The sequence below is a fragment of the Miscanthus floridulus genome, chromosome 8, assembly GCF_019320115.1.
Source record: "Miscanthus floridulus cultivar M001 chromosome 8, ASM1932011v1, whole genome shotgun sequence".
Classification (NCBI taxonomy): Eukaryota; Viridiplantae; Streptophyta; class Magnoliopsida; order Poales; family Poaceae; genus Miscanthus; species Miscanthus floridulus.
In genome coordinates this window covers 28,611,869-28,681,682 of record NC_089587.1, presented here as the reverse complement: position 1 = coordinate 28,681,682, position 69,814 = coordinate 28,611,869, and the positions used below count along the sequence as shown (strand labels likewise).

Genomic DNA, 69,814 nt, shown 5'->3' with positions numbered 1-69,814 from the left:
ATATCAACCCAGCCGCTTTCTCACCCCGCACGTCGTCTCCCCGACTCGAATTGGGGATCTGACGCGCGAGCACAAAGCCGCGGCCCCAACCCGACCAAAACCTAGCCAGAGGCTTCCGCCGCCGCCGACCCAGCCGGCGTCTCCACGCCCGCCGGCCGCGATGTACAACGGCATCGGGCTGCAGACCGCGCGGGGGTCGGGCACCAACGGGTACGTGCAGACCAACAAGTTCTTCATCAAGCCCCGCTCCACCTCCGGCGGGGGGCCGCCGGGCGGGCCACACAGGCCGCCGCTCCCCGACGCCGCCGATGGCGGCGGCGGGCTCGGCGGGATGCGCAAGCCCAACAGGGAGATCCTCGAGCACGACCGCAAGCGCCAGGTCGAGCTCAAGCTGCTCGTGCTCAGGGACGCGCTCGAGGAGCAGGGCTACACCGACGGCGAGATCGAGGAGCGCGTCGATGAGGCGCGCAAGGCCGCGGAGGCAGAGGCCGCCGCGGCCGCGGCGGCGGAGGAGGCAGGGAGCGGGCCCGGCGCCGGGCGACCACCTTTACCCGGCGGCAGAGGGTATGGATTTGCTGGCGTCTTGTTGGTTTTGGTCAGTTGACAATTTTCGTGTTAGGTTTCGGTGTCTCGTCATAGGTTTTGGTCAGCTGTCTATTTTCGTGTTTTGGTTCAGAATTGCTGCAGATAAGGCCACGTGTCAATTATCTAGCAAGACCTACATATAGTGGCTTCAATATTAGTTTTGGGAGACTTCTTCATATTTGAAGTGTGAAAGATAGCACTTAAAGTGCGATCCCATATTCGAATTTCACGTTCTGTTTATATGTGCTTGCATTTGTCCATCGTTAGGACCGTATAATCATTAATCAGTCCCTAGCTTTGCACATATGGAAAGTCTGGCTTTCTAGACTTGTTTTACTTTCTGTCTATTATACGTTCACCACCATAGAATTGCATATTGATGGAGTGGATAGATGGTAAGATTCTTGCTGTTCTCCTTTAAAAAAAAGATTCTTGCTGTTCTTTCGTGTAGTTTGTTTTAGATAGATGGATGCCTACACTTGGTTTTTCATGAGTTTGTCCTCTTTCAGAAACAAAATTATTGCTTGCAGCTGGTTCTGTATGCGAATTGAATATTAATGGGTTTGTCCTGTGCATGGTGTGATACATCAGTTTCCAGCTTTGGATGTCGAGAGTTTGCTGCATGCCATGATTTCATCCATTCCTGTGCAGATGTGGGAAAGTTTGTCGTTTTATAACGGTTGATTTTCTGTCCATTAGACCTTTTTCTGTTGGATGGCATATTAATGCAGATGATAGACAATAGAAGCTGACCGCGTTACTTTCATGTAGCCTTTTCTTTTTAGTTGGATGCCTCCATTTAGTCTCTGAGATTGTATAGCCATTTGAAAATGAAATTATTGTTTTTGATTAACATTTAGTCTCTTGAGTGTTTTTTTTTGGTATCTAAATTCTGATCATAAGTTGCCATATTTTCTCAGGTTTACAGACACACAGAGCCACCATGTTGCGGCACGGAAGGAGAAACAACTTGAGACTCTAAGGGCTGCTTTAGGGCTGGATGTTGAGGATGCAAAGAAGAAGGGGGATGTAGAAAGCGATGTAGAATCTGGGGAGCTTGTTCCTGGCAAGTATTATGAGGAACTGGATACTGCTGGGCAAAAGGATAGCAAGGATTCAAAGGATGCTAAGAAGAGCAAGAAGAAAAAAGAGAATGACAAAAAGAGTCAACACAGAAGTTCAAGAAAGAGCAAGTACGACTCAGACTCGGATCACGATCATGACACTAAAACGAAGAAGAAGGGTTCTCGCCATGATTCAGAAGATGGTTCAGAGACTGATTATGATGAGAAGAAGGAAAAGAAATACAAGAAACCTCGTCTTGGTTCAGATGATGATTTTGAAAATGAAAACGATCGGAAGAAAGCCAAGCGTGGAAAGAATTCTCGTCATGATTTTGAGTCTGATACGGATAGTGGCTATGGCAAGAAGAAAACCAAACATGCAAAGAATGATCAAGGTGAAAGAAAGAAGATACCAGTGAAGAACTCTCGTCATGATTCCGAGTCTGATACAGATAGTGGCTATGGCAAGAAGAAAACAGAACATGCAAGGAATGATAGGGGTGAGAGAAAGAAGATACCAGTAAAGAATTCTCGTCATGATTCCGAATCTGATACAGATAGTGGATATGGCAAGAAGAATGCGGAGCATGCAAAGAGTGAACGCGATGAGAGAAAGAAGGTACCAGTGAAGAGCTCTCGTCATGATTCCGACTCTGATACAGATAGTGGCTATGGCAAGAAGAAAACAGAACATGCAAGGAATGATAGGGGTGAGAGAAAGAAGATACCAGTAAAGAATTCTCGTCATGATTCCGAGCGGATACAGATAGTGGGTATGGCAAGAAGAAAACGGAGCATGCAAAGAGTGAACGCGATGAGAGAAAGAAGGTACCAGTGAAGAGCTGTCGTCATGATTCCGACTCTGATACAGATAGTGGCTATGGCAAGAAGAAAATGGAACATGCAAAGAATGAACGTGATGAGAGAAAGAAGATACCGTTGAAGAGCTCTCATCATGATTCGGAGTCTGATACAGATAGTGGGTATGGCAAGAAGAAAACGGAGCATGCAAAGAGTGAACGCGATGAGAGAAAGAAGGTACCAGTGAAGAGCTCTCGTCATGATTCCGACTCTGATACCGATAGTGGCTATGGCAAGAAGAAAATGGAACATGCAAAGAATGAGCGTGATGAGAGAAAGAAAATACCGTTGAAGAGCTCTCGTCATGATTCGGAGTCTGATACAGATAGTGGCCATGGCAAGAACAAAATGGAACATGCAAAGAATGAACGTGATGAGAGAAAGAAGGTACCAGTGAAGAGCTCTCGTCATAATTCTGAGACTGATACAGATATTGACTATAGGAAGAAGAAAATAGAACATGCGAAGGGCATTCGCGACGAGAGAAAGAAGATGCCAGTGGGAAGCTCTCGTCACGATTCTGACTCTGATACAAGGAAGAAAGTAGTGGAATATGCAAACATTCATAATGGGAAAAACAAGATACCAGTGCAAAGCTCTCGTCAGGATGAGAAGCCTAGAAAATACAAGGAAAGTTTTCGCCATGACTCATATTCAGATGGTCTTTCCCGTGATAAGGAAAGACAACTGAATGCTGCAGTGTTAAAAAAGGACGTGCAAGAGAAAAGGAAACTAGCTAGCTCAAGTGAGAGTTCAGATTACAGCAGCAGCCTCAGCAGCAGTGATTCTGACATGAGTGCAGATAGCTATGAGGAACAAAAAAGGAGTCAAGCTGAAGGGAGAAGAAATGAGCTGACTACACAAAGGCAGAAAGAGGAGGAAAGAAAAGAGCTTGAGAAGCAACAGCAGAGCGAGGTAGAGAGGAAAGAGTTGGAGAAACAAAAGCAAAGGGAGGAAGAGCGGATAGAGATGGAGAAGAAAAGGCAGCGAGAGAGGGAGGAAGAGAGACAAAGGGAGAGAGAGCAATATGGAAGGAAATTCGGAAATGATGTGGAGAGAGACAACAAAAGGAAACTGATAGATGATCGGTATGATCCAAATTCAAGTAGAGTTAGAGAAGAGGGATACAAAGACCGTCAGAACAGAGATGACAATAGATGGCAGGAAGAGCATGGTCGACACAGTAGATATATGGATAGTCATGATTCCAAGAGGTCAAGGCGTGATGATGACTCGCATTACCATTCAAGGGGAGATTATGAACAGCGCTATTCTAGAGATGAACATAGAGACAGAAGGCGTCACTAAATGTAAGGTATATCAACCACCCCACTGTAACTCCCATTGACATACGTGGTGCCTGCATTGTTGTAGATAAGCTCATGTTTTTTGTTATATTATTTCCAAATCATACAACCAGTCTACATTGAGTTGTAGGCTGTAGGTTTTAGAAGCTGTGTGCATATCTGTGTATGTTATGAACTCCTAATATGTTTTGGATGCTACATGCCTACATTTTGGTACACCATCCTTTTGCTCGTATCAAATTGATTGCTTATTATGCAAATATATACATTTATCTCACCATACTCTATGCCTTATGTGCAGCCATATTGGTAATCCTTGTAAAGGAAGAGAGCAGCGCATCTTGAAGAATACCCATTCTAGGTGGACTTATTCTCAGTTCTCACCCATAAGTTTCAGTCCTAGATCTTTTCCGCGGCAGCAAGACCACCAATCAGTACCCCCGCCGCAGCATTAAGCTTTGTTTTTGTTTGTATCAATACTTTTGTTTTATTACGCAAAGAGTAAAGTCTCCAATATGTAATGTGTTGTGGCACGGACATGAATGGCAGAATTTTTTTTGTTGGAAATTGTGGTATGCCTGTTGCCGATCATCACTATGAAAAGTTGTCTTTAGCTTATATTTGATGAGCTCCAGGTTTTTCAAAATTTTGGTGCGCCTGTTGAGGGTTCATCTCATGTTTCATATATACTCCCTCTGGTTCTCTAAAACAAGTCGTTTTGGACATTGATACGGTCGACTTTGACTGTAACTTTTTGCTATAAAATATTTATAAAATATAGTCAATATATAATTTTATGAAACTACATTTCAAGATGAATTTACTTACATCACTTTTATATTTTTAAACTCAACCCAAAAAAAGTTATTTATAGTCAAAGTTTAAAATATTTAACTTAAGACAACCTCAAAATGACTTGTTTTAGAGAACCGGAGGGAGTACTGCTCAAGCCTTTTAAGGTTTAGATAAGCCTTGATGTTTGCAGGCTACTTTAGATTAGAAAAACAGCACCAAGTTTAATACTCCCTCCGTTTCCTTAATATAAGGCATATAGTTTTTAGCACTAATATTAACGTACGACTTAGAGAAGGACGTGAGACCGAGAAAAAAAGGAAAATCAGGCCATCTTCTCTTTCCCGATCAGATTGCTTCCTAAATCTAAAAAATTGGTTGAGGCATGTGCTATGTACGGTGGGAATGTTTTCAAACTAATCGGTGTGGGAGCTGATACATACCTATGTTTTGAAATTTTTTTAGAAATTTATATAGCTTATATTAAGGAACGGAGGGAGTACGTCCTACTAGATTGCAAGCGGGAACCAAGCATAAAAAAGCTGAAAGGAGAAATTATCAAAAAAAATTGCTGAAAGGAGAATGCCTACGTTCCTTTGTATAGTCTTGAACTCCTAAATAATAATAATAAAGTTATTTTTGTCTTTGTGCACTGCTTGTGCACGATCGATTTTCTCAATCCCGACTGCATGGTGCACGATGTTACGGCTGAACATGAATGAACAGTAAGGACGTGGTGGCCGTGAATGAACAGCATAGACGTGGTGTGCAAAAACACCAAGAGACGTTTCCGGTGATTTAGCAATATATACTCCCCCATTTCAAAATAAAAGACACTTTAGCTAGCTATGAATCTGCATTTCAAAATAACGACACTTCAGCTAGCTATGAATCTGCACGATCTAAATTCATATCGTCATCTATTTTAGGAAAGACAAGGGAGCACGGACGTCCGATCCCAGCAGCGCTTCCAGACGCAGCTCTCCATCTGTACGATACGATTCACAGGAGCTCGTTCAATGCGAGCGATTTGCCCCAGCCTTCCCACAACACGCGGCTCACCGTAGCACAGCACGTCCGTCCACAAGCGTGGCGCGTGCCAGCCCCCAACCCGCCCCGTCGGCAACCCCCGGCCCGCCGCATGCCTCGTCCGCAGCCCCCAGGGCGCCACGCGCCCCATCTCCCTGGCGCTCGGGCCGTGCCCCGTGTCTCTGAAATAGGAAACACTTGCGACATGAAAATACTTGAATGCAACATATTTTTGAAGAAGATAAAGATACACATGCAACATATGTGTGAAACATATACAACATTTAGATTAAACACTTGCAACATGAAAACTCTAACTGCAACATAAGACTGAAACAATTAAAACATTTGGAATATACTATTGCAGCATATGTGTGAAACATATGCAATATTCAGATCAGAACGTTTGCAACATACGTCTGGAACAGATAAAACATTTTGAACAAACACTTGCAACGTACCTCTGAAACACTTGCAACATGTGCAAACATCCCAATCTACTTTTGCAACATCCATATGAAACAATTGCAACATATCTCTAAAACGTTTGAAACACTTAAAACATGCATTTGGAACATAGGGGAGGAGAGGCCTAGGGTGGGAGTCGGCGGCAAGCGGCGGCACGCTACCACCACCAGCATCTAGCCGTGCTCGTGGGTGCCCTAGGCTCGGCCGGGGAGGGAAGAGGCCGGGGAGGCACTATGCTGTCAATGGACGCGAGATAGAGAGCGAGAGATGGGGAGAGCATAGGCAGCGCCCGGGATGGGGGCGCGGCGAGGGATGGGCGCGACAGGCAGGCCGCGCGATGCGAGGTCGAATCCTCGCAGACCGGGCGCGCGACGGGCAGGGCGAGCAACAAGAGGGAGCAACTGCGGGCAAGCCGCACGTCGTAGGAGGGAGCTAGCAACATGGGCAGAAGTGGCGAGCCGAAAGGTGGCGCGCAGCGTCTGTCCGGACGGATGCCCACATGGGAGCATTATCGCAAAATTAAATATGTTTGTATATCCATGACACAAATATGCCAACAACGTATTTTTGTTTTCACTTATCTCCATGCAAACGAGCAACAAAAAAATCACCAAAACGAGCACATGGTGTCAAGGCAAGAACCCAGGAACTTGATCGTACCTCTTCATTCATCTTAAGTAAAGTTAAGTCATAGAGAACGCATGGGGTGTACACCAGCAAGTCATGGCTCATGACAGTTTTACATTGTAACGGTGTGGTGTTCTCACGGCATTATTGCCTATATTATACTTTGACAGCAGAAGGCCTACAACTCCAACCAAAGCTAAGCATCTGTGGCCTTTTCAAGCAAAAAAGTGGTCGCTGTTTATTGAGTATGCCGGTGTGTTTATATGCAGCAGATATTCTACAGGGCAGAACCAGCACGGCGGCGCCTAGTTGCGTTTGAGGCGGCAATCTGGCCGAGTTCCTCACTCTGGCTTGGCAACACTCGTTCTCTGACTGGAGTATAATGCCTCAGCCAGACGCCGGTGTATACCTGGAGAAATAACAGAACATTGTCAGCCGAAGAAATGGTATGGTCGTATGGAAGTAGGCAAAAATCTGGTCTCAGGCCATTTGTACCACAAATTTTCTTACAACCAGCATGGCAGCATAGATGTTGAGCGGGAATATTCGCTCTAATAATTTTGAAATATATGACAAAAATAAAGTTAAATGGAGAGACAGTAACAGTACTAGATAATATGTTCCCTTTCTAGTTTCTACTGACCTGTTGGGGCCTCATAATCTTAGTGTCGGGATCATCGAGTGACTCTTTCCAATGCGCTAGCCAGCCAGCCATGCGAGGAATGGCAAACAGCACAGGGAAAAATTCTGTAGGGAATCCCATCGCCCTGGAAACCAATACAGTAACAATAAAACTACCATAATACCAAGGGGAGGAAAAGAAAGGAAATCAGGTGTCGCTCCCAACCAAAGTACCTATAAATTAGCCCAGAGTAGAAGTCCACATTTGGATATAGCTTCCTCTTGATAAAATATTCATCTGACAGTGCTGCCTTTTCTAGAGCAATGGCCACCTGACATGGCATAAGGAAAAATAACATGTAAGACGACCCAGTTAGTTTTGCCAAGGCACTCTTGTAGTTGCACAGCCAGATTGCCTATTATCCCCATTTAACTGCAGAATTCTTGGAAATATCTTTTCCTTGAGCAGAATTTTTCATTTATGAGATGGAAAATAATTAAGTAGCAAAATGGCCAATTGTAACCACTTAAGAGTATACCAGCATTGCTTGTGGCCGGTATACTGTTGTGAATGGTTCTATCATTTTGAAACCATGAACATACAGCCATCTATTAGACACTAGGGAAACTAGGGGACATAAAATGTTCAACAGTTTTCTATTTTAGAGCTTCAATGCAAAGTAATTTACAATATATCTTACTCATTCTATAAGTTCAATTTCCTATCTTAGAAAAAAGCTTTATATTGCATCGTCTGCAAGATTACAGACGACAAAGTAACTGTTTACCACCCTATGTACAGTCAGAAACTCTTAACTGGTTACTACACATTGCCAGAAATCTCAAACCACAATACAACTAACTCTAAAAAAAGGTTAAATCCAGAAAACATTTACTGTCTACGATCAAAGCACATGGGAAAGCTAACCTCAATAAGTGGATCCCGTCCAACAATTGAGAACACCTCCTCTGCCAATTTTCTGATGACTTTAGCGCGAGGGTCATAGTTCTTGTACACACGGTGCCCAAAACCTGACATCTTCCTCTTCCTAGAAAATGAACAGAATCCTGTAAGAACGCAAAAGCGTATAAAAGGGCAACAACAAACTTAGTATCTCCACCTGAATATAGATCAGGTGGAAGCTATATGTTACCTGTTCTTTACTCCTTCAATGAAATCTGGAATATTTTCCACACTTCCAATCTCATTTAACATTTTAAGTACTGCCTGGCCATACAGCATAACATTTTCTTAGTGAACAGCTTAAGCAAGAACTCCTTATAATCTCTAAAAGCAACAGCTAGTCAAATGTCACCCTATTGCTAGGATGTTGGGTCTTTTCATTTTGACAAAGGACGTAAGAAGATTACCATGCTTGATTATACAAAAGGGGGGAGAGGTATAAATTAGCTCAAAAAGAATAATCCCTCTGTTTCAAATTAGTTGTCATTTTAGATTGTCCTAAGTTCGTTTCTATCTCTGGCCATCAATTCCTATAAATTCGTATAGTCTAACAAACATGCAAATTATAAGTATTTCCCATGGTGAATCTAAAAACATAAATCTTATGATGTAAGCTATATGAATTTCTCGTTGATGGTCAAAGATAGAAAGGCTTGATTTTGGACAAAGCAAGAGTGACAACTAATATGAAACAGAGGGATATTCATCATCCGACTAAAGGTACTCCCTCTGTTTCATATTAGTTGTCACTCTCGTTTTGTCCAAAGTCAACCTAAACAGATGAAGTAAATTAAGTAATTTCTTAGCTTTTATGCTCACTATGACTTACCTCATTTGCACCACCATGCAGAGGACCATATAGAGCTCCAACACCACCAGAAAGGGCAGTGAAGACATCCACACCACTACAGACATAATATAGCTCATTAGGAAATTGTTCCTTACTATTTGGAGGTCAAGTTAGGAAATGATTTACCTTGAAGCAAGGTGCCTAACAGCAGCTGTAGAGCAGTTCATTTCATGTTCAGCATGCAGAATAAATAGGATATCTAGAGCTCGAGCAAGTCGAGGATTTGGTTTATATGATTTGTTACCCCTGCCAAATTGATTTTCTTTAGAAAACATAAATCAACGTACAGTCACAGAATTGAAGTGTTTGTTTAGTTGAATGGATGAAAATAATCATACTTGGCATAATCAAAACATAGAGTTCATAGTATTCAAGGTGAAACAACTTACAAAGAGTCCAGCATGTACAAGAAGTTCTCTGAATAAGATAGAGTATTTGAAGGAAGGATGGGAGGCCTTCCTGCTAATCTCAAGTAGGCAGCAGCTGCTATTGTTGGTGCCTGAACAAGCCAAGTGCATATAAAAATCAAGGTACCATCATTTTAAGTTTGCAAGTTCTCCAGTTGTTTGCTACAATGGAACATATATTACTCGATTGGATAAATATCCTAAGAATTATAGCATTAACTAAAGGAACTAGATAATAAGGCATACCTTCCCAAGTACTCGCACAATTTGTTTATCCCTCACCTGCTTTGACTTATAAAGATCTTGACCCTAAATGAGCAGAATATGTGTTCAAAACATTAAATTCAAATATAAAAATCTGGCTGAGTTCAAATTTCTGGTTAATTGTGTCACAGAAAGTTGATCTAGTTGAATAATCATCTCGCTCAATTGGTGCATTTAGGGGGTACTTACTCTAAGAGCAGGGTTTGCATCTGGATGGAAGACAGAAAGGGTGCTCATTGCACTGGCAAGGACACCCATGGGGTGAGCATCATGGGGCATTGATTGTATGATATCCTGAACACATTAAAAATAATACGAAAATTTACATTTCAATCCATGCCAAACTCAAAAAACTGTCTTGATAGGGAAAATTGGTAATAATTCATACCAGCAGTCCTTGAGGAACAGCAGAATGCTGAGAAATAGCGAATTCCCATTCTGCCAATTGGCTCTGAGTAGGCAGATTCCCATACACTGAATACAATATGTAAGTTAATAAACCAAACAATTTAAATCGGTTACGATGATAAATAACAGGACAGCAAAGTCATATCACTTACTTAAAAGGTACGCCACCTCAACAAACGAACTGCTTTCAGCCAACTCTTCGATTGGATATCCCCTGTAGCGAAGGATTCCCTCGTCCCCATCGATGTAGCAGATGGTCGAGCGAACAGGGGCAGTGTTAAGATAACCAGGATCATAAATCTTAAGACCCTTGTCATCCTTTCCAGTGGTAATCTGCAGCATATTTCAGAGAAGATAAACGTCTTAGTTTCTAGCCGGTCCTCTATCATCTCAAACGAAGCGTTGCGGAAAGTAAAGTGTTTTTCTTAGGTTTCTACATTACAGGCTAGTAGGCTACAGGGCAAATTCAGGCAGACCTAAAAATTCAGCACCTAATTCAACGAACTTGGGTCATCAATCATGATTCCTACAAATTGACAATTCGCACAGCCTGTTCCGGCAGCAACCGAGCCTACGACAACAGCAATCGCCTCCTAGAATAGAAGGCTAGAACGCCAAGACCCCCGTGGATCACGGCACGGCGCGACCGCCGGAACCGTCAATTCGCGCTCGCTGCTCAGTACCTTCTTGAAGTCGGTGGCGCGCACGGTGCCGTCCTCGGAGACCTTGACCTCGTGCCGCTTCCGGGTCCTCCCGTCCACCACGGCGAGCGCGCCGTCGCGGGGCCCTGGCGCCGGCGCGGACACCGGCGACCTCTCCAGCCCCGCCGCCTCCCCGGCCCCTGCGCCACCGGCGCGAAGGTGGGAGGAGAGCACGGCGAGGCGGCCCCGCGCGGGGTCGGCGCGATCCATGGCGCGGCGGCGCGGGATCGAGTTGGTCGGTGGGAGAAGGGAGCAGCAGACCGAGCAGAGGGCAGAGGCAGAGGGCAGGAAGAGCAGAAGTAGTGGTTGCTTGGACGCTTTGGCTTCGCGCAATTCGATGAGTTCGCTCGTTTATTGACATCATGATTTGCTGCTTGGAGTCGTGCGAAGGTGAGACTCGTGCGTGTGGGCTTATCCTGATCCAGCTCAACTTCCACGTCACGCGTGGGTCAGCTTCCAATTCGGAGTTTGGATTTCGAAGGGATGGCCTCAAATTGGAGTTTTAGTCACGTTTGGATTCATTAACTGCTAAAATAGTTCATCATATAAGGGTTTGAAATTGCTAACCACGCGAAGGTAGCTAATAGCTCATAGTTAAATATTAGTTGTTATTAGCTGATTTAGCAACTAGTGAGATAATTGTTAGTCTGACATTCAGCTAGTAATTAACAGCTAGATCCATTTGGATCCAAAGGAGCTAACTATTAGTTTTATGGATCCAAATATGGTCTTAGATTAATTGACTAGGCTTGGAATGCTATGCTTGATTTCAAAATTTGTGAACCGGACGCATCAAACGGGAAGATTACTGCATCTGGGATAATAACGAGCTATGGCTCTGGTACTCAAAGATGTAGATGCTTTTGCTTTTGGTTCATCATCGCTTTGGAGTACCGGTATTGTTCGATAAGGAGTCTATTTTACAATCATCTCTCTACCCGTTCTACTCACTTGATGGTACGCTTCTCAAGTAGGGAATTAGGTTTCGTGGTTACTTTGTTTAACAAAGGACAAGGTTGATTACAAGTTTACAACCCCGAGGTGAAGCATAGTGTGGGTTGTTTGGATAAGCCCAAGCCTGCTAAGTCAATATTTGGCCAATCCAACAAAAATTGGCTAGTACTTGTTTCAAGGCTAATAAATATGGTAGCGCTTCATCAATTTTGGCCATGTTTGCTAACCCGGCCATTCAATTTCCCTAATCACCCACCATAGTCGTTGAAAGCAAAAGCTTATCATATACCTTTGCCTTGCATTCTTTCAACTCCATCCATCATCTCCATCTTCAAATGTTGACCACTTGCACATCCATGATCTTTGCCATCACCACCCATCATTCTCATCGCTACAATATACTAAGCTATGATCGATGTATCTAGGTAGGAGAGTCGAGTGTAGCCGCACCGGTGAAGGAGCTCGTTGGGGGTCACCGGGCAGGGGTCGCCCATGGGAGAGGAAAGTAGTTGGGATCTTGTCAGGTGACGGGGTCGACGTTGGGAGCTGATCTCACTAGGGACGGGACCTCCCCAAGGGGACGGCGAGCCAACGGGCATCACCATGGAGCCATGTTGGGTAGAGGGGTCTCGTCGGTTGATGGGGCGGGCTAGGAACAAGGATCTCGCCGGGACATGACCTCCCTGAGAGATAGGACGATGGGCCAATGGGCCTCGCACGTGGAGCCATGCTAGGCAAAGGGGTTTCTTGTGGAGGGAGCCGCGTCGTGGGAAGGGGTGAGGAGCTATGTGGGTGGAAGGGCCTCACCGTTGATGGTGGAGTAGGAGGCGCGATATCCGAGCGGGTGCGATTCCACGAGCACGTGAGGGGAGGAACAATTGCAACTGTCGTGGGAGGGCATGAAGCAGGATCCCTAGGAATGGGAGCTGAGGAGCAGATTTGAGGGGCCTATCATTTTTAGGCTATAGTAAAGTTCCTACTAGAGCTTGGTTTTTTAGTTTGAGCCCTCAAATTTAATTTTGAGGGTTGAAGTAGCAGATCTACTTGAGTTACTCTGTCATGTTTATAATCCTAGCTTTAGCCGTGTCTTCATAGTCACGTAGATAAAAATGATATCTGAGTGTATGGCTGCAAATATTCATAGCCCCTGAAGGTGAGGGTTGCCTAAAAGTGAGCGATGACATTACGAGGTGGAAACATTATTATCCTATCATGATAGGAATGGAGGATATGATGGGCGGCACTCTCGAGGAGTTATTCTCGAGTAATTATTAGCAACCATGCAAGTTACACAGTTGGACCTTTTCTTAATCGACAAGGTTACACATGTACCACCCTTTGTCTCAAATTATAGATCGTTTTGACTTTTATAGGTACATAACTTTTGCTATGTACCTAGATATATGATATATCTAGATATATAATAAAAGTTGTGTATCTAGAAAAATCAAAATCAATATTATAGTTTTTTTTTACTATAGAGGCATCTGGGATGCCTCTATAAAGGTGGCTGTCCCAACCGTCTCTACTCTTTCGCCTCTACAAATCGACGATTTGTAGAGGTGGGTGCCTAACCGCCTCTAGTAATAGGATTTGTAGAGGCGGCTGGGAACACAACCGTCTCTATAAATCTATTTTCATAGGCGGCTGGACTCTAGAGCTGCTTCTATAAATGAGTTTTACAAAGGCGGCTAGTAAGTACAGCCGCCTCTATTGTTTAGTGTTGGCAGAGCCCTAACAGATAAATTCCAGACATCAGACACCATTATATAAACATACACCTTTCCAGACATACACACATAGATAAAAACATACACCATTCTATACACACACGCACGGTTAAACAGTTAATAGATGGCATGATAGCTGTCATCTACAACAAGTTCCAGATAAACAGTTAATACTAGATGGCATGATATAGCTGCCATCTACAAGTTCCAAGTTATTACTTCCAGCCATGCATCCTTCAAAACACTACCAAGTTTACACAACCCCTTTGAAAGTGCATCAAGCCTTTTAGTGGGTTTTGGATGATTGAATGACAACGTGATTAAAGGTCTAACCCAGTTGCTAAGTGTTGGACAGAAAATGGGTTATCTCACATGTATTTGATGAAAACCAAAATGATGTATTATTGTATAAACAATCTAGTTCAAGCATAAGACAACAATACAAATGTAACTCATGCAAGGCTTATTCATGGTGGGATTTCGATGACTTATATGAAAGCAAGCATGTTGAAAAATAATTAATGAGACATGAGGAATTGCATATGGAATGGTCTCACTTTTTAGAGCTTGCTATATTAAAAGACAATTATACAAATAATCTTAATGAATGATTCAACACCAAGTGTGACTTGATGGCTTGAGATGGTGAAGATAGCAAGGAAAGGCTTCGAGGTACTAAGCAAGGGTGAAGGGCAAGTGACGGCTTGGCGACCGAGGAACCTAGCTAGGGTGAAGAAAGAAGTACTTGTATTTACTTGAGGTACCAATCAAACCATGACGATCACATTTAAAGTGGAGAATCAAATCTTGGATGAATTGTTGAAAGTGACTTGATGCATTTGAAGTTAACTCACAATCATTGAATGGAATCAAGTCACATGCTCAAGATGGCTATGCTCAAGGAGAAAATCAAAATTGACATGTTGACACCCTCACTTGATGAAGATTGAGAACTACGACAATCGGCTCCAAGGATTTCAACTCAAACAACTCAACTCCGCTTTTCATTTGATCTTGAGTTAATAGGTATGACGTACTATTAAAATGGATGCATCATGTTGATAGATACTTATTCATAAGTGCTCAAGCCAACCTATGTGAAGTTTGAGTGTTTTGAGAGTCGAAAAAACTAACTTGTTTTTGCTGAGTCTGGCAATACCGGACGTGTTCGGTATTTGCCCAGCCACAACAATCTTCTTGGTGTTCTCGGTTTGGTTCATCGGGAGTTTCGGGAGTCGGAAGTTCCGACAATCGTCGGGAGTTCTAGCGCCTCACACGCGCCACTAACTTAGTGACCGTTGGCAATGTGTAGGCAATACCGGACATGATACTGGACGTGTCTGGTATTCCAACGGCTATAAAATGGCTAGTTTTTTAGTAGGGTCTATAAATACCCCCAAGCCTCTACCTTTGGAGGCTGCTGATTCTGCTGACTTCCATACACCTTTTTGAGCCTTGAGAACACTCTCCAACCCTCTCTTAGTGAGTGATTGATTTAAACTTGCAAAATCCATCTTGTGGGTTGAGTGAGATTCAAATTGAGAGCAAGCCACCCTTGAGCACCTATGCATATTTGTCGATCTTGTGATTTGCATTTGTTACTCTTGGACTCTTCGGTCCTAGATGGCTAGGTGTCGCTAGAGAGCACCCAAGAGATTATGGTGTGCCTCGGGAAGTTTGTAACGGTTCGATTCCAGCGCCGCAAGGGAAGAGATCAGCTAGTGGAAGGAGGAAAAGGAGTTGGAAAGGACTCCGGCTAGAGTGACCTTCGTGTGTCCTCTAGAGCTGACCTTCGCTGGGTCGCTCGCAGCCCCCCCTCAATGGAGAGTAGGACTCGATGAAGTCTGAACTTCGGTAAAATAAATATCGTGTCTCGATCTCTCTTTACTTTTGATATTTGTGATCTTTGTGTGTTGTTTGAGCTTGTCAATAGGTTAACAGTAGTGGTATGGAACTTGGATTGAAAAGAGAAATTAATCGGAGCAAGTTGGGGGCTGGCCGGGCAAACCCGTGAATACCGGACGTGTCTAGTATTTGGCATCTGCGCTGAATTTATTTATTCATTGCACTAATCCTTGCGTTGCAGGCTTGTGGCTCCTAGTTTTACTTAGTACTTGTCATTTACTTTGTGGTTGACACGTGAGGGGCTTATTTCTCTGATTTGGAATTCTAATCATTTCCGCATTTTGAAGGGTTGAATTTTTAGAAACGTCTATTCACCCCCTCTCTGGGCGGCATCCTCGGTCCTTTTACCCTTCAACATAACGCAACCAATACATGCATTTGTACAGGCAAAAGAACCAACACACAACTACTGTTGCGCCTCATTTCTTGCGGGACCCCTTCTTATCTTTGCAGTTCTTCATCTCAGCCTTGAAGTCCTCAGCGATCTGGTTGTATAGGTGATCGAACCTCCTACTTGCTTGACGCTTCATGTCCTTGCAGTTCTGCTTGAGAGGTCGTTCATGTCGTCCCTCGCTAGCAGGATCCTCCAGCAAACGTCGCTCAAGCCATCGTCTCGTCCTCTTGGTCGGAGTGTCCTCGGAATCCTCCTCAAAATCATCATAATCGTCCTCTTCGAATTCACCAGTTTCCTCCTCGTCCTCACTCTCAGCAGGTACATTTATTAGAATAATATATGGTAAAAAAACATATAGCATTCCTAACTTTCCATATTCTGATGTCCTTCCCGAGGGATGGGATGATGGGCCAATGGCCACGTGTGTGGAGCCATGCTAGGCAAAGGGGTTTCTTTCCGGGGAGCTGTGTCATGCGGATGGGTTCTCTCGTCAGGGAAAGGCCGGGGGAGGGGATGAGCCGCACCATTAGGGTGAGGGGCTACGCTAGTGGAATGGCCTCGCCGTAGACTATTGAGTAGGTGGCTGTCTCCGGGCAGGCGTGATTCCACGAGCACAAAGGGAGGAACAATTGCAACTGTCGTTGGAGGGCCAAAAGCAAGATCCCTGAGAAGGCAACGTATCAGGTGCAAATCAACCAACCTGTGCAAACTTGGAAACTACCAATCAGGACCACTAGATGCTGATCCAATGGGTGGGGTGAGATGTGGGATTTTTTTGCGCTTAAGCCCCCCACCCGCCGGCCTTTTTTGCGCTTAAGCCCCCTCACCCCATCCATTGGATCAACATCTAGTGGTCCTGATTGGTAGTTTCTAAGTTTGCATAGGTTGGTTGGTTTGCACCAGATATGTTGCCCCTGAGAATGGGAGTTGAGGAGAGATTTAAGGCTCTAGTGAAGGTCCTACTAGAGTTGTTTTTTAGCTTTAGTCCTCAAGTTTAGTTTTTTAGGGTTCAAGTAGGAGTTCTGCTTTGCATTACTCTGTCATATTTATAATCTTAGTTTTAGTCATCGTGTCTTCACAGTCACTTAGATAAAAATGAGATCTGAGTGTGAGACTGCAAATATTCATAGTCCCCGAAGATGAGGGTAGCCTAAAAGTGAGCAATGACATTGGTATCATGAGAGGAATGGAGGATATGATGGGCGCCACTCTCGAGGAATTAGCAACCATGCTGGTTAGTTAGATTTTTTTTGAATCAACATGGTTACACATGTATATGTATCTTACAATATTGCACCCAGTCGACACGCCTTATATATGTATATATAGTACAATAATTTCGTGATTGGACACACGTATCTGATCGTTGCCCCTTTTCTATACCTTATACTAAATCGGCAAAATTTCAGCCTAATTTTTCGTCTGGCCTCTCTCCCTCTTATATAAGAGGTGGACACTTGAGTGCGTACGGTACAAGATAATAGTAGCCTCGGACAAAGAGAAGTAAAGAAGAAATCGGCCAAAGATCCAAATCGAATAAAAAAGACGAACTCGAAACCGACACGAGCGAGCCAATAATAATTTGGAAGGCAGGAAAGACTAGCACAGATCAAGAGAGGATCCAAAAACATAGTAAGCACCCAGATCTCCTGGGATCTCCTTCTTCCCAAAATCAAATCCAGCATGCACACGACATGACCTGGTACCCGGCAACAACCAAACCAAATCCAGATTCCAGATCGAGTCGAAAACAAAATCACATACCATATATACAAATATACAAAAAATAAAAAGTAGAGCATCAAATCGACGCCGGGTCGGTATGATCTGGGTGACCGCCACGGCGATGTGAGGCGAAAAGACGACGATAGCGCGAGCGAGGCCGGCGTAGACAAGGCTGGCGCAGAGCTGCGGGGAGGCACTGAAGCAGGGCAGCAACGTCAGGCAGGAGAGGCGGCGCTTCCAGCACGGAACGGCGTGGGTGAGCGCGCCGGCTGCGGGGACGTAGATGATGAGGGTAGATAAAAATGAGATCTGAGTGTGAGACTGCAAATATTCATAGTCCCCGAAGATGAGGGTAGCCTAAAAGTGAGCAATGACGTTGGTAGTGTCATTTATCATGGGAGGAATGGAGGATATGATGGGCGCCACTCTCGAGGAATTAGCAACCATGCTGGTTAGTTAGATTTTTTTTTTTGAATCAACAAGGTTACACATGTATATGTATCTACAATATTACACCCAACAGTCGGCACGCCTTACATATGTATATAATACAATAATAATTTCATGATTGGACACACGTATCTGATCATTGCCCTGCATATACAAAAGGCTCACCTTACATTTACATATATATATATATATATATATATATATATATATATATATATATATATATATATATATATATATATATATGTGTGTGTGTGTGTGTGTGTGTATTTATTATATTTATAATCTGCTGGTACAGCACACCACCAAGCAATATGCGCATTTTAATTAAGAAACACAAACATCCCGATATATATGTTATCGAGGACAGATAATCACACTACAGTATATATGTAGGCTATATAGGAGCCACTGATGTACGTGCGTGTATAGCATGCATCCTACTTTATTCGTTTTTTTATATATATATTTATAAGAGTGTCGTCGTCGTCGTCTACTCGTCTTATCAGATGTAGACGGTGATGCTGTCACCCGGCCCATGCATGCATGCACAACGCACGTACGTACTGCAAAGTGTGCGTGCAAATTATACTCCGTGTCTCGGCCGGCGATCATCGTCATCAAGCTAATTAAGCACCAGCATGTCGGCCGCCGGTGTAGGGCCCGGTGAACCTCCGTCCGCCGGAGCCGTTCTGGCGCTGGCAGTTGAAGTACATGGCCGCGACGGGTGCGCCGAGGTTGTAGCGGCGGGCGAAGCCGCGCGTGCTGAAGTTGTGGCGCCTTGACGGCGCGTACACCGTCTCCCGCCCCAGCTGCCGGAACAGCACCAGCACCATCCGGTGGATCCCCGTCGTCGGGTTTGGGGCCTCGTAGCACATCACCTCCCGCCCTGCATGCAATTGTACAATATTTATTAAAACATTTATTTTATATATACATGAAAATATCCCACAATAGGACTTGTTTGGACGTAGTTGGATTGGCTTTAATCCACATGTGTTGGGATGGATAAGAGTGGAACTTGAACTAAATTCTACTCCAATCCACCCTCAACATAGGCCTTGTTTGCATGCACATGTATTCACCTCAATCCACATGTGTTAAAGTGGATTGGAGTGGAATTAAACTAAATTACATTCCATTTCACTCCAACACATGTGAATTGAGGTGCATACACATGCATCCGATCCGATAACGTCTAAACAAGGCAGTACATAGATACTACCTCTCGGCCTGGGCAACAAGATGTTAACCATCAATACTACAGAGACATGCATAGCTAGCACAGAACAGCATCGTATATATACTTACCGTAGGTGTCATCAGTTGACGCTGGAATGTCAGTCACCATCCTGCATGCATGGACATGAATGGATCAAAAGGATATCGTCTGGTAATATATGCACAACTTGCACATATAACAAAATGATAACGAAACATGCATATGTACGGCGATCAACTCATGATGTTTTATGTGTCGTCCCACTCGCATCGACACGCGTGCTGCATGCACACCTCTAAGTGAAGCATGGATCGGAGGTACGGTTGCATCGATGGTTCCAGCACAGCTGTATGTACGTGGGCAACAAGCCAATGACGGTAGATATGCTATGAACGTAGCTAGCTGCTATATATAAAGCTAGGGCTCTGCTAGCTCTCTCACCAGTGCAGGTACTCCCTCAGGGTTGGGTTGCTTGGGTTTGGAGCATCAGGATCAACCATCACCTGTATAAACATACACCGATACACGGCACAATTTACAGTCAATGACACAAATTTGCATCCATATATGTTAATTAATCACACATGCATGCACACAAAACTACTGCATGCATGGACAGAGGAAACTACAACTACTGCATGGACGACGACGACGACCAGCTAGATAGAGCTTACCAGGGTATAAGCAACACGATAGTCATCTCCTCCGATCTCAACCCTCGGCCTCTCAGAGACCGTCGGAGAACGCAGCTCCATGCCACTAACAATGGGCATACCATTGAACAGCACCATCAGATCAATGGAGCTGTAGAAGGGGTCCAAGACATCTCCAATGACACGAGCTGTAACCAAGGAATCGTTGGCCATTTTCAGTCTTCAGTTGCAGTGTGACGGCTGGTATACGTTTCTCTATATGTGTATATATATATAGGAAGCCTGGAGTGCTACTAGCTGTGTCTAGAAGGTACAAGCAGCACAGTGGTGTGATATAAAAAGGGTAAAGTATACTTTAGGACCTCCAACTATCGTAGAAGTATGGATTTCAACCTCCAACTTCAAAACCGGATAACATTGGCCCTCCAACTCTCGAAAAAGTTCACTTTAGGACCCTGGCCGGTTTTCCAGGCGGTTTTGCATGGCACTGTAGCAGTGCTGACGTCAGCGATGACGTCAGCACTTCTTTTTAATTTGCAAAATTGATATCTTTTTATTCGGAGCTCCAAATATAGCAAATAATATATCAATTTTGATCGTCTCGACGAGCTCTTTGCAATGGTGTACTCCGTTTTGTTGTTTGAGATAATTTTATTTCATGAAAAAATAAATATTTCTACCAAACAAGTTATGCAATTAAGCTGACGTATGCAAGTATTTTATATACTTTGTATATTTGTATATGTACAACACCAACGTAGTCAGTATATAAAACAGGGAGTTGGACGGTCAATCAGACCTGCCACGATCGTTTAGATATTTTTGAATTAACCTTCCCTAGCTGCGGTTAACTAACTGTCAACATATGACACGATCAAACGATATGTTTACTGCTCCTAGTGTAGTTTTTTTTGTTTTTGTGGTGAAATTAAGTAGCTAGTGGTAGTAGTAGTATTATATTTATCTTGTACCCAAATCCGATACAGTATACGATTCGTGTACACCTGTCCTTTTTCCTTTCCTACGGCTACTATTGCAGCACACAGGAACTGGATGACCATTCGGCCAACCTGTACGTATCTGTTTCCTGGCTGGCATGGCATGAGTATGACCGCATGAAGTGGCAGTGGATAGCTAGATTGAATTGAGGGAGCAGGTAGCAGCAATAGTGAGTGGCTTACTCGTGGTCTAGAATCTTGTGCGGCATCGGTAAGTTGAGCGTGTGCCCCCGCGGGAAGGTCGTCCGGGCGAGGATCTCCGTGGCGTCGGCGTTGCGGTGCGCCTCGTCGCCCTCGCGCCCGCCCGACGCGAGGTGGCAGCACACGAAGCAGAATCTTGTGCGGCATCGGTAACTTGTTTTGTAGAAATATTTATTTTTTCATGAAATAAAATTATCTCAAACAACAAAACGGAGTACACCATTGCAAAGAGCTCGTCGAGACGATCAAAATTGATATATTATTTGCTATATTTGGAGCTCCGAATAAAAAGATATCAATTTTGCAAATTAAAAAGAAGTGCTGACGTCATCGCTGACGTCAGCACTGCTACAGTGCCATGCAAAACCGCCTGGAAACCGGCCAGGGTCCTAAAGTGAACTTTTTCGAGAGTTGGAGGGCCAATGTTATCCGGTTTTGAAGTTGGAGGTTGAAATCCATACTTCTACGATAGTTGGAGGTCCTAAAGTATACTTTACCCTAATATTTATAGTGTGCGGCATGGCGCAAACCATGAGAGAACCAGTTGTGTATCGAATATGTTGACGAGGATAGATAAACGTACGTGGGCTCTTTGGATTCGAAGCTTGGAGACTGCTGGATATTCTTGGATTCTCCTTTGATTTGAGAGGGCCGGCAGTGACAGATTCTCTCTTGGGAATTTGAATTTTCATCGTCACTTCACCTTTGACACAAAAGATACGGAGGATCTGAAACTTCTAGCTCCATTTAGGACTCAAAGTCAACTAAAAACATTGAAACACGGGTGGCTATTAGTTCCAGGCTTTTAGTCGATATCATGTTGGACTGAACTTCTGCTGTTGTTCGCGTCTGTCGCTTTTATTTCCTTTCATGGATGTAAGAGTTTGAGCCTTATGGCTTCAGTTTGTAATGACTCTCAGCTGTAGAGGCTGGAACTTGGTTCCGTTATCTAAAAAAAATATTTTGATGATCTCTTGATTACTCCTGTCATCTATATACATTTTTCTCTGTTTCCTAGAACATATTTATTTCTTTTCATGGGTTTGACACATTTAAATTTAATCAATACTCTCCATCCAGTTGCAGATAATGTGAAAGCCACCGATTACGCTTTCTTTCCCCTTCTTCCTTCTTTAAATTTAAAGTATGTATATAGAAATAGCACACACAATTTCACAATAGTCTATCTGATGGTGTAAAGCAAACAAGTGTAGTGTGGATTTAATCATGGTGGGAAGATCAAACTCTTAATTAGTTGATCTTAATATATCATTTTTTTCTCTTCTGAGAAGAAAATGATTTATGTACGTTGAAGGATTCTTAACATGAGGGGATCCCCCTATGCATTTTATTTAGTTTAAATTACCCCTCTAAAAGTATTCAATTTAAATTAATTGATTGAATGGCATCTTATTCAAATTAATGTTGGCATCCTATGCCCAGTCCTCCATTAAAGCACACGCTGCAACACATATGGAATTGGCATGTGCACGCTCATGTGTAATAAGTCATACGGTTTGAGTCTTGATCCAAGTAAAGCGTGGCATGCGTGTTTAGTAGAGACACAAAGCTCTAATTCTTTGGGGTCATTAGGTCCACTTAAACTTGCTAAAATGGACTAAAATTGTAAAATTCAAAGGAAGAATTGGAATTGGGTGGAAGTTGTGCCTTTGCTCTCGGCTGGCTCTTCATGTTATATAGGCATGGAGGATCCCCATGCGTGGGATTACAAGATATCAAGTTCCATCTGTGCCAATTGATAGGCTTTCTTAGCTTACACAAGACAGGGATACAAATCTCATCTCAACTACCTAATACAACATCAACATAAACTACCATGTCATGTCAATCACAAATTACACCAGAAGGGATATGGTACATATAATCACTTCCTATTCTATATAGCCCCTCCCAGTAACAACTGATCTAGGTTGAGATTGAGCTTAAAGTTTCCTAATTGTGTCACTGACAATTGTACCACTCTATGAGATCAAATTTGACCCAAGAAAATAGCAAAACCTCCCTTAGATCTTCTATCATCCAGTCTGCATCTGAAAAGGCACTACAAGCAAACATTTGGACCTGCAAATCTTAAGCCCAATCTTACTAGACTGCTTTAGTTATCTTAAAATTATTTTTGCAGCTACCCATTGCGTAGTAGTGGGTACATGTACGAACTGACACACTGTATTTATAATATTAGGATCATGCCCGTACGTTGCAACAGGAACGAAATAATATCACAGTAATTTTAAGCTTAATCATGCATATTAGCCTGTGAGTGTTATTTCTTTATTTGATTGTAGCATTTCACCATATTTCTCAGCTTTTCTTCAACAGTCTCCATAAGGGAACCATCAATCACCTTAAGAAAACACCTTAAACCATTGAAATATATACTCATCTCTTCTATACCATAACCAGTAAAAAAATCTATAAGCCAATACCCAATAAAAGGGCAGCACTCTCAATGCAGCTTTCCTATATTATATTCCAGTAAAGTTAGAGAAGATGGTATTACAAGAAATTCATCTCATACAAAGGACAGTATTGATCTATCCTTCACATTATTTTATTCATCTTCCACTTCGTGTTGGTACGGCGATGCCCTACCAATATGTAATGGCAGGAGTGGTAACATCCAGTGATTGTGGTGAGTGGTAACATCCTGAAAACTCTTCCTGACCTAATTGGCAAACATGTTTTACTTCTATTTTATGATCTTAGTTGTAAAATTGCAGCCACAGCTGGCAAGAAAGCCACCACTGACAAGGAACATGTTGCAGAAGTGCCGTACAAAGAGCTACTCAACCCATCAAAGTAATCTACAACAACCAACCAACAAAGTCAGGATCTTGTAGTAAAATCTCGTGGAAATGACTTGAATGCATGTTAACAAAACCATGGCAAAGAACGAAATAGTTAGGCCTTGCAACATGACAAAGTGCCAAAGAAGCCATGCAACAAAAAATGCATAGAAATTCCATGCGTCCACAATTTTTTGTCAACTCGTGATATAGCTAAAATGATTTAGTAGCATCAAGCAAGTATTCTAGTTTCATAAACATCCTCAGAAAATTGGCGGCGTGGGGTGATCGCGGAATTGATCACGATTGTTACGGGAATTGATTTTTGCCTTCCTGATTTGCTACGGCTGTTACGGGGATTGAGCTGATCGCATGGAGCGAGTGCGCGTTGCCTTCCTGATCTGATCGTATGAAGCGGCTTTGGCGTCACACCTGTGGACGGAATAGTTATGAATGTTTTAGTTGTAGAGAAAAGAGATGTCTGGTCTACTAAGAGTCCAATACTAAAGTGCACCTATATTACTTCTATTTTGTGTATGGCATCACGTGGACCCAATTGGGTCTGCTTCAAGAATCGACAAATTTTCATTTGTAGACAAGGGAGTGCTTACCAATTGACAATCAGACATTCTAACTCTTTCCAATAAGTCTTCAACATATATTTCTCTTGGATTAAGATAATCCCATATCGTACCTTATTTACTTTAATACCAAGGAAATGGTCTTTATTAAATTCAAAATATCAAGGAAGATCAAAGTTTCATAAACAATAGGAGCAGCTGGATTACCAAGGTGACTGTGCCATCTATTGACATATGGCTACTAACTCTGTATGCATGTTTGGTGTGTGGCATAGGTGGAAGATGATATAGCCCCTTGCTACATGTTCATCTAAGCAGAGTGGACATCATATCCTAATCCTTCATAAAAAAGAAGTTACAATGGAATAAACTCTAAAAAGACATTATTATCAGAAGCAAGACGATGAATAGAAACAAGTTTTTTGGTGGTTTTAGGAGCAATCAAGACATTATTTAGATGGAGATTACATTTAGGGGTATGAATAATAGATTGGCCATTGTAACTAATGTCCACGCACGGCATCAATGTATATCTTGAGTCAATTCTTCTATGTTAGCAATTGGAGAAATGTATAATTTAGAAGCGCGTCTGTAAATACTTTGGGATTTGTTTAATGATGGGTAATTTAAATGTATATATAGAAAGTCACTCAATTTAAGTTATTTTAAATAATAGCAAAGAAGGGTAATATAGACGCAAATCTACGTTGTTTATCGAGACTATTTTTGTCATGGCATAGACTAGATGCTTTAGGTTATTTTTATTAGTAACATATATGACTAGTTTAGATACAAATTTAGGGATTAGTTGTAATTATTGTTTATTATGGCATACATAGGTAATTTAGTTGAATATTAGGGGCTGTTTAGGTTATTTTTAGTAACATAAGTGGATAGTTTAGTTGAAACATTAGAGGTTAATTTAGGATATTTTTTATTTTTACGAAGATGGGTAACTTTGATGAAGATTTAGGGGTTAATTTATTGTATTTTCATAATGATAAAGATGGATATTTTTTCAAAAATAAAATAAATCCAATAGTTATTATTATTTCTGCTTATTGAAATGTTTGACTGATGACCGAATGTTTTTTAAGGGAAAGGCATAGATTCCTTTTTTTCCCCCTTCATCTCATGGATCGATATAGATGCTCAAATGAGAGCTAGTTATAGCAATATACTAATTAAAGGACTGTTTGGGACTACTCTGCTCTATGTTTTTTAGTTTATATTCGGGATTGCTTCACAGAAACCTAAGGTTTTTGGAGCACCTCTTTGGGTGCTCTCACAACTCCACATTTTTTTCTTGGAGCAAAGTTTGTGGAGCTGCGCCTGTTTGACTAAAAAACATAATGCGAAGCAGTCCAAAACATGTTTTAAGATATGTCTCACGCCATCGATCATATTTGCGCTGCATATACTAGTACACTTCAAAAATAATAATATGGCCCTCAATCATATCATTTTACTGCTATATTGAGGGCAACTTTGGATGTGGCAAACTATCGGCTGTCTAAAATTTGATGCCTTCGGCCGGATCGGTCACTTTCAGAAGTAAGGCAACTAAATATCTAGGACGGAGTATACTCCAATTTCCTCACGCGCGTATTTGGCTGCCTCTCTCTCTCTTTCCAACACTAGATAGCAGATGAGTGGTTCATCCAGGCGGGTCACGTCGACATCGCCTACATTGCCAGGTCGCATAGCAGAGACTGCAGACCACAGACCACAGCGCGGCGGCCGTCCTTTGTTGCTGGCTTGCTGCTGCTGCGATGACCGGGGAAAACCGACCGTGTGTAACGTAGAACGGGTCGAGACAGCCGTACTCGTAACACACATACGCGGCGGGTTCTTTCCGTTGTTTTCCCTTCTCTTTTTCTCACATACGCGGCGGGTTCTTTCCGTTGTTTTCCCTTCTCTTTTTCTCACATACGCGGTGGGTTCTTTCCGTTGTTTTCCCTTCTCTTTTTCTGTTTCCTTCCATCCTGTTTATTAATATTTAGTTTTTTTATTTACATGTTTCTCTTTCTACTATACATCATTATTTTTCTATTAGAAATTTCCCTCATCGTGTTACATTTCTCCTTTAATTTCTACTAATATTTTGTGATTGCCTCCTACACCAGTATACTTTGTCGTCTTCTTTACTTATGTAGTCAATTTATTTATATTTTTTCTTTCCTCGTGGTTTCAAATTTATTCTTAATTTTATTTATCTCTCCTATTGTCTATTAAATTCAGAATAAATTTCTCGGAGCTATAACATTTGTCTCTTGAACTTGGGTACATAATTCTTCTGACCTTCTATACATGAAATAGTTTTATCATGAATCTAGAATGTTTTTCTCATGAACTTAATTAGCACCAAAATCTTTTCTGCATGTTGTTTCAATAATGTTCCAGCTTCCTAAGAAAAATAATTTCCTACAAAATATCATCCAAAATATTTCAATCATGTGACAATACACACATGAATCATAGAAAAGTGTATGAGTTTAGATCTTCATGAAGAGCTAGCTTATCATTCTCCAACTTTTTACTAAGTATTTTTTTCTATGAGCTAGATGTTGTAACGTTGTTGGAGCTGCCCTTAGGTAGAGGTGTAAGCAGAGACACGTCAAACGCATGCAAGACCGACCTTTTAGATATGTGAGATGGCAGTGGTGGTGCTAGGGCTAAGTCCCAGTCGAGGACAACACGGGCAGCACGCTGTGGGTTGGGACACTATGGAGGAGGGGCGAGTGTCAAGAGTAAACTCGGGCATTGGAGGGACAAGCAGATGATGGGAGGAATGACGGACTTAAAAAACTTACCATATTTTATTATTTATATATATATATATATATATATATATATATGTGTGTGTGTGTGTGTGTGTGTGTGTGTGTGTGTGTGTGTGTGTGTGTATAGAGATAGAGATTTGAATGAACCCAATCTATCCGATTTCATATAGAATGGAGCCACAAATGAACTTATTTTTGGTCTCTATATGCTCCTTGCTCTCGGTACGTGTAGCAGATTTGGAGATGCTTACTACCCATGACACACTTTTGCCCACTATTATCTGCTGTTAGTATCGTGGACACATTATCTGTTGGTAAAAGACCGATCTTTTAGTGTCAACTCATCTGTTGCCTCTATCTTTAGGAATGATCGATGTGACCTTATGTTTAGGAATGCATGCATGACACATATTTCAGTGTTTATCACTTAAAATGAGTTCAATGATGGTAAAACATTTTGGTAGTTATTGGAGATGCATATGGACAAATCTATAATGATTAGACCATTAAGGTTCGATTCTCTGTAGCTAAAGCAAGAGCAACGACGTCTGCAAACCCCTTTAGCAGGCCAGTAGCAAACAGCCGCTACTTTAGTGCAACCGAACTGCCGAACAGACTCGATGCGGTACAACGTCGACCCGTCCATATCAGGTAGAGTTCATTTACGTCAGTATCAGCAAAGGTGACACCGATATATGTTGGATACACTAACTTCATTGGTATGTGTAATTCCAATACAAACTACCTGTGACTAAGGTATAACAAAAATTCACGTATTGAAGAATTAAGATGGGAACCTAAACCCAGCCCCCGCGTCGCTCTCCAAAGCAGCTCAGGCGGAGCCTCGCCAACCCCGCTGTCAAGACTGTCCTCCCCGACACCTCGCCCTTGCCGCCACCGGAGCAGGCTGCCGGAAGCCTGCGCAGCCACAAGGATGGTGGTGGCGGGGCCTTTCTCCTCCTCTCTTTTTCAATGCGGGTGGCGGCCATGGCATGTCGTCTGGCGGCGGCTTCCTCCGGAGCGGGGCTCCACCACCGATCTGGCGCCTCCTTCGTTAGATCCGGTGGCCCTGCGGCCGGATCTAGCGAGGCCCAAGGTGGAGAGGGCCCTCTTCGTGCGTCTGGGCGGGTGCTGGTCATGCCCATGGTGGCGGCTCCGGCCCAGGGTGCGGGAACGGCACCGAATCCACAAGAGGCAGTGTTCACAGGGAGTGCTGCGCCCTGGGATGCGCGCGGAGGCGGCGGCGTCGAGACCGGTGCCCTGGTGGTCGGATCTGGCGTCCACATCGTGATGGTGACGCATGGCTTCGTCGGCTGTGGGATGCTCGGTGTGGCGGGTGCTTGAGCTGGTGATGACCACGGCGTGCGGATGGTCGTGCGGGCAGGCGACTTGCGGGGCGGCAGTCACAGGGCAGCGTCCGGTGCAGTGGACAAATCATAGCCTTTGCTGTACACAGGGTTGAGGCGCCATGGTGAAAGCTTTGTCCCTCTCGGGCCGATGACGGCGACGCCTACGGGCGTCGTTTTCTTCCTTGGAAGCATCATCGAACGGTCCTCTCCCCTTTGCGCGGCGTGTCCTTCTTGGGTGAAAACCTTGACCTTCTGGCCAGGCGACGGCGGCGCCAGTGGCGTCGTATCCCTTCTTGGAGGCGTCGTCTTTGGAAGCTCACGCTCGGTCAGTCTGCAGCGGCGGCCTGTGTCGCCGTGAGGAAGGTGGAGGCCTAGTTGAGGATTCAAGTTTGTGGTGTCCACAGCGGAGGAAGGTAGTCAGGAGGAGGGTGTTGGCACGGCGATTGGAGGGTGTCGCATCTACTTGCCAATGGAGGGCGACGGTTTCGTGGGACCATACGCCAGTTGCTACCACGAAGTTGGTGAGGAGACCGTCGTGGGAGGCGCCCACGGAGTTGGCGATGTGGCTGACGTGGGAGGTGGTGGCTAGCAGATTTGCGTTGCCGAGATAACTTGCGTTGTATGGCGCCGAGCAGTTCTGCACAGCGTTCTGACTGGCTGTTGGAGAACGTGTGTGGCACTTCTACCTTTGATGAGGCAGCTAGGTCCTAGAAGCTACAATGTGCGCGCTTGAATCTCGATGGACGGGATCGGCTTGGTGAGCGCCAGATGCAGCTTCTCATGCATTTGGTTTGGCAGCTTGCAGCGGGCTACGGGGGCTAGCCCTGCGTGGCGGTGGCTAGTCCGGTGTGGTACACCGTCTTGACGGGCAGCGCAAGCGAATCCGATTGTGGGAGGGCTACACGGCTTGCAACGACCTACGACGGCTAGTCCTACTTGGCAGTAGGCTAGCCCGGTGTGGATCATCGTCAGTAACGACGGCGCGAGCGGTGACGATAGTGTTTTCGTCCTGACGTCCTTAGTGGTCTAGGGGTGGCGGTGCAGTGTGGTGGTTTGGAGTTGTTGGTGGTTCTCTTTTTTCTTCTTTTTCTGAGTTGAGCTTCGGCTTGTGCAGTTCGGTGTCGATGTCCCAATCCGACCGACTAGTTGTTTTCTTCCTTTTTGTCGAGTTTGTTTTCCGGCGTGTTTGTTGGTCACTGTTGTACCGTTGTGTCCATTTTGGCCTTATCTTCTTTTTAATAAAAATCGGCAGCCCTCTGCCTGATTCGTTTCAAAAAAAAATTCACATATTGGGGCGGTAAAATACTCTGATTTTGCCTTGCCAACTAACTCACGATTGTAAAGCACAAACCTTCATACAAATCTAGAGCATAAAAAGTTGTTGTGTTACAGCCCTCTAAAACATTCATTTGAGATTTACCTTTTCCATTTGAAATTAATTTTGGCCGTGACAAAACATTAAACATATTTACCTTTCAACTCTAAATCTTTATCTTGTAGGAGTACAAGATTCTGCGGGGTGAGGTCAGACATCGTAATACTTTCAAGATTCTGCAAGTAGAATGTTCAATGGTTGGATAGAGGGAAGTACACTAAAGCAGATTCGAAGGTCGCCGCCGCATTGCCACTGTTGAATAATCGTTTGCGGCCGGGTTGCTGCTCTCCCTGCACCGACACATGATGCACGTAGAAGAGCAGGTCGATCTGATCTTAATAAGTAAATGTCCATCTGAGTTTGTTCCAAGCTAAATTCCTTTCAACTTTGACCAATATAATATCTAAATTTTATACAGAATGATAATAACACTAGATTGATACTATTGCACCTTTTTATGGAAAATATCTTCATGCATACGAAAGATACTATTTCTTTCATTTAAGAAGCTACACAATATATATACGTATATTGTTTGCTAATCGAAGTGTCGTATTTCAAAGTTCAAACAATTTCAATATCATATAGCGGGCAGTGGCATGATAGCGGGGTAAATAATGGACGGAAAGGAGATAATTATGCCCTCGCTCTGCAAATTAACATATAACATGTAGTACAGCATATATATTATATATGTATGTACTCTATTCTAAACAAGTTTAAGATTACATCTAAAACATTTTCTGTTTTTGATAGGTCTGATTCACGTCATAAAATCAATGCTTTCCCATACTCTACCACGCATCACCTTCATATTTATCCTATATCGTCAGTACCCATTATTTGCTAAGACTACTAAAAAAAGATTTTTAGGAGATAGGTCTTCTGACTAACAGATGTCAAACCGCCTCTGTAAATCATCAGGCCGATCTCCGGCAAACACCCGCCTCTGTTAATCTATTACAGAGACAAGAATCTTAAGAGACTATCTCTGTTAGTCGACTAGGTGGTCGTCTTAGACTACCCACAGTATGTCCTTCAAACCGATGCTGAAACATTCTTTTTGCTGACCAAGCAGCGATTTGCACACTGTGTGAGGCGATACTGAATGAATACAAAAAAGCTAGCACCGATGATTCTACTTGCCACGATGCTTGGTCATTAATATGCAGTTTCTTTGGCTGCATGTGTCTTCTATTGTAGAGTAAAACCAATTGTTTCTTGCATTTAAAATGTTCAGTGGTCCCTACACAACCGATGCCGAACGCTGTGACAGAAGACAAGTTCTGGCATCGCACGACAACGAAAGTTTGAGACCTCGGTAACATTGTGGCTAGTGTTAGGATTGCCTATCTCGGTAACAGAGACAAGCTCCTTAACATGGCTCCTCTGAAAATAGCTATTGGCAGAGGCGGATATTCGCGTGCCCTTAAACCCGGCTTGATCCGCTTCTTTTTTCATCCCGAACAGTATTTTCCTCTCACAAATTTCTCCAGATTCCTTTAGATTCCTCCAAAATTCCTCCAAGTGAATGGGGCCATTCTAAGGATGTTGCCTCTGAAATCGCTTAACAGAGGTGGCACTCTAAACAAGCCCGTCACTAGAAACAGTTGCATAAAAATAATTCATATGAAGTCGAATAAAGGCGAACTTATATCAAAATTTTAGAGACCAATATGATCTAAAACTCTGTAATTGACAAGTTTTTCATTTGAAACTATTTAGAGTCCCAAGATTTTGTTTCAATTTCTCAAAATTGAAGTTTATTTGTTAGAGTTTTCGAATGATCTCAGATGTTGACATGGTCTACACCAAAGTTTTAGTACTCAATGTGATGTACAACTTTATAGTTGACATGTTTTTTTATTTGAAGTCGTTTAGAATCAGTAATTGGTGTCTAAAATTCTTAAATTTTGAGATCCAAAATTTAAAATTTCCAAACGATCTCGAATGTTGTCATGATCAGTACCAAATTTGTAGTGGTTGTGCTATCTATAACTTTGTAATTGATAAGTTTTTTTATTTGAAGCCATTTAGAGTTTCAAATGCTCATTTTAAGTTCCCATTTTGAGATTCAAATTTTTGATATTTTTCAAACAATCTTGGATATAGACATGACATATACCAAAGTTGTAGCGCTTGGCAAGATCTAAACTTTGTAGTTAAAACTTTTAGCGGTCAACATATTCAATACAAGATTACAAAGTGTTAATATAAAAAACAACATCCTATATTTACTTACAAGTAAGTGTGTAATGTAGCGGTAAAGAGATGTCATATGAGACTAGAGATAGACATAACCAGAGATAATAGGTTCAAATCCTAGAGAGCACTCACTTTTTTATGGCATTCCTGCCTCTAAAAATGCTTCTCGTACTATCTCTATGTAGACGAGAGTTGTGCGGTAGGTCTAAGTAGTAATTGGGTCACACTTAGTTGTATTCAGCTATTGGGTCTTATAGTTCTAATCAAAATCGAATAGCGTTGTGGAGCTACTCTTCAGGGTGTACCATATATTAGGGACCCCATTAGTGTTTAGGAACCAATTACTTAGCCTAGGGGCTTGTGAGATAATGTTTAGGACCCATTTGTAGCCCCAAAAGACTCTTTTGTAAATACAAACCCCACCAGGAGAAATAATGAAAACCTCCCATCTCACCTCCCATATAAAAGAGACAGAGTGAAGGTGGAAGGGGACACTTTTGCCTCTTTCTCATTCTCTCCACGCTCACCTTTCTCATGCTTGGTCCTAGACCAACACTTTTCTTTAATAACTCATCACACAAGCAAATAAATTTAGGGTTGTACTCAAACAAATTGCACTTGCACGCAAGGAAAATATTTCCCAAATAGATGACAAAATTTCTTAGCCCGGACAAATGTACGCCGAAAAGAATAAATGGAACAACCTTGTCTCCATGTCGATACTCTCTTTTGGTTCCCAACAGTGATGCATCTTTCACCGGTCCCACCACCTCCATATGTCTCGGGATCACCCCACACCGCCGGAGCCCACTTGACATAGATCCCTTGCCCACAAAAAGTTGGTCCTGGCGGTGGACACTAGAGGGTGAATCTTACCGTTCAACCCAAAATAGAAATTAAATTACCGGACGACCATTAAGTTTTCCACATAACCAACAAAAATAAACCCAAATGAAAAGATGTGGAAGAAATAAGTGTCATATTGTTAGGATTCTCAAAAGGAAAGACAACAAAAACCAAGAAAAGTTCCAAGAGAAAACAAGAAACGGTGCAAGAAACCCAACAAGAACATGACAACCACTTTGCAGGCAGCGCAGCTGAATCAACTCCCTGCACCAGGCGTGGGTTTAGGCGAATCCACTGTCAGCCGCTCCTCTTGGTCCTTATGTTTAGTGTCCAATCAAAACCTACTCGATGGCGGGCAGGATCGGCTCCCGGATGGTGTTTGGACCAATGGGGGCAACAGTGTCTACAGAAGCTCAGCCAGCAAACAAAACAAAAGCTATCACGGTGACAAGTTCAACTCTAGTTCTTCTGTAGGAGTCAATGGATTAGTGCATCTATGTCCATGATCCCACACCGGGCTTTCCTCTTGATTACAACTTCTTAACATGTTGACGTAACAATGCTCGTCATCGGGAAAATCAATAATGCATTATCATAAGCATATTGTACATTAGTTATATTGGTAGATTTTTCAAATATTTGGTGAAACCTGCAATTTATTGACTGAAAAAGTGAGGGTGACATTCTCTTTGAGATGGTGGGAGCATGCAAAATCATGAGTCGGTGAAGAGTAGACATATCTTCTTCTTCCTCCTCCTCTCCTCCTCTATAAGCCACCACCAGTTGCCGGGATAAATGTGCGTTGAACCCCAAAGTTTTTTCATCTTTAGTTTGCGATCAAGTGGATCTAAGATTGCTCAAATTTGCTCATGATCTCTATAGTTTTGACTAGCGGTTTGTTCTGCTATCGATCGAGTGACGAGTGAAGTTGACACGAGGTAGACCATAGACAACAACCTACATTTGATGACAAGGATGGCTTGAGTCAAAGGTGAAGCTGGCTCACTAAATAAGATGGACTTAGTGCTCACTATAATGAAAAGCTTGAACCACTAGATGTCATCGATCGACTCTTACCTCATTGATGACAAGGACAAACTAGTAGAAGATCAGACATCGCACATCGACGCATTTGGCCCGGCATTTTAGTGACTTGCTCCACCCATAGGCATCGCCGCATAATGAAGAGGTGCAAGCCAATGGACACTGGATCAATTCATGACACAAGGGGCTTCCTTATTTAATCCTACTAGTTCACTAGTTAACGTACCCATACCCTGGTCAAGAGTAAGTTCAAACAACCTAACGACCCTAAATCGTATAAGATTCATGATGCTAGCTCTCTTTATAATGTTGTTGGGGATATAGACATTGGGCATCACAAGGAAGCCTTACTCAGTTAGACAGAGATAGGGTCAGTACTTAAAAATGATTTCTAAAGATGCATCCATTGTTCCTAGATGTGGTTGTAAAAGTGAACCATGAGAGTCAGAGAAGAGCTTAGAAAGAAATGTTGCAGAGTGAAGTAGATGAGTTGGACTCTTGGAGTGAATAGAGGGATTTATCAAATCAGGAATGGTCAAAGAGATATGACCTAGATAAACAACTGCAACAACTGCTACATGAAGAGGAGTTGTATTGGCAATGTAGAGGGGGGAGAAGTGGATCTTGCTAGGAGACTCTAACACAAGTTTCTTTCATAAGAGGTCTAATGGAAGAAGAAGGAAGAGTAAGATTCTATCTCTAGAGGATGGAACAAGAGAGCTTGTAGAGGGGAAGGCTCTAAAACAACATATAACAGATTTCTACAAACAGTTGTTTGGGAAAGAGGAAGTAGCAAACATTCATATTCAAAGAGCATTATGGCGGTTGGAGGGGAGGATATCTCAAGTGGAGAATGACACTCTGGTTAGACCTTTTTCTCTAGAGGAACTAGACATGGTAGTTAAGGAGATAAAGAATAACACTGATCCTGGCCTAGATGGCTTCTTAGTGGAACTTTTCAGATCTTTCTGGCAACAACTTAGATTGTTAATAAAAGAAATGTTGATGATTTACACAGTGGAGGTTAGAGCTGAGGAGATTGTACTATGGGGTTATTATGCTACCGCCAAAGGTGAAACCAGCTGACACCATCAAGCGATTTAGGCCTATTTGTCTGCTAAATTTTATCTACAAAATAATTACAAAGGTGCTTACTGTTAGGTTGACAAAAGCGGTGGGAAAGGTGATCAATAAGTTTGAAACATGCCTTCTTGCCTATGATTCTCATGGAAGTTCTGCATGAGTTGGGAGTGACCAAACAGCAAGGGTACAATAAGTGCTGGAGAGGAAGGGTTTAAGTAGGAAATGGATTGAGTGGGCTATGCAAGTAGTCCAAGGTGGTAGAGTGGCTATAGATTTGAATGGTGAAAAAGGACCTTTCTTTAGGAGTTTTAAAGATCTTAGACAAGGTGACCCTTTATCACCTATCCTTTTTAATTTGGTGGTTGATGTTTTACCTTATTATGTAAAGCTAGTAGAGAAGGGATAATGACAGACAGACAGGGCCGGTTGAAAGGTCCTAATGGCTAGAGGGGGGTGAATAGCCTATTAAAAATTTCTACAACAACACTTAGCAAATATGTTAGATAATTAAACGGCGAAGCGAGTGTTGCGCTAGCCTACTAAAAGAGCAAGTCACCTACCCCAATTCTAGTGACTATGATCACTAAGCGCACAATTTGTTAAGTCACTACACAAAGTTAGTGAGCTCTCAAAGGCTAACTAAAGAGCCTCACTAACCACTAGACCCGATACAAGCTAGCTCTCAAAACTAAGAATGTAATACAAGAGAGGGGATATGATAGTTATGCCACCGTATCGAGGATAGAGCCAATCACAATATGATGGAGCCAATCAATCACGAAATCCTCGGACAATGATAACACAAGATTTTTTACTGAGGTTCACTTGTTTACCGGCAAGCTAGTCCTCGTTGTGGCGATTCACTCACTTGGAGGTTCACGCGCTAATTGGCATCACACACCAAACCCTCAATAGGATGTCGCACAACCAACATAAGATGAGGATCACACAAGCCATGAGCAATCCACTAGAGTACCTTTTGGCTCTCCGCCGGGGAAAGGTCAAGAACCCCTCACAATCACCACGATCGAAGCCGAAGACAATCACCAACCTCCACTCGACAATGCTCGCTGCACCAAGCCGTCTAGGTGGCGGCAACCACCAAGAGTAACAAGCGAATCCCGCAGCGAAACACGAACACCAAGTGCCTCTAGATGCAATCACTCAAACAATGCACTTGAATTCACTCCCAATCTCACAAAGATGATGAATCAATGATGGAGATGAGTGGGAGGGCTTTGACTTGGCTCACAAGGTTGCTATGTCAATGCAAATGCCCAAGAGAGTGAGCTTGAGTCGGTCATGGGGCTTAAATATAAGCCCCCATAAAATAGAGCCGTTGGCTCCACTGTCCACTGACATTCGGGGTGACCGGATGCAGCCAGCCCAGCGTCCGGTCACTCACTGAGCTGAGCACTTCACTATCCAGAGCTGATCGGACTCGGGACTAGGGGCTATATATAAGGGACAAGCGTCACGTCAGGTCACATTTTGACCCATTGTAACTCTACTCCCTTAAGCTATATACAGGGGAGTAGGGGCCCTCGCGATCGGGTCCCATCTACTTCATTCTAGCACGTAGCTAGGAGGAAAAATAGCCATGTAACCGAGCATGCGAATACATAGAAGAAGCATCACCCCCAAGTCTCCAACTGGACTAGGGCACCACGTACTTAAACCAATATAAATCATGTGTCTGGTGTGCTAGCATCTGATTTATCTTACGTGATTAGCTGCTAGGTATTGCTGGAGCTAAGTATTCTAACACTATCCGTTCTAAATTATATGATGTTTTTGGCTTTTCCTAGATTCATAGTTTTTGCTACTCACCTAGATATACGGTATGTGTACATATATGGTAGAATCTATGAATTTAAAAATGTCAAAACATCTTATAATATGGGACGAAGTAAGCACATAGGATTCTGATCCTCACCACCTTGCTTCAAGGTCATTCATTTTGAATTAGAAAATCTATGTAGCTCTCAATCTCTACTGGCGCTAACGAGGAAGACTTCTGCTAAATGAATTGGCGGTATACCTCTCCGAATCTCCCCCACCAGTTCAAATTAACGGTACATGTTACCTCCTGTTTAATTTTCGATAAGTTACATCGATATCCCACCGAGCCAACCGGCGGCATAAGCATATGCTATTAACCAGGAGCGGAGCGTCTTGGAGGACGTTGGCCACTTGGCCTTGGCCCCTATCTTCTGATGAAGAAAAGAAGAATACTCACTCCTCGCTCCGTTCTAAAATAAATGACGTTTTTTATTTTAAGACTTCTTATTTGACTGTTTATCTTATTCAAAAATTTTATATAAATATTATTTATTTTGTTATGACTTATTATATCATTTGAGATACTTTAATACTGACTTATTTATTTTATTATTTACACAAAAAATAAATAAGATAAACGGTCAAACAAAGTGTAAAAGTAAAAACCATCACTTATTTTGGTACCAAGTGCGTACTGTACTCTGTAAAGTATGTAGAAAACACTTATTTTAGGATGGATTAAGTACTGTACTTTGTACGGTCTGCAGGAAACAAGACAGATCCCATGACCAAAAAAAAAAAGGAGAAAAGAGCATGGAAAGCCGTGCATGTTCTAAAATGAGCCCCTCCTTAGGCATGTTTGGTTCTAAATAAGTCACCTACTTATAAGTTAAAAAATGAAATAAGTGACTTATTTTGCCAAACATCACCAACTTATAAGTCAGTACTGCTTATAAGTTTTAAGTTGGTTCACCCCTGCTTAAAACTTATAAGTCACCATTTTCCACGTGGGACCCACACCTTTAATAAACTTATAAATCATCTACAGCCAAACAGACATGACTTATAAGTCACCTGCACCCGACTCCAAACAGGGCCTTAGTTTCCATTCACCCTCCGCCGCTGCCTGTAACAAAACTAATAAAAAAATCACACGCTTGCAGCCTGACTATAGAAACCTGGGCCTTCGTACGAGCTCGGCCCAAAAAGAAAGGACGCCGCAACTGCTCGGATGCAGGACGCTATAACGTAACGCCTACCCTTTTTTCTCATCACGTTCCGACATTCACACCCCGGAGTGCGCGCGCTGCGCTCACCCTCCCTCCCTTCCCCTCTCTCACTCTCTCTCGATCTCGCGCGCGGCGCGGCCTTGCTTTCTGGTGGCGTCGACTGGGCGGCCGCCGCCGCCGCCTCCCTGGTGTCCAGGTCTTCGTCGGTCCCTTGGTGTCTGTCCCTTAGCCTGGTCTTCGTCGGTCCCTCGCCATTCGCCGGCGACGACCACCAACCCGGTATGCCCACCCCTCTGCTCTCCCTTCAAACCGAGCACCCAAACCCTAGCTAACGTAATCTGTCTGGGTTTTTGTACTCGGATGTCATCTAATTACAAGTGTATACATGTCCATCCTACTAACGATTGGGTCCGCTCCTGATCCATAGTGCTGGTGCAACGGATCGTTAGGTTTTGGAATTCGGTGTGTTGTGAACATAGTAAGGCTTCGATTTTGGCGATCAGGGGGAAATGGGGGCGGGTGGTTAGTAGTTTTGCGGGCAATTGAGTTCGGTGTATGCAATTTGAGCTGTCACTGTTTTTGCGTGGGTTTTTTAGTGCGAAGTTGTATTTGAGAACGCTTCAGAGCGCAGAATTTGCTCAGCTGCTGAGATTCGTAGACGTTCTAGCTGTTGGTTTTAGCTACGAATGCTGTTTCTGAGGGGCAATACGCAAATTATTTATGTTGGTTTATGATGCTAGTTTTCTGCAGCAGATGATACTTAGTTTGGGGCTGAAATGCTGTGCCCTGTGTGTAACTACTGATTTCCCTTTTAGTATGGCAATAACTCGTGACCTCTAATTTTACTGAGACAAATCCTTTTGTAGTTCGGTGTTGAGGTTAATAAACTGATATCAAACAGAAAACGACCTATTCGAAGCCACAGTTGATCGAGTCAATTCATTTGCTTGCTTGGCTAGTTGGCATGCTCCATTATATTTGCACGAGCTTGTGCACATGTTTTTGAATAAAAAAGCATATAAAGTTCTCTGCAATAGTTGATTGTCTAGAATGCTGGAATTACTCCAAATATTTATCCAACAGTGTATTTTCAGCTTATTCCTTGCATTTCTCAGAACTTATCTCTGCTTTGGACCTGGGTGACTGAACAGAATTGATGTGAGACCCGAGATAGACCAAAAGGCATTGTTGTTTTTAATCTTATTGGTCAGTAATTTTAGTGCCCTGACCAACATATGCTAGCCTATAAATAATAAAATATGGCAATGGTTTTATGATTGATAGAACTTACAAAATCGGTGTAAACTGGATTTTCTCTGTTTTGAAGGCTATTATCAGTGCACAGCTAGTTACCGTAACCGTAACACATCAGGTCATCTTGCGGCATGGAATTGTTCATGTTAGGAATACCTTATTTAACTCTTTTTACAATCAGAACATGAAAATCTAGATTGACAAAATGTATGAAGGCCTATCACATCATTTTTACGAAGTTAAATCTTCAGTTATGAGAAAGATGCCATAGTTCTTGCTTTTTTACATACTTGCTAAAATCTGGATTAGATTTTAGGAAGGCATCGTGGCAAGCTGTTCCAGAGTGTTGTTTTAAGAAGACTGATTAGATTGTTATTAAATTAATGGGCTAATAACATACAGCATAAGTGTTTTGAACAATGAAACACTTAAAGGTGAAACTCATGACTACAACATATGTGATACAAAATTAGATGATGTGTTTTGTGGAAGATTTAAAGTAGCTCTGGATAGGACAATTTAGCGCAGAATTTTTACTTGTTTTACTCATCAAAATCTTCTGTAAAAAAAAATTTCTGTATTGTGTCCATGGAATTGTGTTATAATGAGCCTCAATGCTGGGCATATAATTCCAGAACTGATTTTATTTGCTCTTCTTAATTATATTGCTTATGAAATTCTGTGCCTTCGCCTTCAGACTTGTCCAAAGGTTGAGTAGCGAACCACTGGTGGTCCTGAACATGTTTTCACTTCTCAATATGTAATTCGTACAGTTGGGCTCAAAGGACCAGTCACTGAGGAAACTCCCACTAAGTTAGTCACACTAGAAAATGGTACATGCTACCGTTAGGTGTACCACTGAAGGGAATGAAATTGTTTATCTTTATATCCGGTTACTAAACAAGTGAGTTCAATGGATAATATAAGCGTTTATCTGGTTTTATCTTTTCCTCTTAAGTGACACACTTCGCCATTGGCCAATTACATTGCGGCCTGTCAACGTTGGTCCTTCCTACCACTGAAGGGAAAGATATTATTGATGAATAAAAGCATCTCTGTGATGTATGACCCAATGCAGTGCAGTATAAACCTAAGTAGCAGGAACTTGAATAAAACTGCTTGTATTTGTTTCAAAAATACAAACTGTTGCTTGATTATTCACTATTTTCTTGTTTGTCTCATGTTAATATTTAATCTTGCTGTTAGATATGCCTTTTTTATTGAAAAATTCAAGTCTTGGTGGAGGTCATGCTTTCGTAATACAAACTGTTGCTTGCTTCATTATACTATGTTATCGACGGTAGTTCCTTGTTTCTAAGAAAAGATGTGTACTGTTCTGTAGTAAGACCTAAAACTATTGCACTCAAAGAAGATAAATGGCCACACCAGTACACCACATGTCAGTGATTTTCAACATATATTGATCTTGCTTTTTTTTATGATGCTTCCTATGTAGTCTTAATCCATTTCCAGTTGGATTTAGTTCTGGGATTTGAATAATGCACTATCCGTTTATCTTTGTTTTTCTTTTTCATCTCTTAAGTCTTATTTCCCTGCCTGTAGGCTCAACTGCTCTGTAGTTAATCTAATAATTTCTAGAAACAAAATGAAGTGCAATGCTTGCTGGCGGGAGTTGGAAGGGCAAGCTATATCAACCACCTGTGGTCATCTTTTATGTATGGTTCCACTCTACTACCTTCTCTCTGATGAATTAGGTCCCGATTCTAAATAAGTTACTCTCTAATTATTACAGAATACACAATTTAATGTAGCTGGTAATTGCTTATTTAGCAGGTGCAGACGATGCCAAGAAAATACTCAATAATGATGGTGCATGTCCAATTTGTGATCAGGTGCTCTCAAAAAGGTCAGTTCCTATTTAATGGTGCATTCATTATTTGATTGTGCATGGTTAATGGTGTCATCTTTCCTGTATGAATGTCTGATACCTAATCATGCAAGCATATTTCTCATGTCTCCTCTCTGTGTGTTATTTAACTGTGCCAAAGCATGTCAACCAAACATACATGATTGTAGCGCATGTTATTGAGCATTCTTCGGTTGTTTTAATACTGTGTATGTTCAGGCAAAAATTAACTTGAAAATTTTGATTCATTTCCTTTTTACAGCCATATGAAACCTATGGATATAAATCCAAGTGACGATTGGACAAATGTAGGTATCCCTTTGATACATGATAACAGCTAGAAATTCATTTTCCTTCTATCCATCTTTTCTGATGAATGTGCTCATGGCAACAGATGGCGATGGTTGGAATATCCCCACAAATACGTATCCTTCATTTCCCATTAACCTTTCACTACATCCACAGTGGGCTTTGTCTTGTACTGCTTTTTTTGATAGCATAGTAATCTGCATTTTCCAATCTATGCCTAATTACACTACATAACATGTTTAAGTAGCACTATTATGCAACCAATCTTAGAGCATAAATGGGGAACTTGGTAAAGCATAACAGTGGCATTACTTTTGTGACCTGTGTCTGCTTAAGAAGTTCGGTAGGTATCTTGCTTTTCCTTAAATATGATGAAAATCAGTTATGAAGAGTGCATACAGAAGCGTAATGTTCTACATTGGACAAAAGGAACTGGAGATGCAGTACAAGATGAACAGAATTGTCGGTCAATGTAGGCAAAAGTGTGAACTTATGCAGGCAAAATTTACTGAGAAACTGGAAGAAGTCCATACCGCATACCAGAAGATGGCCAAAAGATGTCAGTTGATGGAGCAAGAGAATGAAAACTTGAACAGAGATAAGCAGGAGCTGCAAGAAAAATTTGCTGAGAAATCCAGGTTAGTAATGTGCCAGTATTCTCTTGACTCTTTAGAGGAACAAATTATGTTCCATCCTGTATGTATGAGGATTCATGGTGCCCTAATCCTATCCAGGCAGAAGAGGAAGCTTGATGAGATGTATGACCAATTGAGGAATGAATATGAGTCGCTGAAGCGTTCTGCCCTTCAACCTGCAAATAACTATTTAGCAAGACCTCAGCCAGACCTGTTTGCAGGCATGCCCAACATGATGGATGGTGACAACAATCTGAGACAAGGTAACTTAAAACTTCTGTGCACACAATTTGCTCTGTTCATTATGTCCCTCATACTGGTTCTATCATTATACTTTTGCTCTGTTCGCACAAACTACTTTTGTTATGCATCAAAGCCTCAATTATGTTAGGTGCAACGCTTTGATTCTTTATACTGTACCTAGAAACTATGTTAGGTCTCCACAAAAACAGCTCATTCACTGGTTGCAGGATCGGTTGATCTTCCTAAAACTCCAGGGCAGAGAGATGAGGGCTGGGGTCCACCACCAAGGCAACGTCACTCCACCTCCGGTCCCTTTGAGCTGTCTACGGGGTCTCCTGCCCATGCCATGGCTCCTCCGGCTGATATCAGGCCCAGACAGCAGACACGGCCCGTCTTTGGAGCTACAATGAACAATCCATCCAGCGCCCTGCGAAACTTCATAATCTCGCCTGTCAAGCGTCCCCAGGTGTCCCGTAACCGCCAACACATATTCACGTAATGTTCTCCCTTTTGCTCATGCATACCGGAAGCAGTATTTGTTCAAACTTTACTGACCGCGTGGTTATTGAGTTTCTGCACTGACGGATCAAACCTTCAAACTGGTGTTTCAGGCTGTAGAGAGTGGGAATAGCTGACGGCCGGGGTGCTCTGCATTGGAAGTTAAATTGTCGGAAGCTTGCCGTGATCCTGTAAATTCTGTAAGATGAGACAGCCGCCCTCCCTCACTCTTAGTCCAAGCCTTTTGGTATGGTGTTTCGAATGTTAGGGGACATCCCTTGGAGAATGGATATATGGTTGGTTATGCTAGAAACCTCTTATACGCAGACTTTGTCCATTTCCACAGTTACATGCATAGCAGGAAGTTTCATCTATACCCCTAATCTAGCCACAACTGTGGTTAACATTTTTTCTAACTCATCTGAATCTGATCAGACCAAGTAATCATGTGCACTGATTGAGGACCTAAACGAGTTGTTTCGTGGTTTGGAACTGGAATTACTTGATGTTGTCCTAAATAAACTCCAAGTGGAGTTTTCCTCTTGTCTTGATTTCCATAATATCATCACCTGGGAGTTGGAAACCGATCGATAAGCCGCTGTCCGCAGGGAACGTGCAGGGTGGCATCAGGGATCCGCCTTCGCGGCCGCCGCCGGTGAGGAACCGCGTGAAGTCGAAGTCAACCTCACCACCGCCTTCCATTCGGTGCGCCTCTCCGCTGCTTCATCACCATCGCCGCTGCCCAGCTGGCCGACCTCGCACCGGTCCAGCCCCTGCCCCGCTGCCCGCGTATCTAATGTACGATATGCCAAGGCCCAGGTACGTGGCGCCAGCCTAGCTTTCCTTAGCTTAATCTACGAAGCACGGTGCAACACACTAGCACGCAGTTCGCATGTTTGGGCTGGGTCCTGTGCCACTATCGCTCACGACATGCATTGCTATCCGTTTCCTTCGTCCGCCCTAGGCCGACCGTTCCTCACCTCACCAACGTCGTAGCCATCGCTCGAGCCGTTGTCACCGTGGTCCGTGGGGGGTATGTGACTATGTGGTGGTGGTTTGGCGTGCCGCGACGCAGCACGTGAACCTGCCCTGGTTCATACAGGTGGTGAATAACTCGTCCGACGTGCTGGAGCCTGGTGTGCACGGTGCCGAGCTCAACGATTGGGCCAGCAACAGGCGTAGCATCGAGCGCATCCGTGCCTCGTTGCCCTCAGCTGCTTGACCTGAATGAGAAATGCACACACAGCTAGTTTTGAAAAATTAGGGGGACCAAAAACTGTGTTATCATAGTTTTCCTGAGGTGGCTCCGCGTCAAAAGAGGGTAAATTGGACTAAGCTAAAAGTCAAGAGGTAAATCAGGCTAGAAATATTTTTAAAAACTATAAAAAGACCATAGAATCAATTTTTAAATTTTATCTAAATATTTTATATGTGTCCTGATGACGCTTCACCGGTGCTTCTACATAGGCGGACGATCAACATGGACTAACTATAATAGATAATGAAAACTTATACTAGATAATAAACACCAAAATGAGTCCATCAAGATCCAAACAATTTTAAGCTAAGCACCATAAGATAGAGCGTGATTTTAGGGGGAAAAATCTAAAGCCATTTTATAATTTTCTAAGATAAAACAAAATTTTATATGAATTTTATAAGATTAACTAGAATCTAGGATTTTTAATTGCATTATTTTTCCATGCAAAAATATTTCGATTTGAAAGTTTATTTTTAGTTTTTCTTATATTAAAAAATTTTAGTCCGATTTATACCTTTCTCCGATTTAACCCTACCTCTTCCTAAATTTTCAACTTAGTCCGATTTACTCCTCCCTGTGATGTGGCACTAGATCAGCAAAACCATCTAAGGTGTAAAAGCAAACGATTTTAAAAGGGGAGGTAAAAAATGGCTTTCTGGATCGGGGAAAGAAAACAGCCTAAGGTATAAAAACAATTTTAAAAGTTGAGGGATAAAAAAAATAGTATTCTAGAAAAATCAGATGACCGTAATAATTGATAGGTGATAGTTAGGAGAGGTAAATTGAACGACGGGCATAAATTGGACTTTTTCCTTTCAGTTTTCACTATATGGCCCAAACGAGCTGCAACGGGGTGTGTATGATTGAATTGGGCCATTGGAGAACCAGTGTTCGCTCCAGATCCTAATTTTGTTCAGAGAAGCTCCAAGGGAAGTAGAGACGATACAATCATCTCTTCTTATCAAAGCAGGGAGCTTCGGCCGCCGTCCAGGCTATCCACGTCACCGAAATTACTTCTGCCGTTCGATTCGTAGATCAAAGGTCCTGGTTGCTCCCGCCGCCTTCTACAGCGCCCGCCTTCCGATATCTACTCCCACCGCGTCCGTGCCCTCTCGAAGCCTCCCGTCGTGCCGTCAAAAACGATGAAACCAGACCCCGCCTCCCTCGAGCTCTCCGCCACGGTCGCCGCCCCCTTCCAGTCTCTTCCAGCCCTTCCTCTCCCTCTCCCGTCCGCCCCTCTCCGCCCTTTCGCCTCTCACTCGCCGAACCCAAAGCCCCCGCCCACCTTTACGCGGACTTTCTCGCCGGCGGTTGTGCCGGGATCCGGCTTTGGGCCCCATGGTTCGATGCGCCGCCGCCTCCTCCTGGCCACAAAGGTGTTTCCTCTCGGGTGTTTCGCGCTCCGGAAGGCGAGATTCGGCGAGAAAGGTCAGATCCGGCGGCCTGCTTCGACCTACAGGTTCGTTGGGCTTGAGGTGTGCGGTCGATGGCTGTCCCTTTCGGTTACTCTTGCGAGATTCCTGATCGGAGGTTTCCGTGCGTGCGTACGTGCAGTGTGTTCGTGGGTGGATCTGCATTGGGAAGTCGGGGATTCGCGTGACGGAGACGTCGTCCTCTCTGGTGGCTCCGGTTTGCTCCTCGGTTCTAGATCTGGAAGGTATACACCCCCTAAATTCTTTTTACCTTCCTTCTGACGAAAGTGTGTTTTAAGGCCATCTTTGCTATTCGTTCCTTTCATCCAAACAGCAACTTTACTCTCATACGTTGCTGCTGTATGCTTACTCTGAACTGCAGTGTGGTTTCAGTGATTCCTCTCAAGGGTGTAATGTCAGAAAAGGGTCGCTTTGCACCATCTGTTTTTTTTTTTGGGAAAGAAACAGGAGGGGTGAAAGCCCCTACTGCAGATTAATTAATAAATGAAAGTTGTACAACAATAAACCATCTGTTTTCTTTATAGACTTATGTTGATATTATATTAACAGTATCCATTTTTGTTGTTTGGGCTAGTTCATGCTAATGATTCTTCTGTATACAAATGCACCTTTGATCTCCTTGTCTACTCTGTTTGCTTTTCGTTACAACTGAATCACAGTAGGGTATCGGCAATACTTCCTACGTGTGTAATTCTAGGACAGGCCAGGTATTGCCATCTATTTCTCTACGGGTTTATTCTGACATTTGCGCATTAGGGGTGTTCTTTGTTTTAGTTACATGTGGTTGTCTTATGCTGAAAGTGTGATTAAAAGTGCAGCTTCTCATCTCGTTGCTTGCTTTGTCTGTCTTTCATTAGGACTGTGGGTGATCTGGCGCCTCCAGCAACCTGAGGTGTATTGGAAAGCGACCATCTTTCCCAGACATTGTGACCACAACGTAACCGGACATGCAGGCTCTTGTGATTATCCCGGAGCAGCGCAACCACCATCACCGCCACCCTGGTGCCCGTAGCAAGTCATCAGGTCCACACTTCGTCACCGCCTACCTCTCGCGGCTTCCGTGGAATGAACTGCCGGTCCTCTAATGTTTCAGGTTGCCAAAGGGGCATCTCACATGGTGTTGGCTGATGACAGTTTTAGTACTATAGTTTCTGTAGTTGGTGAAGTAAAGATCTATTTACAACAGCATCAAAGCTTTCATAAGGTTTATGCTCTGAGCGTTTGTTTAATTATCGTTAACACTCTGTAGCTACGTGAACATACACGTTCTCATTAGAATATAAATGTCTCCAACTATTCTTTTCCAAGCAATTTTGCAGTGTTCGTGATATTTGATTTGATTCTGGTACCTACATTCGCTAATTAGTTTTGCCTATTAGTTGAGATTCTTTTTCAGTTTAACTTCCTGGTCATCAGGTTACGCTGACATAAAAAACATGGTATTGGATCTTATTTACCCCAATCCACTGTCTATTTTGATACCCACATTCGCTAGTTTATTTTGCCTACTATTCGAGGTTTACTGTTTAGTTAACCTTCCTGCTCATCAAGTTAGCTCTTGAGCTCAAAACCATGGTGTTGGGTAAGATTGCTTGCATTGAACCACTTTGTCTTCGTCCCTCAGTCTAACCCATTTTATGTATTCGTGGGGTAAGATTGCCTGGATTGAACCACTTTGTCTTCATTCCTCAGTCTAACCCATTTTATCTACACATCGTTCATTTGGATTGCTAATTCTGTTGGGAAGAAAATATGGCAAATCATGCATGAACAACAACATTGACAATCTTTGCAAGTACAATTGGGTTAGCATCACTTGATAGCATAGCCTTTTAACTGACTGTTTACGCAGTCTGTATACTTGAGTTGCTTTTCCACTGAATGTGGATGTAGTCTGTAGACCTGAGCTGTTTTCTACGATACAATTTCTTGTGTGCCTGTTTACTCAGCTTATTTTCCCATTACTTACTCCATGTAGTGTCTTAGTTGAGTTGTTTATTATTGAAATGGTAATGCCTTTGAGTTTGGCACCATAGCGCTTTCAGAAATTCTGAAACCCAAAGGTTAGTTTGAAAAGAAATATTTTATTGGCAATATCTACTGTCTTGGTTATATAAATGCTGCTATTTTTCAGGTTACCTGTTTTTCTTGTTGATCTCTTTTATGAAAAGTTACTTACAGTATTGACATAATGGTAATTCAGATTCTTGTAGCTTTGTCGTCTCTTACACAATCCAGGTACCTGTGTGTAGGCAGTGTATTGCCCACCTCTCAGTTCAGTTAATTCTTTGATTTAGTGGTTCAATAATGTATTCATATGTGCAGTTTGTTTACGTTTTTCCGCAGATGTCATTTCTTGGTTACATTTGCCTTCCTGATTTCTTACATATTCAGTATGTCGCTTCTCAATGGTACCAGCATCAACCAGGTATGCGCTCCTTTTTTGCCCATTTGGATCGTCAGGTTACATGCGTCTATATATTAACTTACTCATCTTATCAACATTCCCTCTGCACATACTAAACTGAATTTATTTAGTCAGCGGTGGTCAAGGAGAAACAAATTCTTTGCCAAAAAAAACTACATCTGTATATGATAATCCTCCTAATATACTACACGCGCAAGGGCACGCGTGATGGACTAGACCTCAGGATACTAAGCCTCATGCCAAGTGTGCTGCACGCAAATCCTCTTCGGGGAATCAGAAAAAGTGAAACATGTTTTTAAATACATGTTGCCATAGTTTTACAAAGACAGCTTCACCGCTCCTGTCATCAGCTCAACCTATTTGCTTTTTTGTGCAGTTTGGGACATCCCTTGGTGCATCGCCTTTTGCATGGCCGCCGTCGCGCCTACAACCCAGCTCGTCTTCAGCACTATGTACATTGGTGTTTACAAGTCCAGTTCAAACCTCTGGTGCCTAGGTTGCTATACCGGCACACAAGAATGTCTTTTGTATGCATAATCTGCCCGCTTTTGCAGTTCATCGTCATCCTTCTTGTATAGTCTAGGATCCGACGATCTAATCTTATGGAACTACACCTCCTACCTGCTGCTACCTACACTATGGCAAACACACATTGCCGTCTTAATGGCATCCATCCATGTAATATAAGTAAACTTGCTACCTCTGCTACATTTACCGTTAATTATTATGCTTGTACAGCATGCTACATAAGCAACGTTACCTGCACGGTTTGATATCCGTTTAATTGTCGGCGCGCGCCATGGCGCGCGTGATGCACTAGTTGGTAGAAACCAGCTAGCTAATCGAAACATATCAGGTCGTGGAGATCTGTTTATTTTTTACTGAAGACTGAAGAGACAGACGTGCTCACAAAGCCGAACACTTGAGACGGCATACAGTTCAGTTTGTTTATTTATTTATTTATATACAACAGTGTAATGGATGATCTCCTGCTTGCCGCCCGCGGTGCTGGTGCTGTCTCCAATCGAAGTGTGGCGAAGACAAAGGTCATTTGGAGCTGGGAGTGTGGAGCATCATCATTTGCAGCGAGAGCTGTGGAACAAGAAAGCATTTTTTTCTATAAACCCAAAGTATTGCTGCAGTGTTGGTAGTGTTATAAAACATGTTGTCAGCGGTTAAAACATTTCTCTCTCCGTCTCTTATGATCAACATAATAGATGAAAACAGAACACATAGACACAAGAAATAGGAAGACTATTCTTTATTTCTTTGAATATTAGTAATTACAACATAGAGCTCTCACATATATATAGTTCTGCTAAGGCCTAAGACTTTGGTAAGAGCTCATGTATAAACGGACTAGGATTATGATTCCTCCTCCTTCTCCTTTCATTCTAGGATAAAGTCTGTATGTTTGACAACACTCCTCCTTGGGCAATTACCACGATATGCACGTGCCTTGTTAAAAACTCCACCCGAAAACCCAGTGAGAAAAGGTGGTTCTTGAAGAAAAGAGTACATCGCATTTGTTAATTGCATTGCACATGTTGTCTTATTAAAAACATTGTGTGAGAAACCTTCGAGTAAAAACTCACATAGGAAAAAAAAGAGTACAACATTTAACCTTGTCATGTATTCTTCGTGATATTCTATTCTTCATGAATAGATATTTATCTTCATGATCTATGCATAAACTTTAATGTTTTAGCAAATATGATCTACATGATCTTTGTATTTCTAGTGGTTTTAATTACCTTCAAGGTAGATTTACTCAAATTGCTTCCCCTCATAAAGCCATCCTTTGAACTTCATTGTTCAGTCCATACTTTTTTCATAAATGTATGCTTAATAATGGTATGCAGTACCATAATACCAAAGTGTTGGCTTATCATTCTTCAGTGAATTATAATATGAGTAAACAAGAGCAATATGCTTCATACATAAATAACCACTTATTAGTTGTGCAAAACAAATAAAATTTATCCTTCAGAGTAATAAATCATTTCAAAGGATTATGTAGGTAAATAAGTTACAATATTCAATATCATCTAGATAGTGTATCAAACTTATACTAGAGTTTGAATACTTATAATTCTTTCGTAGTGGATTTTCAAATTATATTTTCTTCAAATCTTCAGGATTTTAATTGTACCACTAAATAATAAATTTAGTCTTACATTTGGCATTTAGGGGATAATTCAATTGCCAAAATCATCATTATTCTTATACCTTCTATGGTATTTAGAGGATATCAACACTTCATTGTTAGCTTTATATTACACACTTTCTGAGTGTTTGTGTGACACCTTCATGGTGTTTAGGATTCCTCATTTTTATTCTCTCGAGTCTACATTCACTTCGGGGATTACTGGTGTTTATTTAAGAATCGACTGGTAAATCTTTCAAGAATGTTCTCATTCTTAGTGAATAATATTTCTCTTCTATGAGATATATTGTCTATTACATGAGAGTTTATTATGTGATATACACAATGAGATAGTGTTATTCATTACAAAGTCATTCGATGACTATTCCTTCTGGGACATGCTCTTCTTGACACTTTAATATTCATTCAGGAATATATTATACCTTAGACTTCTTAATACTTGGTATGAGATTTAATTTCTATATGTTGCGATTATATTCTTCAGGAACTATATGGATCTTCATAATCCATTTAACTTCATATTTCATATTGGTTCATTTCATTTGCCAGAGATATAGCAGAACATTTATTTCTTCTTAGTAGGAGATTCAACCTCAATTGCTTCCTTCATTGACCTGATATAATCGCTACAGGCGACTTTGTCATGTACTTTGTTTTCCGGATCCGGTTTCTCATAAGAGAAACATTTGCAATTATAGAGGTAGCGTTGTCGACAAATATTATTTTCTCCCAATATTCTCATAATATGATATTATTCTGCCTCTTTGTTATTTCCAAAACAAGATATGATTTGTTGCTCTGCATACCCAATGTTGGATTTCATCTTCATGATGATCCTCTTCATGCGATGCTTAACCTTCTTCATGAGATGTTCTCTTTACGAGAATAGAGGAGTTTGTTCTTATTTTATTTAACAAGTATACACTAAACTAGAATCCACAGGCGTCCCCATAGATTTTAGCTTGATAGTATACAACATTTAGTTTACTACTAGTAAACACAACTTCTGGTTTGTAACTTTAAGTTACTCCTCTCATTTTTTCTAAAATATCTTGCATATGCTCCGTTTTATGCTTCACAAGAGCATTAATCAAACTATTGTTTGATTTAGTGCGTGATGCTATTTCTGCTTCAAGCTTCAAGGAATATTTTACTCTAAAGATTATTTTCCTTATGTGGAAATAATATTTGGCATTCAAAATAGGCTTTCTCTCCTCCTAGTGTCAATATTAGATCTTTAATAGCAGAATTCAAAAGTTATCCCCTATGATGGCCTTAAAATAATTCAAATTTATATATCTCTGACTATAAACGGAGGCCCATTCATGTATGCTATGATGAAACTTTATGGGAAATATTCACGCACATATTTAAATACGAAGGTTAGTATTCATTAAATGCAGCAAACTAGAATACATAAAGTGCACTTAAGAATATTTAATATTCCTACAAACTTAGGGATGTTCTCGCCCTGATTTGCACATATCATAGTTTTAAAAACTATTTCATTATCTAGCTACTTTATTCTTTAGCCCAAAAATTGATCCAAGTACTTATACATTAAAAAAATAATGGACCATACACTTCAAAGGTATAAAATACACAACATTCAAAATCACTTGGAATATCTTCTAGAAATTTTAAATTGCCATTAATATAAAATTTCCTAAATGCCTTTGCTTCAAAAATCATAAATCATCTAAGTGTGTTATCCACCATCTTAATTCCACAATCATTTGTCCCATTAATTGGATCACTTCTCCATTTAGTTAATTTTATATTAACCAACTCTCCCTCATCTAGTCTACTTGACCATAGACCAATATAATGCTTATGCATGCAACGTATTAAAAGCAAAATATTCCCTAGTTCAACAAGAACTACTAGTGTGCTAGCTAACCAATTTAATTATGAGGGGAAAAGATAATAGCTACAAGCTTCGAATATAGCTTCTATGCTAATATTATGTAGGAGTGGAGATAGTTGCAGCTCGACAAGAGCACAATATAGTGATACACATTCATGTGTATTGTGGAATGTTGGTATTCAATCCAACATAGATAACAACAAAATACAAAGCTACAAGCTTACTTACAATTAGTGCAATGTAGAGAAAGTTAACTCGGCCAAAAGGGATGCGGCTAGGACTTCAAGTCCTCTTATATGCACTTAAAGATAGATTTAGGAAGGCTATGCCAATTAAATATATATTACCCACATTTTCTTATGCCTTTACCTAAAATTCCTTTTCTTTTCATGCCATAATTACTTTGAGTAGTAATATGCTTCGTGCATCATCTATGAATAATCATTTCTAATATTCCATAGAATCCGATCATACTTCTAGTATGCATTGGTGTTGGTATGAAATTCACATATCTAGTGTACTATTCAGTGTACAACATATTCATGGTAGGACATAAACTTCTAGTTTTCGGGCTAAAGTGTTAAATACTTAGTTTTAGGATTATACTATTTCTTGGCTAAATTGATCCTTCTAAGATCAGTTAATATGCCAGTATATAGTCCATTTGTTCACGTGTTTCTAGAAAATTATGTTCCCCTTCTACCTACATGGTAGTGGTGCACAAAGAACTATAACCTTCATGGTTAATTGATGCTTCTTTGTAGAAAAAACTAAAGCAAAACTTATTTAGATAGCTAAAAATAGGCAACTGTTTATATGTAAAACATATAAATCTAATTCACTCAATGCAAGATTGACACATATTACTTGTCGGCGTTCTGGACCGGCGAGCCCTCAACCAACTAGTAAAAACATGCTGCGTGCCCCTAATCCTGGATGGTGATGCAAAGAGACATAAGATTTATACTGGTTCGAGCAATGGGTGCCCTACGTCTAGTCTGGGAGATCGACCTTGTATTCCTTGCACCGAAATGCTCGTAGTAGGGGGTTACAAGCAGGGCGAGAGAGGGAGCTAGTCCTAGGTCTCTGTGCGGAGCGGCGTGGATTGCTTGAGATGTTGATCTCAGGCGGCGAAGAAGCATGCGTGTTACAGAAAATCGAGTGTGTGTTCGTCTACCTCATGAGTTCGTTCGCCCCCCCCCCGAAAACGGCCCAAATCCCTCCCTTTTATAGATGAGGGGGGACAGGGGTGATACATGTGTTAGCTATGCGGTCGTGCGAACAGAGGCTGCATGTCCGTGCCCTGTAGCCTAGTACTGTGGCGGTATGGTTGATGGAGTGGCCCTGCCCTTGAAGCGCTGGAGCTATGCACCGGTCACATCCGGACTTTGTGCGACGTGGGAGCTCCAGTGATGGCTGGACGCAGAGCCTAGCGAGCGACGTGCTGGTTGCTGTGCGTTGACTGCGTGAAGAGCCGAGGCCCAGTTGGTGCCGAGGCCGAGCCGTCATAGGGGGCTCGGTAGGCGCGAATCCCGAGGTTGCCGAGACCTTGGAGTAGACTGCTGAGGCGTGGCGGGAGCAGTTGGTTTTGTACACTGATTCTGAGGCTATAGCAACCTAGACTTGACTCCGCACGCCGCGTTGTTTCTGGAGCAGGGGTTAGGTCGCACAACGCAGTACAGGCGCCGGTCGTGGGCACAGTACTGAGCATAGTGGTCGGTAACCCCTGTCCAGTCCTGGACGACGTGGCGTCGATGTGACTGGCGTCCAGTCGACTGCGCCGCTGTGTCGAGCCGTCGTGCGGCTATCATCACGGGAGTAGTTGAACGTGCCAGTCGGACATGACGTTTTGTCTGAGAAGTTGGTCGAGGCGGAGGCATCGGGGTTGTTTTGCCAAGCCGGCCTTGAGCAAGGCGGAGAATCGACGTCTTGTCCGAGGCTACACGCGCGGGGCCTCGGGCGAGACGGAGAATTGGTTCCTTGGACGAGACCCTTCGCGCGAGGCCTCGAGCGAGACGGAAACTGGTGCGCCGTCCAAGGCCTCTCGTTCGAGGCCTCGAGCGAGGCGAAGATTTGGTTGGCCATCGAGGCCTTCCGTGCGAGGCCTCTAGCGATGTTTAGCTAACAGTTGTCCCTTGGCTTTGATTTTGATGGGTTCTAAGTGATTTTTTTATTGTTGCTTAGGGGACCCCTTCTCGTGGTACCCGATAGTAGCCCCCGAGCCTCAGGGAGAGTGTGAGCGCTCTCTTTGAGGTTTTGTCGAGACTCGGCTCGCAGCAGCTCTTGGCGGGATGATGTTTCATACTCGAGGCCTCTGTGGGTGCGCGTGAGCGCACCCACCGGGTGTAGCCCTCGAGGCCCTGGAGGAGTGAATTTATTCCTCTAGGGGCTTTCCTTGCGTTGTGAGAGGGGTTTTATTGTGTTTGCTGGGCCTGTGAGTGCGAGTTTGGGTCGCTGAGCCTCAGCAAGGTTGCAGAAAGAGCCCCCTAGCCTCTGCGTGGAGCGAGAGGGCCGTCAGAGGTTCCTCTAGCTTTTTGTGCGGCCCTCACGCATCCTTTTCATTTGGAAGGAGGGGTGGAGGGTGCCATGCTACCCTCGGTGGGCGCGAGCAGTGACACCCCCGGTGAGCTGTTATCAGGTAAGTCCGAGTGGAGGCCCGAGCCCCGTTCGCTAGGGGTCAGCTAGTGGTCCAGAGACGCACTCCAAGAGTACCAGAGGGTTTCTCTAGTGGGTGCCGGGGCCGTTCGCTTGGCCCTGGTGGCTCGGTGCCTCCCTACAGTGGGATCCCATTCGGAGACCTCCCTGTCGGTCTCGAACACGACTTAGGGCGTCCCGAGCGAACGTTTGCTTGGGCCTCGGCCATGTGTGGGCTTACCCCCAGTCATCCCTGACTCTGCGTCCCTGGGGCGGCTGTCGAAGCCCTCGGGGGCCCAGCCTTCGAACCCCTAGACCGTAACAGGCTCGATGCCCTTTATCGTGTTTTTTCAGGTCTTCAAGTGTGAGCTTAGGTTGCTTATCTTTGTCCTGGGTGTAGGAAGAGCCTCCGAGCCTCCGCACGGAGCAAAAGGCGGTCGAGGGTTCCCCTGGCTTTTTGTGCCACCTCGTGCGTCCTTTTTGTTCGGACGGAGGGGTTGTTTGCTGAGCCCCCTCGAGTGTGAGCCTAGGTCGCAGGGTCTCGGCAAGGTTGCAGGAAGAGCCCCCGAGCCTCTGCATGGAGCGAGAGAGCGATCAGGAGTTCCCCTGGCTTTTTTGTGCGCCCCTCGCACATGAGGGTTTGTTTGCCGAGCCCCCCTCGGGTACGAGCCTGGGTCGCGGGGTCTCGGCATATTTGTAGGAAGAGTTCCTTAGCCTCTGCACGGAGCGAGAGGGCCGTTAGGAGCTCTCCTGGCTTTTTGTACGACCCTCGCGCAACCTTTTCATTTGGAAGGAGGGGTTTGTTTACCGAGCCCCCTCGAGTGCGAGCCTGGGTCGCTGGGTCTCGGCAAGGTTATAGGGAGAGCCCCTTAGCCTCTACACAGAGCGAGAGGGCCATTAGGGGTTCCCCTGGCTTTTTTGTATGACCCTCGCGCTTCCTTTTCGTTCGGAAAGAGGGGTAGAATATGCCAGGCTACCCTCGATGGGCTCGAGCGGTGGCACTTCCGGTGAGCTGTTATCGGGTAAGTCCAAGTGGAGGCCCGAGCCCCGTTCGCTAGGGGTCGGCTAGCGGTCCAGAGACACACTCCAAGAGTACCAAAGGGTTTCTCTAGTGGGTGCCGGGGCCGTTCGTTGGGCCTCGGTGGCTCGGTGCCTCCCTACGGTGGGATCCCATTCGGAGACCTCCCTGCCGGTCTCGGACATGACTTAGGGCATCCCAAGCGTTTCGCTTGCTTGGGTCTTGACCCCGTATGGGCTCGCCCATAGTCGTCCCTGACTCTGTTGCCCTGGGGCAGCTGTCGAAACCCTCGGGGGCCCAGCCTTTGAACCCCTGGACCGTAGTGGGCTCGACACCTAGTTCCTTCATCTGAAAGGAATCGGGTGGGGGATATTCCCTCCCCCCATCGGTTCGACAACAGCAAGCGTGCCTTTTGAGGCGATTTTCTCGAGGAGGCAGAATGACGCCTGCCACTGCCGTGGTCAGACGCGATGTCGTGTCAGCGGAGGGAACATAACTGTTCACGCAGTTAATGAGGGAAAGGTGGGTACGTGGGCGGCAAAATCAAATCTGGATTAACTGTGCCGGATCTAGGGGAAACTTACCCGATTTCATTGCCCGCCCGTTTCACCTCTTTCCTGCATAAATACGCAATGAGCCTCGCCCCTCCCCTCCTTAGCTTGCCTGCATTTGCCCTTGCCGCCCTTGAGCCGTTGCTAGAACAGAGAGCGCTGGGGAGAAGGAGGGAGAGAGGCGAGGTAGAGAGAGCGAGGGAGGTTCACCGTCGTAGTTGTATTCTCCATCGCACCCATGGCCGGCGCTGTTGTCATTGAGGTGGACTCTTGGGATCAGTTCGACGTCACCGTGGAGACGCTTCAGTCGCTCGTCGACGGCGGACTTCTTCGCCCGGTTACCGACTCCAACAGGTTGGAGTGGATCGCTCCGTCGGGCGAGCTAGAGCCGAGGCCACGTGACGGCTACGTCGTGAGCTTTATGTCCTTTCACGAGCACGACCTCGGCTTGCTGGTGGATCAATTCATGCAGGCGCTCCCACACTACTACGGCGTGGAGCTCCATAACTTCAACCCCAACTCCATCGCGCAGGCGGCCATCTTTGTCGCCGTCTGCGAGGGGTACCTGGGGATTGCTCCCCATTGGGAGTTGTGGCTCCACCTCTTTTGGGTGGGGCACACCACCAAGCCGACAGGCATGACGGGCACGAGGAGGGCGGTGAGGGTCGGCGGCTGCACTCTCCAAGTGCGCCAGGATCGGCAACACCTTTACATCCTGGCCCAGCTCGCCTCGACCAATCGCCGCTGGTACACCAGCTGGTTCTACCTCCGCAACGACAACGATGGTCTTCCCCCTACACCGGGTGGATCGTGGAGAGCTGTCCGAAGAAGTGGAGGCATGGCGTCCCAAAGGAGGATTAGCCCAAGCTGCAGCCACTCCAGGAGGGACTGGAGAGGCTACGCGGCCGTGGCCTCACGGCGGCTGTGGTCGTGGCGGCCTTCCATCGCCGGAGGGTGCTGCCGCTGATGGCTCAGCGGTGGCGCCTGTTCGAGATGAGGCCGGATGAGCCGATCGAGGGCACCCGGATGTTCGCCTTCGCCCTCTCCGACGAGGAGATTCTTTGTCGAGTGAGGGAGACGGTGGATGGGAAGCTAAGGGGCGGTGGTCTAGCCCCTATCGCGATGCGCCTGTCGTGGGGGTACTTTTCTTTGGTAAGTCACACGCTGTTGTGGCCCCCGAGGCCTCCTCGTTCCTTACCGTTTTCTGGTCCTTTATTTGTGTTCGCCGTTCCTGCAGGGCATGAGGGACGTGCGAGCCTCCCCGTCGCCCGTTCACGAGGATGTAGCGCGGCGGGCGGTGAACTAGGCGCACGCCGAGGCTCAAAAGAGGTGGAAGGACGCCAAGGAGGCTAAGTGTACGAGGAAAATCCTCGCGTGCGAGGGACTGGAGAAGCGCCGTCGGCAGTAAAGGCAGGACGGTCTCCCGTTGGAGGCGTCCCCATCGCCGTCACTGTCGACGGACGCTTCGAATGGAGATGACGAGGGCAAGGTGGGGTGGGGTCCCTTGGACCATCTTCCTGACGTCGGGGAGACAGTGCCCGGGGCGTCGCAAGCAGCCCGGCGCTCCCAGGAGGAGGAGGAGGAGATACCTCGGGGCCGGCGATCGCCCACCCCGAGGCCGAGGCTGACACGCCTGAGGTGCGGGCGTTAGGAAAGCACGCCGTCAGCTCGGTGGGCTCGATGGCAGCGGTGGAGCAGGTGGCGGCAGGGGTGACGCAACTGCCCCCGCAGAGGACCGAGGGGGTGCCAGGGTCCATCGAGGATCGGCCGGTGCCGGCAGATACAGAGGTCGTGCTTCTGCCGCCGCCACTGCCTTCACAGAGGAGGGTTGCCGTGCCGAAGCGGTTGCAGCCCCGCTCGAGGTAAGCATATTTTTAGCAGAGTTGCAGCATTTTCCGTTCGTTCTTGGTCTCACGCTGACCCCATAAGTATCTCTTCTTCAGCCGGAAGCGTCCTACGGAGGTGACCACCTTGGCGCCACTTAAGGCGCTCAAGGTGAGTCCCAGCTCCACCGCCCTCTGGGTGGTGGAGGCGCAAGCCGCCAAACAACGTGGCGCGGCGTCGGCGAGGGCTAACCTGAAGGAGCCAGTCGCCCTAGGAGGGGCTGCCGAGGTGACCCCGACACAGACGGGGGAGGGAGCGCCTCTGCCCCGTGGGGCCGAGGCTTGTGACTCAGATGGGGCCGTGGCACCCTCATTTGCCGAGGCCACCGAGGTCGAGGCCCCCCGGGCCTCCGAGGCTGAGGCGACGGAGGCCGAGGCGCCCAGGACTGCTGAGGCCGCAGCGGCGGGGGCCGGAGCCCCCAGGGCCATCGAGGTTGACGTGGTCGCGGTGAAGCCGTTGGCCCAGGAAGTGGAGATGAAGGCGGCGGAGGCCTCGGTGGCGCCCCTAGTCCAAGGCCTGCCTCTGTTGCGGGAGAGCGCCTGGGAGGCGGAGGTCCAGCCGATCTCCTCCGATGATACTTTCCAGGTGCATGAGGTGGTCGACGCCGGGGTGGCCAGCACCGTGGAACAGCCGGCTCCGACCCCGGGCGAGGGAAGCTTGGCCCTCGTGCGGGTATGACCCGAGCCCCGTGGGTGGGATCACCCGCGTGTCCTGTGGCAGAGCCGAGACGACCCTGAGGGAGAGCCTCTATTCGCCCTTGAGGATGCGGCCGAGGGCTGGCGCTGGGACACCTTCGAGCAATACCGCCAGCTAGCGGAGCGGTCACTGCGGACGACGCTGTCCGTGGTGGCCGACGATCTGCCCGAGGTCGCCCAGGTTCGCACTTTCTTTTCTTATGTGGTGTCATCTTTTTTCGAGTTTTCTTATAATGAACGACCCCTGTTTTGCCTATCTAGGAGCTCGAGACCCGGTCCCTTGGGAAGTTAGTGTTCCTCCGACAGGAGAGGGACGTCTGGGACCAGCTCCAGCGGCAGAAGGACCTGCTCGCTCGTGCCAACAAGCTTCTATCGGCGTGGAGCGTGGAGGTGGAGGACCTCCACCTACGTGGCATCGATATGGAGGCTGCGGCGGCGACGGCCGGCGGCGACGGCCCAGGAGAAGGTTGCCCCCTTGGTGGCGCGGGTCAAGGAGTTGGAGGAGGAGTTGACCCGCGTGGCCGGTGATCAGGATGCCTTCAGGTCCTGGGCTGGAGAAGCCATGGCCTCTGTCAAAGCCCTTACTGGACAGCTGGGGATGGAGCAGGGTGCGCACCAGCTGACGAAAGGGGCCTTGGATGAGGCCCTCAAGGTTGCTGAGGCTTCCCGGACCGAGGCTGTGGTCTGGAGGGGAAAGGCTGAGGGTGAGTCTTATTCCCCTTGTTTTATTTGTTTTTCTTGTGTTTGGCCCCTAACTCCTTGGTGTGATACAGAGCTAGAAGAAGAGGCTTCCAGGGCGGTAGAGGCTTCCCGGGTCGAGGTCCAGTGCCTAAAGGAGAAGGCCGAGGCTTCTCGGGTCGAGGCCCAGCGCTGGAAGGAGAAAGCCGAGGCCTCCCGGGTCGAGGCCCGACGCTGGGAGCAGAAGGTCGAGGATGAGTCCCGTAGGCTTCCACCCCTGTTTGGCTTGTATTCCTTTGTGCTCAACCCCATTCCATTGCTTTTGGCGCAGAGCTAGAGAAGGAGGTCACCCAGGCAGCCGAGGCCTCCGTCGCAGTGCAGGCGGTGCTTGAAACCGAGATCGGGGAGCATGATGCGCTGAAGAGCGCCACCCGTACTGCCTGCGAGGCCCTGGAAGTCGAGGGGGTCCAGTCAGGAAGCTCTCTCGGGAGCCACCTGATTGCGTTGAGCGGCCAAGTGCGCGAGCGACTCCGAGGGGCGCTGCATATGGGCGTTAAGCACGCCCTGGCCGTCATCGCCTCGCACTACATCGCCGTCAACCTCAAGGCCATCAGCGATGGCTATGTCCTGCCTGATGATGATGGAGAGGCCGACGACGAGGTAGCGAAGCTGATGGATGCGGCGAAGGGTCTCGGCACGGCGCTGGCCAAGCTGTTCGAAGAGGAGGTGGTCCCTCCTACGCTGCTCGCCAATGCTGGAGACCCTGAGGCTTGAGATGGGCCCAAGAGGCCGTGTAATTAGATTAGGGATTATGTTACCCTATCATAACGTTGATGGCCATTGAGGCCTTTTTAAAGTAATCGTGCGACTACGCTTTTTTAATCGTTTTTCATTGTATTTTTGAGCCTCTGCCCTCTGTATTGTTTCTGAACAAATTTCTTACAAAAACTTCCTCGGAGCCTAAGCTGCCCCTCGGGCAAAAGGTGGTGAGGGAGTGCCATAGCCGAGAGGCGTAGGCCGTCTTGTGACTCAGCCGGCCTTCTAGCCTTGAGACAGTCTTTTGGTCCTTGGGGTTTTTCACAATTGAATTGTCAGAGCATAATAGAGAGTTTGGCGTAGAAATTTTTTTGAAAAGCGACTAAAAAACGGTGCGTGGGACTTAGGGGGGGAGTCCCCCCTTCTAGCCCCCGAGGGAGGCTCGGTTCTACAGAGGCAGAGCTAAGTCTCCCTTATGGTGTTATCGTAATGCCGAGGCCCACGACGGGCTCGACGGGTTTCTCGAAAAATTAGAACAATTAAAGAACGCTTCTTAATTGTATTTCGGGAAACAATGTACACAATGCTTGGGAATTTAAGGGTAAAAGTAACGTAGCTATTCTATGTTCCAAGCGTTGGTGAGGATTTTGCCCTTCTCGTTGGCTAGCTTGTAGGTTCCGGGCTTCAGCACTTGGGCGACAATGTATGGTCCTTCCCATGGCGGGGTCAGCTTGTGGCGGCCCTTGTTGCTCTGCCTCAGCCTCAGCACTAGGTCGCCCACCTTCAGGTCTTGGCTTCGAATGCGGCAGGCTTGATAGCGTCGTAGAGCTTGCTAGTATTTGGCCGAATGTAGCAGCGCAACGTCTCGGGCTTCCTCCAGCTAGTCGAGGGCGTCCTCATGGGTAGTGCGGTTGCTCTGCTCGTTGTAGGCCCGAAGCCTCAGGGAACCGTACTCCAAGTCAGTGGGAAGGATGGCCTCGGCCCCATAGACTAGGAAGAACAGTGTAAATCCTGTGGCTCGGCTCGGGGTATTCCTCAGGCTCTAGATGACTGACGGGAGTTCGGCAATCCATTTCTTGCTAAACTTCTTCAATCGGTTGTATATTCTTGGCTTAAGACCTTGTAGGATCATGCCGTTGGCACGTTCTACTTGGTCGTTTGTCCTAGGGTGTCCTACGGTCGACCAAGCCACACGGATGTGGTGGTCGTCGCAGAACGTTAGGAATTTTTGGCCGGTGAATTGTGTCCCATTGTCGGTGATGATGGTGTTTGGAACCCCGAACCTATGGATGATGTCAGTGAAGAACAGCACCGCTTGCTCGGACTTGATTCGATTGATCGGACGAGCCTCGATCCACTTGGAGAACTTATCAATTGCTACCAGCAGATGGGTGTCCCAGGGGCCTTCTACAGAGGCCCAACCATATCAAGCCCCCACACGGTGAACGGCCATGTGATAGGGATGGTTTGGAGGGCTTGGGCCGGGAGGTGCGTCTGTCGTGCATAGTACTGACACCCCTCGTAGGAGCGTACGAGCTTGGTGGCATCAGCCACCGCTGTTGGCCAATAGAACCCTTGGCGGAAGGTGTTTCCGACGAGCGTTTGAGGTGCCACATGGTGCCTGCAGGCTCCCACGTGCAAGTCCCAAAGTAGGGCTCGACCTGCCTCGGTAGTGATGCATCGTTGGAGGACGCCAGATGGGCTTCGCCGGTACAACTCGCCGTCGCTAAGGACGTAAGCTTTGGCTCGTCGCGTGAGCCGTCGGGCTTCGGTTCTATCTGTGGGGATCTCTCCTCGAATGAGGCAATCAAGGAGCTAGACCCGCCAGTCCATGCCCTGGTCGGCCTCAGGAGGTTCCGTGTTGACTTCCATCACCTCAGGTTCGGTCGAAGGGGTCTCGGTGACAGAGGGGGCCTCAATCCCTGCGGCGGGCTCGACCGATGGGCCCTCTCCCGACGTCGAGGCGTAGTCGATGGAAGGCTTGTAGAGGTCTCTGGTGAAAATGTTCAGGGGGGCCGAGGCTTGCACCGACGCCATCTTCCGCTGTCATGCCGAGAGGCACGCCGAAGGCCCGCCAAAGATCATGAAGGCATTGTGCACCTCAGGGAATGCGTCGTCCTTATCGTCGTCCTTGTCGCCGGCGTCCCTCCTCTTGGCATCATCGTTGGGGAGCCCGAGCTTGGCATAGTAATGCCACAGCATGGTGCATTCTTCGAGGGCATGCTTCACCGGGCCCTGATGGTAAGGGCAGGGTTTCTTGAGCATGTCATCGAAGAGCCCGGGGCCTCTAGGACCTCGGGGGTTTTTTCGCTCTGCGGCCGTGACTAGGCCAGCCTCGAGGACTTCCTGTTTCCCCTAGTGACCCTTCTTTTTCTTAGGGAGGTGGGGAGTCGAGGCCCCGGGGGTCTCGTCCCTCCGCTTCCCCTTGGCGTTGTCGTCGGGGAAGATGGCCCCAATGGCCTCTTCACCCGAGGCGAAGTTGGTGGTGATGTCGAGCAGTGCGGCCACCGAGGCTAGCACGTTCCAGCCCAACTCTCGGACCAGGTCTCGGCAGGTGGTACCAGAGAGGAAGGCTTGTACAATTTCTGAGTCGCCGACGCTTGGCAGCTCGGTGCACTTCTTGGAGAAGAACTAGATGAAGTCTTGGAGAGACTCATCCGATGCCTAGCGACAACTCTTGAGGTCCCAGGAGTTCCCAGGGTGCACGTATGTGCCCTGAAAATTCCCGACGAAGACCCTGACCAAGTCACGCGAGTCATGGATCTGCAAGGGAGGGAGATGTTCAAGCCAGGCTCACGCCGAGTCTGACAGGAACAACGAGAGATTACGGATGATGAGCAGGTCATCGTCCGCGCCGCCTAGCTGACACGCCAGGCGGTAATCAGCCAGCCAAAGTTCGAGGTCGGTCTCGCCGCTGTACTTCGTTAGGTTGGCTGATTACCGAAACCAGGCCAGGAAATGAGCAACGCGGATAGCTCTGCTAAAAACTCGAGGGCCAGGCGGCTCGAGAGAAGGACTATGGTCCTCCTCACTATCGTAGCGGCCGCCCCGGTGTGGATGGTAGCCCTGGGCGGGCCCCTCACTATCGTGGCACCGTCGTCGACCGACCACCTCATGGTCGCCTTGTGCCTCGCGTTTGTTGTCGAGGCGGTCGTGGACCGAGGGAACCCTATTGGCTGTCGACACCTGAGCGGGCTCAGGGCGGACTAAGGCCCCCCTGTCCTGCCAAAGCGATGCCGTGGGAAGTTCTGAAGCGCCCCCGCGCCGTCTAGAGGCGGAACTCTTGGCCTGCTGCACCGCGGCGGTTTCGAGGAGATCCCGAAGCTTGCCGCGGACCCATTGCCCCTCCGTAGTAGAGGGCTCGGGCATCGTTCGGACTAGCATTGCCACGGCCACGACGTTCTGGCTAGCGCGATTGAAGATTGGGGGATGCTCGCCCCCTTCGTCGTCGTTGATGCGGTGATGGACATCACGGGCCCTCCGCCGGGCTCCTCTGCCATTACCGCGGCCTTGCTGCTCCTTCTCGAGAGTATCTCGGAGCTGCTGCAGAAGGAGTCGGTCTTGTTCGACCTTGGCCTGAAGCTCTCGGAGCTGTTCTAGGTCTGGGTGTCGAAGTTGTCTAGGGGCCGGGCCCTCATTCCACGCTGCTGGTAGGACAACGCGCGAAGGTGTGGCATCGCCTGCTCCCTGGCGAAGCGGGGAACGGTTGCCTGCCCCCTTGTCCTCATCGCCCATGCTTGGCATTCTGAGTCCGACGTGGAAGCACTCACGAGTGGGATCGTAAGTGCCTTTGTCGTTAGAGTCAGAGTAGCCGAGGCAGTAGTCGCTCGCGGCCAGGAAGCGGCGCATAGCTTCAGGGTCGCGAAGTACAGAGAAGTCTGCTCCAGCCCACGCCGCGTCCTCCTCTAAGGAGTCAGCATGGGTGTGAGTCAGAGTCATGGTGCCGAAGTCGAGGGTAAAGTGTCGGTGGCATCTTGAGAGCTCGGCATGAGCAGAAGCATAGGCGGAAGCGTAGGTGGCGGCGGCATTCCTCAACCTAAAGGGGTACGGGGATGGTGCCATCGCCAGGCTTTGCTCCGCCGAAGCCGACTCCTCAGGAGGTGGCAGGACAGAGCTTGACGACGGAGCATCGTCGTGCGCCATCGGTGTCTTTCCCTTGTCCAGGCTTAGGCTAGACAGGTCCCCAACCAGGGACCTGGTGCCAACAGCTGGTCGTGGGATACCGGTGGAGAGCGGCGTGTCGCCCTGAGTTCGCGTGGTGTCGGGGTGGCCCCGCTCGCGTCGTGCCTGGTGAGCGCGACGAGAGCGGCCGCCCGGGCGCTGCCTGCGCCTGGGCTACGGGTGTGTGACGTCGTCATCGGTCGGTGGGGCTCGGGGCGTGAGAAGTAACATATCGTACTCACATCCTAGAGACATGAACTCTAGGCTTCCGAACCAGATCACCGTACCGAGACGCAGTGGTCGTACGTGATCTGCCATCCAGAACTTGTTAGGGAGATGAAGCTGACACACAGCCCCCCCTACCTGGTGCGCCAACTGTCGGCGTTCTGGACCGGCGGGCCCTCAACCAACTAGTAAAAACATGCTGCGTGCCCCTAATCCCGGATGATGATGCAAAGAGACACAAGATTTATACTAGTTCGGGCAATGGGTGCCCTACGTCCAGTCTAGGAGATCGACCTTGTATTCCTTGCACCAAAATGCTCGTAGTAGGGGGTTACAAGCAGGGCGAGAGAGGGAGCTAGTCCCAGGTCTCTGTGCGGAGCGGCGTGGATTGCTTGAGATGTTGATCTTAGGTGGCGAAGAAGCGTGCGTGTTACAGAAAATCGAGTGTGTGTTCGTCTACCTCATGAGTTCGTTCGCCCCCCGAAAACGGCCCAAATCCCTCCCTTTTATATTGAGGGGGGACAGGGGTGATACATGTGTTAGCTATGCGGTCGTGCGAACAGAGGTTGCATGTCCATGCCCTGTAGCCTAGTACTGTGGCGGTATGGTTGATGGAGTGGCCCTGCCCTTGAAGCGCTGGAGCTATGCGCCGGTCACATCCGGACTTTGTGCGACGTGGGAGCTCCAGTGATGGCTGGACGCAGAGCCTGGCGAGCGACGTGCTGGTTGCTGTGCGTTGACTGCGTGAAGAGCCGAGGCCTAGTTGGTGCCGAAGTCGAGCCGTCGTAGGGGGCTCGGCAGACGCGAATCCCGAGGTTGCCGAGACCTTGGAGTAGACTGCCGAGGCGTGGCGGGAGCAGTTGGTTCTGTACACTGATTCCAAGGCTATAGCAACCTGGACTTGACTCCGCACGCCGCGTTGTTTCTGGAGCAGGGGTTAGGTCGCTCAGCGTAGTATAGGCGCCGGTCGTGGGCATAGTACCGAGCACAGTGGTCGGTAACCCCTGTCCAGTCCCGGACGGCGTGGCATCGATGTGACTGGCGTCTAGTCGGCCGCGCCGCTGTGTCGAGCCGTCGTGCGGCTATCATCGCAGGAGTAGTTGAACGCGCCGGTCGGACGTGATGTTTTGTCCGAGAAGTTGGTCGAGGCGGAGGCGTCGGGGTTGTTTTGCCGAGCCGGCCTTGAGCGAGGCGGAGAATCGACGTCACGTCCGAGGCTACACGCGCGGGGCCTCGGGCGAGACGGAGAATTGGTTCCTCGGCTGAGACCCTTCGCGCGAGGCCTCGAGCGAGACAGAAAACTGGTGGGCCGTCCAAGGCCTCTCGTGCGAGGCCTCGAGCGAGGCGGAGATTTGGTTGGCCGTCGAGGCCTTCCATGCGAGGCCTCTAGCGATGTTTAGCTAACAATTGTCCCTTGGCTTTGATTTTGATGGGTTCTAAGCGATTTTTTTCGATTGTTGCTTAGGGGACCCCTTCTCGTGGTACCCGACATTACTGTAAGTAAAGATTGCAACTAAGAATATTAAATGATTTATATTATTCTTCAAGCTAATAAAATAACCATTAACTCTTCTACGAGTTTACAAAATCCACTTATTCGATGGGAATTAAAACTTAAAGCACTGCTACCACTAATACTTTAGGATAGTAATTTCAAAGGCAAAACAAGTCTGTAAGCACATGATTTAAGTTCTTCTTCAAGAAAATATAAATATTCTAATTCTTATCCATTCATGTGTCTTAGCTTCAATGCTTGACATTTAGCAGCTTCATGCATGCTTTATTTCATAGTGGTGATATGTAATCATGATCCTTCTAGGAGTGCAATATATCCTGGTTCATAGAGCTGTCTAAAAATTATAACTCAACTTCTATTTGAGTAATTTTCGATGATAAATTTAAATACTTCATGTTTCATATTCTATATACAAGAGACATTTCTTCAAGAATATTCATCGATAAAATCTTATTTACCATCTTGTCTTCTATGACATTTAATACAAAGCTTCGGGCCATTGTATTTGTTTATAGAGCAGCATATATATCTCATATGGTCACGTAATCTTAAAATTCAATGTTCAATATTTCTGACATTTATGCAATCATAATATGGAATGCCTTCTAAATTTTCTCATGTAGTAAGTCCCACAAGACCTTTAAGATTTATTATGGCCACATACTCATTCATGAGAGTAATATCACTATATCAGAACTATAGTGCCTTTATCCTACTAGGATTGAACAATGACCATGCTATAATTCTATCATTCAGGACAAGTCCAGGATATTCCTTCTTTACGAAGATATGCATATTATATCATTATAACTGGAATCATCATGTGCGTATGAGTTTACTACGTGTAAACAAGTAGCAAAGTGCAAAAAGATAATGGATGGTTATACAAAATATTCTTAGAAGCGTCCTAGCATTTTTCAGGATCTAATCATGGTACATGCTAATTTTCAGAATTAATTCCGAGTAATCATTTATCCCAAAAGAAAAATCATTATGCTAGGAAAAAACAAATATGAGTCTCTCAAAGGTTGATAAGTCAAAGGTCCGCAGGATTTAGAGATCTCATATACCTTATACCATGTTTCTAGTGTAATCTTTCAAGATTTATTCTTACAATTACATGGTATATAATTCATAATAATATTGCGCTAGCACTTTTTAGAATTAAATTCAAAGTGTAGAAAGTTTTTAGAATTAATCTACTGTTTAATTCAGAAAAATAAAGCTAGATAACCAACAATTAAATTGCAGATCTAATGTTGTATACAAACTCTTATACATGCGGGTATAAGAAAAATACAGTAAATAAACAGGATGTCTAGGGTTAATTATTCTGAAAATTCTAAAGGGTTGTATGCAAATACACCTTAAATATACAATTTTTCAGAAAGTATAAGATCTATTCTGCAAGAATATGAAACTTATATAAAATCTGCAGGACTCTAGCGTAAAAAATTTCAGATTAATACGAGTCTTTCTTATTTTTCTCGATTTATCTCACGTGGCCCAATTTATACGTGCACTGATTTTGTTCCGTTCTTTAGTCCTGGTCCACTAAGATCTTGTGGCCTTTTTCTTCTGTAGCCTGATTCGGTCGGGTGTGCTTGATGGCTCGTGGAGCGGCCGCGGCATAGCGTGCGTTTTAACCAGGTACTCAGGCCCGGTTCGGTTGACCTTTTGGCTTTGGTTTTTGGCCTCAAAAGCCAAAAGTCTAACTAAAGGGGCTGTTTTTGGAGGATGCTTTTTTAGAAGCAGCTGCTTTTCCGTAGTTCATTTTTGAAAGCTGGTTTGACTCTGCTTTTGGCTTTTGGCTTTCTGTTTTTCGAAATTGGTGGAATAAAAAGCTCTTCCATAGTTGTTTCAAGAGAGATAAAGATAAAAGGTATATTTTATACTTGTTTAACCAAACAACTTTCAGCTTTTCTACAGCTCACAGCCCACAGCAACTTTTCCACAGCTCACAGCCCACAGCAGCTTTTTCCCACAGCCCACCACTCAACCAAACAAGGCCTCAATGGCTGCAAGGCTGTGGCATGAAGATTGCCGAGGGCGCTCGGGTGACAGCGGGCCGGGGATGAGTAATACGTAAGCCCAAAGCCACGTGCGTGCAGGCGATTCTGTTAACCATCATGCTCTTCTGCAGGTAGCAAGGCTACTCCCTCCGTCCAGTAGGTTCAGCGAGACAGCGACCGTTTCTTGTGTATCACATATGGCACAGTACATGCACGCGAGGGCAGCACTAGGAATTCGTTGGCATGCAAGCCAATAAAAAAAATCCTTTCCTTTTTTTAATTAATTAACCCTAGATACATCGTAAAGTATATACCGGACATGTATATACGTACTGCATATACAAAATCATATGTACTGCGTGTACAACATTATAATAAACAATAGCCTAGCTTCGTGGCCAGGGCAAACACAATCTGCGACATACGATTCTTTCATACATTGGGCACGTTCGCTGCTCTAAAACTTGGTTGAAATTGGCTAAAAACACTGTTTCGGCTGAATTATTGTGAGAAAAAAACACTGTTTCGGCTGAAAAAAGAAGCCGAATATAGGGTAAGCCGAACATGACCATTATAGAGAATGCTAATTTGATCTGACTAACATGCCATGTAGGACAGTGATTAGTAGATACATACCGTGTATGATAGTGGTTAGTAGATAGTAGATACATACCGCATAGGACGTTTGACATTATCGCAGATCTACCTGCTTGACAGCGACGGTGCATATTAATGTAGTGCAGATTAGTTGCAGATAGAGATAGTAGATCTGTTCCATATCGTCGTGATAGGAACGTCGGCACGAGTGTCGACTTCGAAGATCGGTGGCAACTTCAGCAGCGATATCGACAAAGCTTGTCGTGCTGATAACGTGTTATAAAACATGTTGTCAGCGGTTAAAATGTGTTATAAAACATGTTGTCAGCGGTTAAAACATTTTCCTCTCAGTCTCTCATGATCAACATTGTAGATAAAAATAGAATAGAAGACTATTCTTTGTTCCTCCTAATATTAGTTATTAGGATATAAAGCTCACACGTGTGTGTCTATATATATATATATATATATATATATATATATATATATATATATATATATATATATATATATATATGCCATGGAGATAATACCGCATGCTTATCCTTGATTTGATGTTTGCAACATTAATCATTCGGGCGTGGAAGACCATACCAAAGAATATCCAGAAGGATACTATCTGTGTGCGATGGAGGACAGCGCAATAGGAATATACAGTCACTCTACTATAGCCAGGACAATTATTCTCCGTACAGCTATCCAGGCAACAGTAAAGAATAATAATTGAAGACGTCAGACGCTTCCTTAATCACGAAGGCGCCTCAGAAGATGACTTCGCCTCGAAGGCTTCTTCAGACGATAAGGCTCGCTCCTTCAGACGATAAGCATAAAGGACGCTCCCTCCATGCTATAAAGCGGGAC

The 69,814-nt window shown here is 45.1% G+C and overlaps 5 protein-coding genes and 1 long non-coding RNA gene across 14 annotated transcripts in view; 4 read left to right on the top strand and 2 right to left on the bottom strand.

Moving 5' to 3' along the window:
* LOC136468771 (uncharacterized) overlaps nucleotides 1–4,420 on the top strand; it is a 4,581-nt gene extending 161 nt beyond the window's left edge. The window contains exons 1-4 of the mRNA XM_066467222.1: nucleotides 1–564; nucleotides 1,506–2,466; nucleotides 2,499–3,825; nucleotides 4,119–4,420. The exon at nucleotides 1–564 is cut by the window's left edge and continues 161 nt beyond it. Of these exons, the coding sequence (XP_066323319.1) occupies nucleotides 1–564; nucleotides 1,506–2,466; nucleotides 2,499–3,818 (2,845 nt within the window). The 3' untranslated portion in view covers nucleotides 3,819–3,825; nucleotides 4,119–4,420. The remainder of the gene's footprint in view (nucleotides 565–1,505; nucleotides 2,467–2,498; nucleotides 3,826–4,118) is intronic.
* Nucleotides 4,421–6,735: 2,315 nt separating this feature from the next.
* Nucleotides 6,736–11,281, bottom strand: LOC136471429 (citrate synthase, glyoxysomal-like). The gene is made up of 13 exons (XM_066469160.1): nucleotides 10,931–11,281; nucleotides 10,400–10,580; nucleotides 10,228–10,313; nucleotides 10,029–10,133; nucleotides 9,822–9,884; nucleotides 9,558–9,667; nucleotides 9,295–9,414; nucleotides 9,148–9,223; nucleotides 8,509–8,582; nucleotides 8,283–8,403; nucleotides 7,589–7,686; nucleotides 7,377–7,500; nucleotides 6,736–7,142 (listed from the first exon to the last, which is right to left on the bottom strand). The coding sequence occupies exons 1-13, from the start codon at nucleotides 11,156–11,158 to the stop codon at nucleotides 7,011–7,013; spliced, it is 1,518 nt and encodes a 505-aa protein (XP_066325257.1). The 5' UTR covers nucleotides 11,159–11,281; the 3' UTR covers nucleotides 6,736–7,010.
* A 7,454-nt stretch (nucleotides 11,282–18,735) lies between these two features.
* LOC136468770 (protein FLOWERING LOCUS T-like) lies at nucleotides 18,736–20,194 on the bottom strand. The gene is made up of 4 exons (XM_066467221.1): nucleotides 20,003–20,194; nucleotides 19,770–19,831; nucleotides 19,418–19,458; nucleotides 18,736–18,995 (listed from the first exon to the last, which is right to left on the bottom strand). Exons 1-4 carry the CDS (start codon nucleotides 20,192–20,194, stop codon nucleotides 18,736–18,738), a joined length of 555 nt encoding a protein of 184 aa, XP_066323318.1.
* An 18,141-nt stretch (nucleotides 20,195–38,335) lies between these two features.
* Nucleotides 38,336–43,985, top strand: LOC136471428 (E3 ubiquitin-protein ligase CCNB1IP1 homolog). 9 transcript variants are annotated; one of them, XR_010762033.1, is made up of 10 exons: nucleotides 38,336–38,543; nucleotides 41,082–41,194; nucleotides 41,310–41,385; nucleotides 41,648–41,693; nucleotides 41,780–41,810; nucleotides 42,077–42,332; nucleotides 42,429–42,592; nucleotides 42,800–43,067; nucleotides 43,184–43,270; nucleotides 43,679–43,985. XR_010762033.1 is itself a non-coding variant. In XM_066469155.1 (9 exons), exons 2-9 carry the CDS (start codon nucleotides 41,125–41,127, stop codon nucleotides 43,188–43,190), a joined length of 915 nt encoding a protein of 304 aa, XP_066325252.1. In that variant the 5' UTR covers nucleotides 38,336–38,543; nucleotides 41,118–41,124; the 3' UTR covers nucleotides 43,191–43,474. The 9 variants fall into 9 exon arrangements, 8 of the variants coding, with proteins under 8 accessions (XP_066325252.1, XP_066325250.1, XP_066325251.1 ...); XM_066469155.1 differs by lacking the exon at nucleotides 43,679–43,985 and having other exon boundaries at nucleotides 41,118–41,194; nucleotides 41,313–41,385; nucleotides 43,184–43,474; XM_066469153.1 differs by lacking the exon at nucleotides 43,679–43,985 and having other exon boundaries at nucleotides 41,118–41,194; nucleotides 43,184–43,474.
* Nucleotides 43,986–45,274: 1,289 nt separating this feature from the next.
* Nucleotides 45,275–48,902, top strand: LOC136471427 (uncharacterized). Its single transcript, XR_010762031.1, has 4 exons — nucleotides 45,275–45,790; nucleotides 45,886–45,988; nucleotides 46,622–48,192; nucleotides 48,569–48,902. It is a non-coding gene; the product is annotated as an uncharacterized lncRNA (long non-coding RNA).
* Nucleotides 48,903–58,109: 9,207 nt separating this feature from the next.
* Nucleotides 58,110–59,536, top strand: LOC136468769 (uncharacterized). The gene is made up of 4 exons (XM_066467220.1): nucleotides 58,110–58,291; nucleotides 58,373–58,985; nucleotides 59,034–59,189; nucleotides 59,270–59,536. Exons 1-4 carry the CDS (start codon nucleotides 58,110–58,112, stop codon nucleotides 59,534–59,536), a joined length of 1,218 nt encoding a protein of 405 aa, XP_066323317.1.
* The last annotated feature ends 10,278 nt before the right edge of the window (nucleotides 59,537–69,814 follow it).

Excerpts from the sequence above, each read along its gene's own strand:
- LOC136468769 (XM_066467220.1), top strand. The coding sequence starts at position 58,110 with ATGGCAGCGGTGGAGCAGGTGGCGGCAGGGGTGACGCAACTGCCCCCG. Across the intron at positions 58,292-58,372 it reads CGGTTGCAGCCCCGCTCGAG|CCGGAAGCGTCCTACGGAGG; the intron begins GTAAGCATATTT and ends TCTCTTCTTCAG. Across the intron at positions 59,190-59,269 it reads ATCTGCCCGAGGTCGCCCAG|GAGCTCGAGACCCGGTCCCT; the intron begins GTTCGCACTTTC and ends TTGCCTATCTAG.
- LOC136471428 (XM_066469153.1), top strand. The coding sequence starts at position 41,125 with ATGAAGTGCAATGCTTGCTGGCGGGAGTTGGAAGGGCAAGCTATATCA. Across the intron at positions 41,694-41,779 it reads CAAGTGACGATTGGACAAAT|ATGGCGATGGTTGGAATATC; the intron begins GTAGGTATCCCT and ends TCATGGCAACAG. Across the intron at positions 42,333-42,428 it reads AAATTTGCTGAGAAATCCAG|GCAGAAGAGGAAGCTTGATG; the intron begins GTTAGTAATGTG and ends AATCCTATCCAG.
- LOC136471429 (XM_066469160.1), bottom strand. The coding sequence starts at position 11,158 with ATGGATCGCGCCGACCCCGCGCGGGGCCGCCTCGCCGTGCTCTCCTCC. Across the intron at positions 7,687-8,282 it reads GACGGGATCCACTTATTGAG|GTGGCCATTGCTCTAGAAAA; the intron begins GTTAGCTTTCCC and ends ATGCCATGTCAG. Across the intron at positions 7,501-7,588 it reads TACTCTGGGCTAATTTATAG|GGCGATGGGATTCCCTACAG; the intron begins GTACTTTGGTTG and ends ATTGGTTTCCAG.
- LOC136468770 (XM_066467221.1), bottom strand. The coding sequence starts at position 20,194 with ATGGCCAACGATTCCTTGGTTACAGCTCGTGTCATTGGAGATGTCTTG. Across the intron at positions 19,832-20,002 it reads ATCGTGTTGCTTATACCCTG|GTGATGGTTGATCCTGATGC; the intron begins GTAAGCTCTATC and ends ATGTTTATACAG. Across the intron at positions 19,459-19,769 it reads CTGAGGGAGTACCTGCACTG|GATGGTGACTGACATTCCAG; the intron begins GTGAGAGAGCTA and ends CCATGCATGCAG.